The sequence below is a fragment of the Triticum urartu genome, chromosome 5A, assembly GCF_056163025.1.
Source record: "Triticum urartu cultivar PI428250 chromosome 5A, HENAU_Tu73, whole genome shotgun sequence".
Classification (NCBI taxonomy): domain Eukaryota; kingdom Viridiplantae; phylum Streptophyta; class Magnoliopsida; order Poales; family Poaceae; genus Triticum; species Triticum urartu.
The window spans coordinates 678250675-678322763 of NC_141877.1; the positions used below are offsets into that span (position 1 = coordinate 678250675).

Here is a 72089-nt window from a genome sequence, read left to right on the forward strand (position 1 = left end):
GAAATCCGTCATGTATATCGCGTCATAATTTGACCACCATGTACTCCTTGACGGATCTCCAGATCGTCACGGATCCATGACAGATTTTGACCGTCATGGATGGCACTTAACTAACGTGCTCATAACGGCGTTAACTTGTCTGCCACATCATCATCTCACATGGATATTACAAGGCAGCCCATGAACTAAGTGGGCCTTTTCAAATTTTGGCCCACTAAATTTCAGCTCGGTCCAAGACCCACAGCCCATGTAATAATCAACCAAAATGGTATTTCAGCCCATTAAATTTCAATCGGTTGATGGCCCATTGATTTCGGCCGACAAATTAGACCATCTCACATTTCTCTTGTTCTATGCAAATTTTCAACCAACACAATTTTGCAAATGATATATATTATGTCATTAAATAGATGGGAATTACATAAACACACTAGAAAAAACCATTTTACACGGAAGTAAAAACGCAACAGAACTTAAAATTACAGACATTTCTAAATAATACACATATGGAGGAGCAAAACGAAGACATTCAATCTACAACGGGTCCTAGAAATTCTTAGGCGGAGAACACCATTTTGCAGATCCATCCATCACCGCAGACTCATCACCGGAGACATGCCACATCGCCTCGAACATGCTCTTGGGCATCCCATCTCCACCGACGAGAACAAGATGAACCGCCGTTCCCTGCGCATGGACAACCAAAAACTGCCTCGAAAAATCAGAAGTAAAACACAAGGAACTGGTGCTGGGGTGGGGCAAGCGCCTCACAGCTCCAAGGTCAGCGAAAAAATCGGCGGTGAGGATGCCATAGCAGACGGACGCGGGCCCGCGACAATGCGGTGGCAGGTCGGCGCAGCCCCCTCGGCCAGGCACCTTGAGAGTGCTAGCTCAATGCGGCTTAGCGTGCTAGCATCGGACGAAGAGGGTTTGACTCCACCTGCACAAGAAATCGGCTCGGTGGTTAACTGAGTGCTGAACCCAGATGCCTCTGTTGTGGCTCAACGATTAACCATCTCACCAGTGCCATATCCTGCCGGCCACCGCGGGAAGTGGAGGCCGTCGCTTCCCTTGCCGTTCGGTGGCAACACCCACCGGACGCAGCTCTCAGGGACGGGTCGTGCTGCCCCCCGGCGTCCAAACGCGCACCCCCCGGACGGTGTGGGGGCGGCCTGGACGTCGCGGAGACGGTGCGTGTCTGGTGCCATGATGCGGCCTCTGAGACGAGAGGAGCTGGGAGCCTGGGAGGGGAGGGGAGGCGGCGACTGGAGAAGGAGATGAGGAAGGAAGGTGCTGGAACCCGACGGCTGTGGGGGAGGGAGAAAGAAGAGGGATAGGGTATGTGTGCGAACCATTGGATCTCGGAAAATCGAACGGTGGAGAGGCTTGATCCATGTGCGGGTAGGCTCGACCAATCAGAAGGCGTCGTTTGCGTCGCACATGATCTCCCCTCGGCTGAGACTAGACCTGGCCAAACGGGCCGGCCCGGCACGGCATGGCCCAGCCCGTGCTAATCGTGCCTGGCCCGGCACGGCCCGTCGTGGCACGTTTAATAGCCGGGCCGTTCCATGCCGGCCCACGGGCGTGGCTCTCTGGCCCAGGCACGGCCTGATTATTAAACGGGCCGGCCCGTGGCACGTTTAAAACGCTAGCCCATCTGATTTTTAGCCTGTTGGGCTGTATTTTAGGCCTATTGGGATGTAATTTAGGTCATATATATATATATATATATATATATATAAAATCTGAAAAAAATAAACGGGCCGTGCCGTGCCGGCCCACGTGCCCAGCCTCTAGGCCAGGCATGGCCCATGGCGTGCCGCGTGCCGGGCCTAGCCCGTTTAGCTCGGGCCGTGCCGTGCCTGGGCCATGTCGTTCCTGTGTGCTACCGGGCCGGCCCAGTTAGCACGGCCTGTTTGGCCAGCTATAGCTGAGAGCATCTGGGCTTTAGTTGACTTTAGCCCAACATCAGTGAGGCCGCCCAGAATTAAATTTTTTCTCTATTTCCAAATAACTAATTAAGCCCACTTTCTTAAGTAAATTTCAAAACTTATTATACATACCACAATAAAAATTACACGTGATATACTAAATGTATGCTATTTTTAGGTGTTACAACAACTTTCTAAATAATATATATTTTCTATAGTTCAAACGAGTTTTTGCATTTTCTATTGAAAATGATTCCAATTAGAACTACATGTATCTCTAAAAAGTTTTAAAAATTTCAAAAAAAATATATATTTAAGTTTATACGTTTAATTTTAACTTGTATGATAAAAAAGCATGAAAAAATAAAATATTTTTTATGAACAATTCAACCTTCTATTAGCAAGAAATGGGAGGGAAATGATAAGATATACAAATGTGGTCAAGCAAACATGTAAGTTGTCATTAAATCTGTAATATCAAAAATTGATGCTTATTCATTACTCATTGTTAGCCAAATGATTAACTTGTTGCATAATGGTGTAATATCAGATATTTTCCAAATTTCAACTTCAAATGATTCCTAACTTTGGTATTTAAAAAATAGGAATAACTTATTACATATAAAATATGTAAAATGATTTGTAGTGCAAAATAGTGCAATATTCAGATAGTTTCAAAATTTCAAGTTCAAGTGGTGAATAAATGTTTATGTGGACTTCAATCTTTTTTGAAATGTCTAACTTTTATAAAAGCGATATAATATACTCCCTCCGTCCAAAAACAAGTGTCTTAAGTCTTGTACAACTTTATACTAAAGTTAGTACAAAGTCGAGACACTTATTTTGGGACGGGGGAGTAGTATGTTAGATGTAAAGAAAATTTATAGCCTTTTAGATATGTAATTTTGGAAAGGTTTACGCATGGTATGAAACTTTGGTGTTTCAAAAATAGGGGGTACAAATTATTACATAACAAGATGGGAAATGAGTGTGTGTTAGTACATAATAGTGTTGTAAATTTAAATTGTCTTCGTTGCTACCATCTGTTCAGCTAAAATGGTTAAACATTTGCTGCTTGTTGTGGTGTATAGCATATATGTGGTTGTGTATAATTGCGAATACAAAAGGAACTTTTTTGGAATATCGTTGTAATACACCTAAGTGTTTCGAGTAATACATCATTTTTTGAACCTATTTTGCAACGTATGCTTGTTTTCCAATACATCAATAATGTTCATTTTGTAAGCAGCGTATGTCACAACTTTTACAAAACCTTTTCAATTTTTTTACAACCTTTGAGTCTCATATAAGGGCACCATGCCAAGTTTCATGTTTTTCAAACTTCGTTTGCATTTTTCGGAATTAAGCAATATCTGCATGCAAATTTCGAGGTCGTGTCCTGGCACCCTCTTGTTTGGATTTTTTGATAAGGCCTAAACATAGACTTGCTAACACACAAATGATTTTTAAACCATTTTGGTGAACTTTTTCATGCATCTACAATTCAAAATTGAATTATATTCATTACTTTCACCATCTTACTTTCACCCACCTATTCACAAATGCGAATTTACATACCACTTGTTATGAAAAAAGGTTTTGAAGCTGATTATATTTTTTTATAACTCATAACGTTAGAAAAAACTTATTTTACATACCCACCTATTTACAAAGTCTACAATCGTCACTTTGCATTCAAACTCGGCCCATTTCCTATGGAAATCATAATTCTTCCTTGGAGATCTTCCGGTCTCCAAATAGTGTGTGTTGCAAGTTTTGTGAAACGCTCTCAAATGTTACCATGGTGCCTAAGGATGATGTAATGACACCATGTCAGGTTTCATTATTCCATAGTTTGTTTGCATTTTCTAGAATAAAAAAGTCAATTCTGTGTTTGAGGTCGATCCATGGCACCCTAATGTTTATGAATCCTCTTCTTTTCTTGGATAAGACCTGAACATAAACTCGTTTGCATTCTTGATATTATTTTTTCCATTCAAAACAAGAAATGTAAGGAAAAATTACAATTGCCATAAAACTTAATGGAAGTATTAATGCATTTGAAAAAAATGGTCAACTTGCTTTTAGAAAACCGTTTCACGTGTATTAAAAATGTGCAAACATGTTTTTAATTCACCATGCATTTTACCCGCGAAAAATTCAATGTGTACTTAAAAAAATAGACAACGTCCCTTTTAAAAAGTCAATGTATATTTAAAAAAATGTTCAATGTGTTTTCAGAAAATGATGAACTTCTAATAAAAAATATTATGTACTATTAATCTTAAATTTCTATAGACTGCAAGCATGTGTAACATTTTTAATACATTTCGAAAAATTATTATTATTACACAATAATTTTAATACAGGTTGAACAATATAGAAAAATTATGTGTTTTTGGTCCAGAATGAAGATACAGAATTTACAAATAATTTCCAATGCACGTTGAACTGTTTAAGTCCATGTAAATTTTAGAAAAGTTCATTTTTACCTCTTCATGGTACAAAGAATAAAAACAGAATAGACATTTGAAATACATAACAGTTGTATGTTAATAATTACTATAACTTTAACCCACAAAAAATAATAACTGTTGTATTGTTTTATTTTGGAAAAACTAAAAAAGAAAATGTAAATCTAACTTGGACAAAATAAAAAGAAAACGAGTAGAAAACTGCATGGGTGGGCGTACAGCACCGGCCCGATTATATAATTACTATTTCCAGCATGTAGTTGTTGTCGGGTGGTTTGCCTAAAAAAAGTTGTTGTCGGTTGGCTAGCTCGTTCCATCGATTAAAGCTAGAAAACAAGTAAAAAACTGCTAGGTGCTAGAGATTTCTCAAAAAAAAAAAAATCTAGGTTGGTACAGCCAAGCAGCACAACGTTATTCTGTATAAATTCTTGCTCATGTTTAACCAAAAAGCATCTTGTGGCTTGATGGCTAGCTTGTTTGGTGTAGTAGCAGGAGGTCTTAGGTTCGAACCCCATGAGGGCTCTTCATATTTTTGTTGTTATTTCTCTGGTGTCATACCGACATTGGGACCTGCTCTTTTCAGTAAAGCTGACGTGGCATCAGTCTCGGTTCATTTTCTTGCTATGCCTCACTTAAATGTGGGTCCCATACTGCACGAGCTCGCATGACACCACGTGTACCGCTGGATGTAGCAAGGACTAACATGATGATGTATAAAGAAAAAAACTAGGTTCGAACCCCATGAGCGCTCTTCATATTTTTGTTGTTATTTCTCTGGTGTCATACTGACATTGGGACCTGCTCTTTTCAGTAAAGCTGACGTGGCATGAGGGCTCTTCATATTTTTGTTGTTATTTCTCTGGTGTCATACCGACATTGGGACCTGCTCTTTTCAGTAAAGCTGACGTGGCATCAGTCTCGGTTCATTTTCTTGCTATGCCTCACTTAAATGTGGGTCCCATACTGCACGAGCTCGCATGACACCACGTGTACCGCTGGATGTAGCAAGGACTAACATGATGATGTATAAAGAAAAAAACTAGGTTCGAACCCCATGAGCGCTCTTCATATTTTTGTTGTTATTTCTCTGGTGTCATACTGACATTGGGACCTGCTCTTTTCAGTAAAGCTGACGTGGCATGAGGGCTCTTCATATTTTTGTTGTTATTTCTCTGGTGTCATACCGACATTGGGACCTGCTCTTTTCAGTAAAGCTGACGTGGCATCAGTCTCGGTTCATTTTCTTGCTATGCCTCACTTAAATGTGGGTCCCATACTGCACGAGCTCGCATGACACCACGTGTACCGCTGGATGTAGCAAGGACTAACATGATGATGTATAAAGAAAAAAACTAGGTTCGAACCCCATGAGCGCTCTTCATATTTTTGTTGTTATTTCTCTGGTGTCATACTGACATTGGGACCTGCTCTTTTCAGTAAAGCTGACGTGGCATCAGTCTCGGTTCATTTTCTCGCTATGCCTCACTTAAATGTGGGTCCCATACTGCACGAGCTCGCATGACACCACGTGTACCGCTGGATGTAGCAAGGACTAACATGTGGGACAAAAGAAGAAAAAATATGCGGCACATTAGCAAGAGCCATCCGTGACGGACTGGATGATGTATAAAGAAAAAAAACTAGGTTTGAACCCCATGAGCGCTCTTCATATTTTTGTTGTTATTTCTCTGGTGTCATACTGACATTGGGACCTGCTCTTTTCAGTAAAGCTGACGTGGCATCAGTCTCGGTTCATTTTCTCGCTATGCCTCACTTAAATGTGGGTCCCATACTGCACGAGCTCGCATGACACCACGTGTACCGCTGGATGTAGCAAGGACTAACATGTGGGACAAAAAAAGAAAAAAATATGCGGCACATCAGCAAGAGCCATCCGTGACGGACTGGATGATGTATAAAGAAAAAAACTAGGTTCGAACCCCATGAGCGCTCTTCATATTTTTGTTGTTATTTCTCTGGTGTCATACTGACACTGGAACCTGCTCTTTTCAGTAAAGCTGACGTGGCATCAGTCTCGGTTCATTTTCTCGCTATGCCTCACTTAAATGTGGGTCCCATACTGCACGAGCTCGCATGACACCACGTGTACCGCTGGATGTAGCAAGGACTAACATGTGGGACAAAAGAAGAAAAAATATGCGGCACATCAGCAAGAGCCATCTGTGACGGACTGGATGATGTATAAAGAAAAAAACTAGGTCCAACTGCTTGTTTCATGATGATTTCTATGACGGTTTCTTTGTGTCTCTCATAAGGGGGCTACTGTTTTGGGGGCCTATTTTCATCTTGCTGATCGATGACGTTTTTCGTGACGAACTAGAGAAACCATCATCAATGGCACCCTATCGGTGACGGATTTTGAGAACGTCATCCGAAATCTGTTATGGATTAACAGGTTTCTTGTAGTGACCTTAATTAACCATACAAAACCCCCAATCCACCCCCCTTTCAGAAAAAAACCCTAGCCCCTGAACAACTGACGCATGGATGCCTATTGGTCCCGGTTGGTGCCACCAACCGGGACTAAAGGCCCTCCTGCCTGGGCTCGCCACAGCGGCCACGTGGAGGCCCATCTGTCCCGGTTCGTATAAGAACCGGGACTAAAGGCCAAGGGCATTAGTAATGACCCTTTAGTCCCGGTTACGCAACCGGGACAGATGGGTCTTATGAACCGGGACAAATGACCCTTTTTCTACTAGTGCAACATTAACTTTAAGAGTTCAATATCAATTATGTTAATATTACATTTAATATTCTCATATATATCAAGTGACATTGATGACCTTTTTTATCATCAAATTCTCACACACACTCTCTCTCCCTCTCTCTATCTCTCTCTAACACATACACATATCCATCTTATTGGGTACGGGACCATAATCCATCTATTTCACACGCACACGCGCTAGTGCATAACAATATGGATTATGTGTATTATATTTGCCACCACAACTGAGGGAATTAATTTCATGTAATCGGCTAGCCACAGCTCCATGACAAACAATACATCTAAATTCTCAGCGTTACTTTTATGTAACATTGGCGAGAGGTAAACGACGGTGATTATTTCCTTCATTTGGAGATTGATTACCATCCGTGAGTTAAGCTGGGTACTAAAGAAGAATCTGATTGTGATATGTGAATTGATTGTTGCCTTGTACGTTTGGTTTAGGTACTTAAAGATTGATTACCATCTGTTAGTTGGGTTACCAAAGAAGAAATCAATCACCATATGTAGAAAAAGGAACTACATTGCACATGCTTATACCTCATCTACTCGTGAGAATATATAGAATCGGAGCAAACAAAATAAGTGCAGACGAGAGATAAAACATCAATGAGGATCCCTAATGCCTTGACTAATATGTTGTCCTCCAACTTGAGAAGCACCTACAAGGAAGGGCTAACATACAGAATCACGAGCCACTCCAATTTATGACTCACACAACTTCATCTTCAACATGTTAATGATGCGTGAACCTCAACGTACCATGTGGTACTGTTGGAGGACATGATGACCTGGTGCACCTGTGACTCACCAACGTTCCATCATGCGCAACGTCTCCTGGAACGCCTTTGGCATCGCATGACAGAAGGTAGGAACACGTTAAGAGCAACTGAGGCAAAACAACAAACAAGTGGCACCCCTCTTGTAAATATGTAACATTAATATCTTTTGTTAATTAAATGCAGTAGAAGCCTCTCCTGTCGTTTCCTCCTAAAAAACAAAAGAATGGCGCAACTGAATGGTGGTATCACACAATCCAACTCTTCACGTCAGCGAACTCCTTAATCTGCCTGGCCCTATTCTTATTCAAAAGGTTGTGCAACAAGGACCGGTTACTCCTACAATTTTGCTGTCGAGACACGACTTATGTGATGCAGTAAAGCACATGAAAGAGATGACGCCGCTGATGAGATCTTGGCGATTATATGTAACATAATCAAATGGTGCTAGCTCAACTTTAGTGCCAATCAGCATAGCCTATTTAGCTGATATATTACTGTTAAATACCGTAGCATTGCAGAGCTTATTGCATCCTTGTACAAACGATCAATATCTAGTTATCTACGGACAAGAAAACATATGTATCTAGACCAGCGGGAACAAAGACAAAAGCCATGTTAAACTTGTCACCCGACGCACATGCACTTGCATACCAGCTCCTAGGCATGCACAAAGAAAAAACCGAAGCACACTGATGAAGTAACTCAGAAACTATGTTCCTGTCTCAAATACAAATGAAACTGACGGCCAAAGATGAACTAGTTAAGCATTCCCAAAAATCACATGTTCAGAACTCCTCAGAACATAACTCCAACTATCAATCTCATAAATTTGAAGTTAATATCTCTCAATCGTAAAAATAACATGCATCGGGTTGTCAATTGATTTTCGGATGCATCCACTATCAATCTCACGAAATGCAAGTTAATATCTTGCCAAAAGCAGGCGTTTCATAATGTTAGCAAATAAAGTTTTCAGAACACTGTATATACAACCACAAAATCATAAGAGAATGAGCGTATAAAATCTACAAGGTAATGTAGCAATTTAGAGGCTGGGTACTTACTTTAGTAATAAAACAGGTTCAAGGTAGTAACAAGGATTCTTCTAATGCATTAATAAACAAATGTTCTGCACTGAAGACAAGATAAACAATTCCCAAAGTGCATCAGAGCATCCCAGAAGATTACTGGCAAGATAAATGCACGACGATACACTCGACTCATTTAATTAATATAATCAAATTATCAGTAAATTAGTCACCAAACTGCTCGGATGAACCGGAACAGAGCCAACATATATCATCCTAGACAAATGCAGTATCAACCATTTACCTTGGTACTTTAGGGACCGACAGGAGGATGCATGTAGAAGCGCTTCTTTCCTGCGAATCCACAGTCAGATAGAGAAATTGGAACCCATTCCCATCACCAACTGATAAAGAAAGCACGTAAGAAAATTGATATCGGGCCAACTTGGATTTTCGGTGATTGTCCCCAGGTATGGAGAATTTAGGAGGGTAGGTGCAGGGAGTGGCCTTGTGGATGATGGATGGAGGCGCGGAGGGATGTGGTCGCCGGAAGGTCGAAAGAGGAGAAGGTCGGGCACGTTAGGTGGAGCCGGTGGTGCGCGACAATCGGAGGCGGCCCAATCGTGGGCGGTGAACCGACGATAGCCTCGGCCCATCTCTCGACGCGGCGAAGATAGAGAGGGCGGCGCTGCCGGTGCTCGAGGCCGCCGCTCGGCACCATCTACATCGAGGGGAAAGAGAGGCGAGAAAGCGATAGGGTGATGCGGGGCTAGGGATTGCGGAGGAGGGTGGGGGTGTGCGATTTGAATGGATGGTTCTGCCCACGTTTTCTTTTACGTGGCGGTGGAGACGGCGGCATCCAGCCATGCAGGCGAGGCATGGGTCGAGACTGGCACACGGCGAGGCGCAGTAGCAGAGGCGGGGGCGATTTTTTGCTACTGAGATGCATGGTGTGGGATTGATCGTTCATGTTCTCTTTTCCTTTTTAATGGGAGATGGATGCGATTTTTTCACAAGAGGAGAGATGCGACCACGTACAGATTCCATAATAAATTAATTAGGTCCATAACGGGATTTGTTTACAATGCGTTAAGATTTATGTGTTAGTTTTCTTAATAAAGAAATGCACTGATGTAGGGATCGATTGATTCAGGTAAGGAAAGATAGATTCGTGATCTTTTGTATGTTAGGAAATTACTGGTTTGCAAGGAAAGAGTGAAGAGAAAAAGAACCAACGCGACCACGCACAGATTCCATAATAAATTAATTAGGTCCATAACGGAATTTGTTTACAATGCGTTAAGATTTACGTGTTAGTTTTTTTAATAAAGAAATGCATTGATGTAGGGAGTGATTGATTCAGGTAAGGAAAGATAGATTCGTGATCTTTTGTATATTAGGAAATTATTGGTTTACAAGGAAAGAGTGGAGAGAAAAAGAACCAGTACGAGGGGGTGGTGGGCGGTGGGACGAAGAAAAACCGAACGAAATTGGGAGGTGGGAGGGGGGCGAATAAAAAACCGACGAAAAAAAACCAACAAAATTGGAAAGTGGGAGGGAGGATGAAAAAAAACCAAAGAAGATGGGACAAAAATAAACCCGGAATGAAGACTACCAACTGAGACATTAAGAGTAGAGATTTATTATCCAAGAGCCTGCTAGTAGAGCCAGCGTGGGAGGAGCAAGAGCACTAACTTCCTCAGATATTATTTTCCCACACGATAAGCGCCTGCATAAGACCTCAGCATTGAAAATGCCCTTAGGAGTAGGAGTATATCACATGCGATCCCAACAAAAAGTTTAACCTTTTGTAGTATTAAAAAAAAGTTAAACTTGTTTGTTAAAAAAAGGTTAACCTGACATTCCTATACATCACGGGCTTCAATCAAAATCACTAATAGAGGAGTACTCCTTATAAAGATCACTCTTATCTTCTCAGGTTATGGATTATGATAAGTGGCGCGCTGCATGTGCAGCATTTGTCGCAACCTGAGAGTTTATTTTTATATCTGTTTATTTAGAATATTTGATTTCTTAAACCATGCGTCCAAATCTCGAACCGTTTTCACCGTTGGATTTCTCGCGTCGAGGTCTTCAAAACTAGATCCTATATTGATATGTTCTGACGAACTTTTTTCATGAACAGGACCAGGAGCACGGGTTTTTTCCTTTCCGAAGGAGGCACGGCTGTGCCTCTCGTGAAATCACAACCGTATCTCTCGCGGAAGCAAAATCGTGCCTCTCGCGAATAAAAAATGTTTCCGAGAAGGCATAGTCGTGCCTCTCACGAAGCAAAACCATGCCTCTCGTAGAAGCAAAACCGTGCCTCTCGCGGAAGAAAAAATAAAGCAGAAAACATGTTTTTTTGTTTTCGAGAGGCACGGTCGTGCCTCTTGCGAAAGCAAATTAAAACCGTGCCTCTCACGAGAAAAAAAGACAGAAAACATGTTTTTTTCGTTTCCGAGAGGTATGATCGTTCCTCTCACAGAAGTAAAACCGTGCCTCTGGAGAAGGAAAAAAAAATAGAAAATGCGTTTTTTGTTTCCAAGAGGCATGGTTGTGCCTCTCACAAAAGAAAAAATGTGTCTCTCACGGAAAAAAAAACACATTTTTCACGAAAAAGATTCTGAAAGAAATTTTTTGGTCCAAAAGCTAACGAAGACCGGTGAAAAACCGAAACGTCGAAAAACCCGTTTAAAAAGCCAAAAACACGCCTGAAAAATTGAAAAATACGAAATCAGGAGGAATCACCCAAAGCGCGTGACACGTGACGGGTGGTTGAAAGCACGCCAAGTGACGTTGACCGTTATGAGGCTCCCGAAGAAGCGCTCGTCAACTAATTGTTCTTGGCTTCAATGCTACACGAAGTCATGTTAACCAAGACATGTTTGGAGTTGGGCCATCAACAATATTGACCTTAGCGCCCTGCGCAACTGCTGGCCTCGCCTGCGCGTGCTCATCGTCACCTCCGAAAACAGCATCACGTTGCCACCGGACAATGGGTACCCTGCACTTGAAAGTTTGTTCCTCACCGGAGAAATCTTGGGCCTCGACTCCTTGCTACAACGCTGCCCGCTGCTTCGACCATGCAACCTCAATCATAATGAACTTGCAAAGCAACATATGCTTCACACTGCTACACTGTGTGGCCCGGGACGGAGCTCCATGCGGCGGCGGCGAGCGCCTGAGACGACACCCCGATCGCAGTTCCATCCGAACGAGTAAATAATACATTGTCATGCCCATCATTTGCTTTATGGGAGACGCGCGCCAAGCATGTCAAGGAAATTGTCCTTGTGACAAGTCGAACTGGAGCGGCCAAAGTCGCTTCGGTACACTTCTAACACAATGGGTGGATGATCACTTCTTTTCAACCTTAAACACCGACACTGAGTCGCAGTTTCAGGGAAAGCAAGGCATATATCCATCACAACATCATTTTTCTTTGTAATAGCCTGGAGAAAAGTAGCTGAAAACTACCCGCAACAAAAGTAGCTGGAAACAAGCCTTCCTCCTCGTTGTATTCTAAACATAAGCAAGAAGATGACTTGCCGATACTGTTGAACATGTATACATGTACGTAGGTCTGGGTTTTGTATGCCGCATCTATAGTGTTTCTCTCCCTCTATATGTACTTGTATCTTGAGACACAAGACATCGGTCGCACCCCTTGTATCTATGTATATGTGCCTAGTGCACGATCAATTATTATCGATGCACCAAATCATTCTCTACATAGTCCCTATCGCAAATCGATCCTCTCCTGTTTCAGCCCAACCCTAGCCGCCGCTGCCTCGGGCCGCCGCCGCCCCACGCCGCCGCTGCCCTCCCGCCGCGCCGCTCACCCCTACCACGCTGCCCTCCTGCCGCACCACTCCTCCTGCCGCGCCGCCTCACCACAGCCGCGCCGCACCCTCCCCCAACCCTCGCCGCCATGTCTTCCAGCGCTTCCTCCATCTCCATCCCCTTCGACGGGCCGGACCCTGCTGAAATCAGTGACATCAACATCCACGAACGCGTCCCCGTCGTCCTCGATGCCACCGAATCCATGTAGTTCGCGTGGAAGACGTACTTTTCGCTGCTCTTCCGCGAGAACAACCTCGTGGATCACGTTGACGGCACCGTCAACTCCCGCGCCATTGTGGACGACTCCAAGTGGACCACGATCGATGCCACGCTCATCCGGTGGTTCTTAACCACCATCTCCAAGGACCTGTTTCACATGGTCGTGAGCCATGGCGACGACACCCGCGCCATGTGGGCCAAGCCCAACGGACTTTTCACTGACAACAAGCTTCAGCGCCGTGCTTTTTTGCAGCAATTTTTTGACTGTCACCAAGATGAACAGTCCATCGATGACTATTGCCGCTGCCTGAAGACGTTGGCGGATGAGCTCCGTGACATTGGTGCCAAGGTTGATGACGACCTCCTCCTCAGCACGCTCACCGCCGGCCTCAATGAGGACTTCGGCAACGCCGCCTTCAACCTTACCTTGATGCCGAAGCCCTCCTTCCCCAAGTTTGTGGCATACTTGCGGTTGGAGGAGGGCCGGCTAAAGGGGGTCAAGAAGCGCGTGCATCATCGTGCCCTCGCCGCCGGCACCTCCTGTGGCGCCCCACCACCGGCCGCCCCGCCCGCGCCGCGCCACCAGCCGTCGCCCCCCGCGCCCCCGGGTTTTTTTCCCCTACCGCCCGCGCCTCCCGCCCCTCCCGCTGCCCCTAGTAGCAGCAGCCGGGTGGTGGGCGCCGCGGGGGCGGCCAGAAGCAGCAGCAACAGGAACATGGGGGGCCCCTCGTCAGCAGCAGCAGCCACCCCACCGCAGACTTACGGCACCAACCCGTGGACGGGCGTCCACGCGTACTCAATGCCGGTCCCTCGGGCTCCTGCTCCGGGCATCCTTGGGCCTCGTCCGGCGAGCCACCAGGCGCTCTTCGCCGCGCAGAACGCCGCCCCCTACAACGGCTACGGCGCCGTGCCCGCGCCCGCGCACGCCTTCGGCGCTGCTCCCGCGCCGGCCTGCGGAGGGTTTTACCCTCCCCAGGTGCCGCCGCCATGGGACCCGACCCTCCTTGCCGCTCTGCACTCGGCTTCGTCGCCGAGTCAATACAGTGGCGGAGGTGACTGGTACATGGACTCGGGAGCCACCGCTCACATGACTGCTCATCCCGGTAACCTCACATCCTCCACTCCCGTTCACACTCCCACTCGCATCACCGTTGGTAACGGTTCCTCTCTACCCTTTACACATGCCGGTCATATGTTGTTTCCTTCCACTTCTACTCCCATTAACATGTCTAATGTTCTTGTCTCTCCTGATTTAGTTACCAACCTTGTCTCTGTTCGTCGCCTTGCTCGTGAGAATCCTATTACTGTTGAATTTGACGATATTGGATTTTCTGTGAAGGACGCTCGTACACGGATGGTACTCCACCGATGTGACAGCCCGGCCGAGCTTTACCCGGTGCATCCTTCCGACGCCACCACCACCCGTCCAGCCGCCCTCGCCGCTAGTGTCGATTTTGGCACGCCCGCCACGGTCATTCCAACTCCACAGTTTTGCGTCAGATTCTTCAGAGTTTTTCTTTCCCATGTAATAAGGTTGACGACCACTCTTGTGAGGCCTGCCGTCTCGGCAAGCACGTTCGTCTCCCCTTTAGCGAGTCTACCAACATTTCCACTTTTTTGTTTCAGTTATTGCATTGTGATGTTTGGACGTCCCCGATTACGAGAAACACGGGTTACTTATACTATTTGGTGATATTGGATGATTTTTTCCATTATGTGTGGACATTCCCTCTCCGTCACAAGTCCTACGCTGTTGCCACACTAACAGTTTTTCATGCATATGTCACCACACAGTTTGGTCGTCCTATTATTGCCTTGCAAACCGACAACGGAAAAGAGTTCGACAACGTCATGCTACCTCTTGAGCATGCGTTTGTTTTCCCTTGAAGAGGAAAGGGTGATGCAGCAAAGTAGCGTAAGTATTTCCCTCAGTTTTTGAGAACCAAGGTATCAATCCAGTAGGAGGCCACACGCAAGTCCCTCGTACCTACACAAACAAATAAGGACCTTCCAACCAACACGATAAAGGGGTTGTCAATACCTTCACGGCCACTTGCAAAAGTGAGATCTGATAGAGATGATAATATTTTTGGTATTTTTATGATAAAGATTGAAAGTAAAAATAGTTTGGAAACTTATATGATGGAAAATAGACCCGAGGGCATAGGTTTCACTAGTGGCTTCTCTCAAGATAGCATAAGTATTACGGTGGGTGAACAAATTACTGTCAAACAATTGATAAAATTGAGCATAGTTATGAGAATATCTAGGCATGATCATGTATATAGGCATCACGTCCGCAACAAGTAGACCGACTCCTGCCTGCATCTACTACTATTACTCCACACATCGACCGCTATCCAACATGCATCTAGAGTATTAAGTTCATAAGAACAGAGTAACGCATTAGGCAAGATGACATGATGTAGAGGAATAAACTCAAGCAATATGATATAAATCCCATCTTTTTATCCTCGATGGCAACAATACAATACGTGTCGTTTCCCCAACTATCACTGGGATCGAGCAATGCAAGATTGAACCCAAAGCTAAGCACTTCAACCATTGCAAGAAAGATCAATCTAATAGGCCAAACCAAACTGATAATTCGAAGAGACTTGCAAAGATAACCATGTTGGGGAACGTAGTAATTTCAAAAAAAAATTCCTACGCACACGCAAGATCATGGTGATGCATAGCAACGAGAGGGGAGAGTGTTGTCCATGTACCCTCGTAGACCGTTAAGCGAAGCGTTATGAGAACACGGTTGATGTAGTCGAACGTCTTCGTGATCCGACTGATCCAAGTACCGAACGCACGACACTTCTGATTTCAACACACGTTCAACTCGATGACGTCCCACGAACTCCGATCCAGCAGAGCTTCATGGGAGAGTTTCGTCAGCACGACGGCGTGATGACGGTGATGATGTTGCTACCGACTCAGGGCTTCTCCTAAGTACCGCTATGATATGATCGAGGTGGATTATGGTGGAGGGGAGCACCGCACACGGCTAAGGGATTAATGATCAACTTGTGTGTTCTAGGGTGCCCCCTGCCCCCGTATATAAAGGAGCAAGGGGAGGCCGGCCGGCCTCTCTAGGCGCGCCAAAGGGGGGGAGGAATCCTCCTCCTACTAGGAGTAGGATTTCTCCTTTCCTAGTCCTACTAGGAGGGGAGGGAAGGAGAAGGGGTGGAGAAGGAAAGAGGGGGCGCAGCCCCTCCCCTAGTCCAATTCGGACTAGGACCATGGGGGGGGGGCGGCTAGCCCTCGTGGCTTCTCCTCTTTTTCCCTTAAAGCCCACGAAGGCCCATATGTACTCCCGTATTCCCGTAACTCCTCCGGTACTCCGAAAAATACCCGAATCACTCGGAGCCTTTCCGATGTCCGAATATAGTCGTCCAATATATCGATCTTTACGTCTCGACCATTTCGAGACTCCTCGTCATGTCCCCGATCTTATCCGGGACTCCGAACTACCTTTGGTACATCAAATCACATAAACTCATAATACCGATCGTCACTGAACGTTAAGCGTGTGGACCCTACGGGTTCGAGAACTATGTAGACATGACCGAGACACGTCTCCAGTCAATAAACAATAGCGGAACCTGGATGCTCATATTGGTTCCTACATATTCTACGAAGATCTTTATCGGTCAAGCCGCATAACAACATACGTTGTTCCCTTTGTCATCGGTATGTTACTTGCCCGAGATTCGATCGTCGGTATCCCATACCTAGTTCAATCTCGTTACTGGCAAGTCTCTTTACTTGTTCCGTAATGCACTATCCCGCAACTAACTCATTAGCTGCATTGCTTGCAAGGCTTATAGTGATGTGCATCACCGAGAGGGCCCAGAGATACCTCTCCAACAATCGGAGTGACTAATCCTAATCTCGATCTATGCCATCTCAACAAGTACCATCGGAGACACCTGTAGAGCACCTTTATAATCACCTAGTTATGTTGTGACGTTTGGTAGCACATAAAGTGTTCCTCCGGTATTCGGGAGTTGCATAATCTCATAGACACAGGAACATGTATAAGTCATGAAAAAAGCAATAGCAACAAATTAAACGATCATCGTGCTAAGCTAACGGAATGGGTCAAGTCAATCACATCATTCTCTAATGATGCGATCTCGTTAATCAAATGACAACTCATGTCTATGGCTAGGAAACTTAACCATCTTTGATTCAACGAGCTAGTCAAGTAGAGGCATACTAGTGACACTCTGTTTGTCTATGTATTCACACATGTACTAAGTTTCCGGTTAATACAATTCTAGCATGAATAATAAACATTTATCATGATATGAGGAAATAAATAATAACTTTATTATTACCTCTAGGGCATATTTCCTTCAGTCTCCCACTTGCACTAGAGTCAATAATCTAGTTCACATCTTTATGTGATTAGTTCACATCTCCATGTGACCAATACCCAAAGGGTTTACTAGAGTCAATAATCTAGTTCACATCGCTATGTGATTAATACCAAAAGAGTGATCAAGTTTTTCTTGTGAGAGAAGTTTAGTCTACGGGTCTGCAACATTTAGATCCGTATGTATTTCATAAATTTCCATGTCTACAATGCTCTGCTCGGATCTACTCTAGCTAATTGCTCCCACTTTCAATATGTATCCAGATCGAGACTTAGAGTCATCTAGATCGATGTAAAAAGCTTGCATCGACGTAACTCTTTACGATGAACTCTTTTATCACCTCCATAACTGGGAAATATTTCCTTAGTCCTCTAAGGATAATTTTGAACGATGTCCAGTGATCTACTCCTAGATCACTATTGTTCTCCCTTGCCAAAAAAATTCTAATGTATTGTGACACCCCAAAATTTTGGCCTTGTTTTATTACATTAAAATTTTGCTAGGAATTAAAACTTTTATTTTCTGGGCTCCCTTTTGATTTTTGAACCATTTTCTCCCTTGTTATTATGGAGTTTTTCCCCAAAGTGAAAACCTTTCAAATATGTTATTGGACTTGCTTAACCTCTCAAGAAAAACTTTTCTTTTATCAGTATAACTAATTACCTAATTAAATTGCTTGATCTTTATTTTCTTGAAAAATGGTTTTCCAAGGTTATATGGCCATATTTGAACTACAACCATTTGATAAATTCACCTAAAATTCTAACCAAAAATTGGAGATGTCATGTGATGTTTTTAAATCACTTTTATACAAAAATATCTTTTATTCATGTAATATTTTGAGCTCTGCATCAATTTTTCTTCTCTGGTCCAGAGTGCAAATTTGCACTACAACCCATTTAAATATTTCTCTCTGGCCTCCACCAAAATTATGGGATGTTGGTAGTAGCATATGATTCAACTTTATGCAAAAACCCAGTGATGTTATTTGAAAAATTTGAGCGAATCAACCTCATTTTCATTCTGGTCCAGCCTTGTGATTTCTACTGCAACCCTATTTATTTTTGCTCCAATGATCTTGTGCTTTCTCCTACTTGTAGACAGCCCTACCAAACCCCTAAATCCAGGAGCATGCACCCATTGGATTATTTTTGGTTCATGAAGTAATGCCTTTTTCTTTCTGTCCAGAATTGTAGTTTAGCAAAACTTGCACTAACAAGTTTGTGCTTTTCACAAACTAACCTCACCACCCTCTTGTACATCTAAAGAGACCCCAATCTGGAAGTTTTGGCCACCCCAAGAGATGCCTAGGTGCATGTGGCATTCTACCGAGCACCCTGTAGGCATGACCAGTTTTGACATGAATTTTGACATTGCACTGTGAGCTTGCACCTTTGATCAAACCAACTTGTCCACTAGGCTCCCAGTTACTCCTAACCTGGGTCTGTTAAGTGCCAGCCTCACCCAAGCCCTATAGCAGGCCCTGGCATTACAACAAGCACGTCCCGTCCACGCTGGAGTAAGTGGAGGCGTAAAAACCGTAGTACGTTTTCTCTGCCCGAAGGCGTAATCTCTTTTGAAACGTTTTATTTTTCCTGATTTTATTAAAAACAGATTTTGACCACAGCTTTGACTGTCTATAACTTTTTAAATATAACTCCAAATGAATTGATTCCTTTTCCTACATCTCTCAAATTCTGTCTAGTTTATTTTAAGATTTATTTGAAAATTTTCCAAACAACTTTTTTGTACTGTTTTTGAAATATGTGTTATTTGCATATTTTTGAAAATAGGATTTTTGGGAGAGAAGGAAGCTTTCAAAAATTTTGGAGAGCACCCCCCACCTCTCCACACCATGAAGGCAAGCATTCTGAACCCCGGAATAATATTTTTGGTGTGTTAGTTGACACGTTTATACACCACCTTATATCGGAGAACTTGTTATTTCATGTGATATGATCATTTGCATGAATGCATAATAGTGATTTCCTTGCTGTTGGAAATGAATATACTTGTGATGGTAATCATCCTCATGTGCCTTGCATGCATGCCGGGAAGAAATCCGGGAAAGCCTCTACCTTGGGTAGGCGTGAGCTTATCGCCGGTCTCCGTCGGGACAGTTATGTCCGGTATGGCATGGTAAGGTATATTGAGTGGTGATTTTGTTGGTTGAAATATATTTGTTATACATGTCATGCAGGGAATTTATAAACCTCCTGAGTCGACCGTAGATCGAGTCTTGTTCCAGTAACCCCCATACTTGCTATGTACTACCACTTGTCCCTGCCGCAGGTAGGGTATGGTTCAGTAAGTCGTCAACCCCTTTCAAGCACACACCGTACAGAGAGGCCATGGTGGAAGATACCGGTTGTAGCTGGTAGAGAGGCCACCTGGTCCGGGGGCATGGGTGTTTCCGGTTGGGACCGAGAGGGGAAGCCACCCCTTAGAGCGCGCGATATAAATTTGATCCCATGCTACGCGAGGTTGTAGCCTCCCCACTTAGAGTTTTGCTTAACAAGTGTCGTGGGTGATTCCAGACACCGATGAGTTAAGCTGGTGTGTGCAAGTTAGGCGTGTTTTCAACTAAAAGGCCGTAGACGGAATTAGTCCCGATGGACTAAAGTAATCCGTTACTCGTGGGTAAAGAGTACACCCTCTGCAGAGATTAAACCTATTCGAATAGCCGTGTCCATGGTCAAGGATTACAGTCTGGGATGGGTCAAGTGTTGGTCTTAGTGTCGGTCTTCGGAGGTGAAATATTGTTAAACCAAACTTGGATACCGATTGGTTACTTGTGAGGACCATGATTATTATTTTGTGATGGACTAACCTGTTGCATTATTTGTATTATTGAGTATCCCTGGGACGGTTCCACCTCCTAGATATTCATTGTGATTATTTATCTTATAAGCCCTTTATGTGGTGTCGCTCAGACGCCCGACTGTGGCATTTCTTTTAAAGCCCTTTATGTGGTGTCGCTCAGACCCCGACTATGGCATTTCTTTTAAAGCCCTTTATGTGGTGTCGCTCAGACGCCCGACTGTGGCATTTCTTTTAAAGCCCGGTGTCGCTCAGACGCCCGACTGTGGCATTTCTTTTAAAGCCCTTTATGTGGTGTCGCTCAGACGCCCAACTGTGGTATTTCTTTTAAAGCCCTTTATGTGGTGTCGCTCAGACGCCCGACTATGGCATTTCTCTTATAAGCCCTTTATGTGGTGTCGCTCAGACGCCCGACTGTGGCATTTCTTTTAAAGCCCTTTATGTGGTGTCGCTCAGACGCCCGAGTGCGGCATTTTATTCCCACTCTATTACTGCTTATTCATGTTGCATGAAAATAACCTGCTTGCATAAAAGACGTTTTATTTATGACTGACGATGTGATCATGGAATTTTTTCAGTGCATGATTATCAATTATATTATACCTGTGTTCTTAATGTTTGCGAGTACATTCAAAGTACTCACTGGCTTGTCCCTGGCTATTGTATTGGCCAGACTGCTTGCTTGGAGAGGAGCGTGGCGATGACAGCCCCGGAAACTAAGCAACGGTGATAGCAGCCTCGCGAAGATAGGAGTTGACCTGGTCAGCTGTTCCTGTGGGAAATGGAGTCCCATAGACACTGTCGACCCACAAACCGCTTCCGCCATCAACCACTAGAAACCATTTGTTGTACTCACAGGCCAGAATGGTCTTGTACTACATATTTTGTATTTTGCTTGGAATTTCTGTATCAAGTTGGAGCCTCATCAGCTAACAGTAATCCTGGGGCTGATGAGCACGACGGTCTTTTCTGGAAATTTATACCCGGAAAACCCGGTCGTGACAGACTTGGTATCAGAGTCAGGCTGACCATTGGCTAATCCTATCTTAGCCGGGTCTATAAACTTAGGCAAACCAACCTACCAAACCATAACCAAACCCCAGCCAAGCTTCTCGTGCAAGATAGCCACACAGTGACCCAACACCTTTTGGCAGTCGGTGCCCAACCTATCAACCTAACCTGTCGCTCATGCGCCAGTGATCGAATCTTAAATAGTCCTTTCTCGCAAGCGTGCGAAGGAAGACTCCGTCCCCTTTTCCTATAAAAAGGGGCACGCTAGCCCCAACACAGCACAGCACAGTCTCTACCCCAAACCAAGCTACAATGCCTGGCCCTGTCGTGCACAATGAGACCACAGCAACCAACCTTGGAGGCTTTGTGACAATACTCGCAAACCTCACCCGTCGTGCCTATGCGTTAGAAGAGCCCCCAGAATATGTTGTGTACCAAGGACCCATGAACGGTGAAAACCGTCAATTCTGGGCTACTGTACACATCTACGGTAGGGGTCTAGAGCCCGAGCGCCCCTACAGGCTCACCGGAAGGACAACTTCCTTTGAGCCACAAGCCATCCAACTAGCTGCTCGAGAGGCTATAGTTCATCTCCGGCACTTGTCGCCCAGAGTTAACTGTCGCTCGTTCCACTACTACCCCAGACGTGAAGGGTATGGTAGACCACCCCAAGTTGCCAAGGGAGATCACGAGACAGATCCTGCTTTGTTGCACCTAGTGTGCTATGTAAGTGCACTAGAGGTATTGTTCGACCAGATCACCATTGATCTGATCGCAGCTCGAGGAGAGCTGGTTCATCGAGCCCCGGCGAGAGAAGAGAACGAGTCCAACGCCGACAACCCAGTCGTGCTGTTTGGACACTCGATCGAGTCCCTGAGGCCTGCCCCAGCCATCGGCCAAGGTGCTGCGATAACCCCATAGGTGCTTCGTCGCATATTGGGAGCACACTCCAACGGGATTGTGGCCAACAATCCCCGAGATGGTCCTCATCGCTACCCCGAACCTGCAGCCCCTCAACCCACTCCAGCTAATTCCGACGACGAGACCCGTGGAGGAGCCTCAATGCACGCCCGTTTGGATGTAAATGAGGTAGACTAAGTCACCCAAGTCGTATCGAGTCCCAGTGTACCCTCGCTTTGTAATTGTGTGGCCTTGTAACTAAATGCCGCCTGTTGTCGTGCCTCTGTTTTAATAATAGCCTTTCCTGGATACGCCAGTATGCAGTATAAGATTTCTATCCCAGACACAGTTACCAAAAATCACCCCGTCAACCCCACAGTAACACATCACTATAGTGAAATGTGTGAATCTATGGCTTGACCCCGACCCTTGGAACAGAGCTGAAAATTTTCTTTACCATTCACCTCGGTAAAAATGACCCAGCTCCGGTGCTATAAAAAGGCCACCGCGTGACCTTGCCAAGCACCTCTCACCTTGTGCACCACCCTCACAACCATTTCCTAGCCATGCCGAGCCCTAGCATTTATCTGAGAACCCCAGATGCAACCCCGGGTAGTTTTGTCAAGATATTGCGGGATTTTACCTGCAGTACCATGGGCGCTACCCAGCCACCCCAGTACGAGCTGTTCAAATCAAGAATTACCCCTTCCACCTCGAGATATTGGGTAGCAGTACACATCCCTCCCGTAAACTCAAACCAAGATCCAGCGGAGGTCTCCTTCGTGGGGAAATCTATGCCAACCCCACATATGGCCATAGAAGTTGTTGCATACGAAGCGCTTGCTCGCCTTCGATTCGCGGTACCCTATGCTAGCAAACGAGGGTATTATTACTTTCCAAGCCGTGCAGCACCCGGAGGAGTGACATCTTTTCCCGGTGGACGAATTGAGAGAGACCCAGTCCTGGCCAACCTTGTCCAGTACGTCATCGCTCAAGAGCGTTTAACCCAACGTGTGATGGGTTATCTCCAGAGCCTCGCAGATTTAAATCCTCAGATCGCCATCGGCAGAGCACTAAGGCCTGACCAGGAAAGACACGTGCATCGACTGGTCAATCCACTTCCCCCGATAGAAGAGGAGTGTATCCCAGTACCAGAGACGTTTTCTAGGGACCCTGTCCAGTTACCGTTTCCATTTTAGACGTCGCTGCGGTGTTCATTATTGCAACATTTATTTGTGTGTGTGACTTATGCGTGATACCTTGAGTTTGTACGACGAGTCAATTATTTGGTTTCTACTAATGTGTGTAGTTTTTGTTGTGGTTTATGCTCCTTTAAATTAACTGTTTTTCCCTCGCAAAATTCTGGAGTGAGATTTCTTTTCCCTGAGTTGCTACATCTGCACCTTCTCACGGCGTGGATTAATTAATTTCACACAGCACCACGGCAGCAGACTCACAACCATAATCATTCGGACACATACACTATTTGCCAAACTTGGCAACGGTGTTACATCCAGCTAATCACCCCCTAACAACAGTTAGCACCCGGCACACCCCATCTACTCCTCGTGATCACCACCACCGCGGAGAGCCAACACCCGAGCAGCAGCATCGCGACGCTCATCGAGGATCATCGCGCACAGGAGCACGGAGAGCCCCAGCAGTGTCGCCAGCCCTATGCCTATCAGGATCGCAAACCAGTCCGGCATCGCCTCCGCCATTAGAGCCTAACCCGAGCTTTTGTAAGCAGTAATGGAGGGAGAAGGAGGAGGAGAAGTGAGGCCAGGTGTGAGGAAGAAGAGAGGGGCATCCCGGCCGTTTTATAGCTCGAGCTCGGTGTACGGTGGGCGAAGTCCACCAACGCCGCTCGTCGCCGATCGCCGGTGTTTGGAGACGAATCCGCGAGCAGTGCCGACAGCGCGCTTGCCCGCGAGGTGAGTGCACGCTGCACCGGCAGCTAGCACGCCGCGCACTACCACGGTACGGCCTAGATTCCCTACGCGCTAGGCGTCGCCGGTGGAGAAAGCGCGCGGGAGAGAGGAAGAAGAGAGAACCAGAGGGAGAAGAAGAGACTGACAGTGGACCCCGGGTCCACCTGTCGGCCAGAGAGAGCACTGTGCTCTCGGGTGCGACCAGCGTATATTTAAATTTAGAAGTTATTCTAAATTTATATCCAGCATAGTAATCTCACGTTTTGTCCCGAACCGTAGAGTTTTCCACGCAGCACCAGTATTCGCACTGTGGTTTTTCACCACTTATTGCCCTCTCACTGTAGCCACATTTTTACTGCTTATAGTTTTTTCTTAAAACAGCTTTTAACAAATCTCGAGGACGAGATTTTTCTTAAGGGGGGTAGTGTTGTGACACCCCAAAATTTTGGCCTTGTTTTATTACATTAAAATTTTGCCAGTAATTAAAACTTTTATTTTCTGGGCTCCCTTTTGATTTTTGAACCATTTTCTCCCTTGTTATTATGGAGGTTTTCCCCAAAGTGAAAACCTTTCAAATATGTTATTGGACTTGCTTAACCTCTCAAGAAAAACTTTTCTTTTATCAGTATAACTAATTACCTAATTAAATTGCTTGATCTTTATTTTCTTGAAAAATGGTTTTCCAAGGTTATATGGCCATATTTGAACTACAACCATTTGATAAATTCACCTAAAATTCTAACCAAAAATTGGAGATGTCATGTGATGTTTTTAAATCACTTTTATACAAAAATATCTTTTATTCATGTAATATTTTGAGCTCTGCATCAATTTTTCTTCTCTGGTCCAGAGTGCAAATTTGCACTACAACCCATTTAAATATTTCTCTCTGGCCTCCACCAAAATTATGGGATGTTGGTAGTAGCATATGATTCAACTTTATGCAAAAACCCAGTGATTTTATTTGAAAAATTTGAGAGAATCAACCTCATTTTCATTCTGGTCCAGCCTTGTGATTTCTACTGCAACCCTATTTATTTTTGCTCCAATGATCTTGTGCTTTCTCCTACTTGTAGACAGCCCTACCAAACCCCTAAATCCAGGAGCATGCACCCATTGGATTATTTTTGGTTCATGAAGTAATGCCTTTTTCTTTCTGTCCAGAATTGTAGTTTAGCAAAACTTGCACTAACAAGTTTGTGCTTTTCACAAACTAACCTCACCACCCTCTTGTACATCTAAAGAGACCCCAATCTGGAAGTTTTGGCCACCCCAAGAGATGCCTAGGTGCATGTGGCATTCTACCGAGCACCCTGTAGGCATGACCAGTTTTGACATGAATTTTGACATTGCACTGTGAGCTTGCACCTTTGATCAAACCAACTTGTCCACTAGGCTCCCAGTTACTCCTAACCTGGGTCTGTTAAGTGCCAGCCTCACCCAAGCCCTATAGCAGGCCCTGGCATTACAACAAGCACGTCCCGTGCACGCCCAGAGCGCGAGCAGAGCGTGCGTTTGGCACGCACGTGCGCCGAGCCGACACGCTGGCCCATGGTTTTGGCCCGCTCTGCAGCACCACACCACATGCTCCCCTTCTCACCGCAACGCGCCAAGCCGCCCCTCGCCACGCCCCGACAGGCCAAGAGCTAGCCGCCGCGGCCGCCCGACAGCCCCTGCTCATGTCGGCGCCGCCCGAGCCTCTCCCGCTCGCCACCTGGCCCCTGGAACAGCGCGAGCTCATCCACGAGTGTGTCCACTAGCGCTCGTCGCCGCCACGACACCCTAGCTACAGAATGGCGGTCGCCGGCGACCTTATCCACGGCCGCCGCGGAACCGCCTTGGCTCGCCCATTTAAGGAGCCCCGAGATCATCTCCGCATGCAGGCAGTCCCAAGCCATCTCCCAAGGACCCCCATTGGCAGCCAATCGATCCGGGGAGGTCTCCTTCCCCAACTCCGACCGGTTCGGCCGCCGCCACGTCCCAGCTCCATTCACCGCAACCAGGGCCTCCCCCTCTCCGTTCTCTTCACCAGGAACCTTCTCTTCCTCCCGTGAACCCATCCCCCTTCTCGATTTTGATCGGGAACCACCGTAGCCCCAAACTCACTTCGCCCCCGAAGCCATCTCCGCCGCGAAGCTTATCGCCGGCAACTCCGTCCACGTCGGCGACCATAGCGGGTACCCCCGCGTTCGTCTCGACCTCCTGAGCACGCCCATGCACTCAGATCACCGAGGGATGCCGCCATTCGCCGGCGAGCCTCACCGGAGCTCCGCCTCTGTTCGGTCAGGGGGAGACGACGCGCGCGTGGACCAGTCAAACCTGACCGGTGGGCCAGGCGGGCCCACTGTCAGTGACCCACGCGCCGTCCATGCTGGAGTAAGTGGAGGCGTAAAGACCGTACTACGTTTTCTCTGCCCAAAGGCGTAATCTCTTTTGAAACGTTTTCTTTTTCCTGATTTTATTAAAAACAGATTTTGACCACAGCTTTGACCGTCTATAACTTTTTAAATATAACTCCAAATGAATTGATTCCTTTTCCTACATCTCTCAAATTCTGTCTAGTTTATTTTAAGATTTATTTGAAAATTTTCCAAACAACTTTTTTGTACTGTTTTTGAAATATGTGTTATTTGCATATTTTTGAAAATAGGATTTTTGGGAGAGAAGGAAGCTTTCAAAAATTTTGGAGAGCACCCCCCACCTCTCCACACCATGAAGGCAAGCATTCTGAACCCCGGAATAATATTTTTGGTGTGTTAGTTGACACGTTTATAACACCACCTTATATCGGAGAACTTGTTATTTCATGTGATATGATCATTTGCATGAATGCATAATAGTGATTTCCTTGCTGTTGGAAATGAATATACTTGTGATGGTAATCATCCTCATGTGCCTTGCATGCATGCCGGGAAGAAATCCGGGAAAGCCTCTGCCTTGGGTAGGCGTGAGCTTATCGCCGGTCTCCGTCGGGACGGTTATGTCCGGTATGGCATGGTAAGGTATATTGAGTGGTGATTTTGTTGGTTGAAATATATTTGTTATACATGTCATGCAGGGAATTTATAAACCTCCTGAGTCGACCGTAGATCGAGTCTTGTTCCAGTAACCCCCATACTTGCTATGTACTACCACTTGTCCCTGCCGCAGGTAGGGTATGGTTCAGTAAGTCGTCAACCCCTTTCAAGCACATACCGTACAGAGAGGCCATGGTGGAAGATACCGGTTGTAGCTGGTAGTGAGGCCACCTGGTCCGGGGGCATGGGTGTTTCCGGTTGGGACCGAGAGGGGAGGCCACCCCTTAGAGCGCGCGATATAAATTTGATCCCATGCTACGCGAGGTTGTAGCCTCCCCACTTAGAGTTTTGCTTAACAAGTGTCGTGGGTGATTCCAGACACCGATGAGTTAAGCTGGTGTGTGCAAGTTAGGCGTGTTTTCAACTAAAAGGCCGTAGACGGAATTAGTCCCGATGGACTAAAGGAATCCGTTACTCGTGGGTAAAGAGTACACCCTCTGCAGAGATTAAACCTATTCGAATAGCCGTGTCCATGGTCAAGGATTACAGTCTGGGATGGGTCAAGTGTTGGTCTTAGTGTCGGTCTTCGGAGGTGAAATATTGTTAAACCAAACTTGGATACCGATTGGTTACTTGTGAGGACCATGATTATTATTTTGTGATGGACTAACCTGTTGCATTATTTGTATTATTGAGTATCCCTGGGACGGTTCCACCTCCTGGATATTCATTGTGATTATTTATCTTATAAGCCCTTTATGTGGTGTCGCTCAGACGCCCGACTGTGGCATTTCTTTTAAAGCCCTTTATGTGGTGTCGCTCAGACCCCGACTGTGGCATTTCTTTTAAAGCCCTTTATGTGGTGTCGCTCAGACGCCCGACTGTGGCATTTCTTTTAAAGCCCTTTATGTGGTGTCGCTCAGACGCCCGACTGTGGCATTTCTTTTAAAGCCCTTTATGTGGTGTCGCTCAGACGCCCGACTGTGGCATTTCTTTTAAAGCCCTTTATGTGGTGTCGCTCAGACGCCCGACTGTGGCATTTCTCTTATAAGCCCTTTATGTGGTGTCGCTCAGACGCCCGACTGTGGCATTTCTTTTAAAGCCCTTTATGTGGTGTCGCTCAGACGCCCGACTGCGGCATTTTATTCCCACTCTATTACTGCTTAGTCATGTTGCATGAAAATAACCTGCTTGCATTAAAGACGTTTTATTTATGACTGACGGTGTGATCATGGAATTTTTTCAGTGCATGATTATCAATTATATTATACCTGTGTTCTTAATGTTTGCGAGTACATTCAAAGTACTCACTGGCTTGTCCCTGGCTATTGTATTGGCCAGATTGCTTGCTTGGAGAGGAGCGTGGCGTTGACAGCCCCGGAAACTAAGCAACGGTGATAGCAGCCTCGCGAAGATAGGAGTTGACCTGGTCAGCTGTTCCTGTGGGAAATGGAGTCCCATAGACACTGTCGACCCACAAACCGCTTCCGCCATCAACCACTAGAAACCATTTGTTGTACTCACAGGCCAGAATGGTCTTGTACTACATATTTTGTATTTTGCTTGGAATTTCTGTATCAAGTTGGAGCCTCATCAGCTAACAGTAATCCTGGGGCTGATGAGCACGACGGTCTTTTCTGGAAATTTATACCCGGAAAACCCGGTCGTGACATGTATACAATAGGACTGGTAACACTAGTAGAAAAAGGGTCAAACGTGAAGCACATTAGTGCCGGTTTGAATTTGAGCCAGCACTAATGGTACCATTAGTGCCGGTTCGAACGACTATGCATTAATGCCGATTCGTGTTGAACCTTTAGTATCGGTTCGTGCCACGAACCGGTACTAAAGGGGTGATGGCAGGTTGGCGTCAGGCTAGGGCCCCACGATCACCTTTAGTACCGGTTCATGGCACGAACCAGTAATAAAGGGCTAACCTTTAGTACCGGTTTGTGCCACGAACCAGTACTAAAGGGGTCTGACCTATAGTACCGGTTTGTGACACAAACCGGCACTATAGGGCAATTTTCAAACTCTACCCCCCCCCCCCCGTGTGTCACCATTTCAGTTCTAAAAAAATCAAAAGAAAATGATAAAAACTTCAAAAAATAAAATCCTTCGAGAGGTAGTTATATTACTACATCTACTAGTTAGGAAAATTTGAAAACTTAAATTTGGACATGTTTTGCAAAAAGTGTAGGGAAAATGTAAAACGTCTATAACTTTTGCATACGATGTCGGAAAAAATGGTATAATATATCAAAAAATTCAGCACGAAAATCCGCATCCGATGGAGACCGCCTATGGCTGTTTGCAATTTTTTAGAATCCTCAAATTCCAAAAGGAAAAAAGATATGGTAAAATTTAAGTTTTTTTTAATTTTTTTGTTAAATCTGGTCAAACTACTTATTTAAGAAGTATTAATGTTACTACATAATTATTCAAGAATATTAGTGTTACTAAATAATTATTTCAATTTTTTGAATTTTGGTTAAATCTGGTCAAACTATGGTCAAACTATGGTCAAACTTATTCAAGAAATATTAGTGTTACTAAATAATTATTTTTTTAGAATAATAGTTTCAAACTCAAATAGTGAAATGTGTGACTTCATGCTCAAGCTAAACTCCGAGGGTTAATATGATTAGCATCTTACTATTGTCAGGAAAACAACAAGTGCAGACTTGGAAACGAAAGTTAAGCGTGCTCGGGCTGGAGTAGTGAGAGGGATGGGTGACCGGTCGGGAAGTTAGATGATTTGGAATGAGTGATCCACACTTGAGAAGTTAAGAGAGGTGATTAGAGACTAAATCACCAAATAATTCAGAGAAATTAAAAATCGAAAAAAACAATAAATTTTTTTTCCAAAATTTTCAAAAAAAATATTCAAAAAAAACCCTTAGTACCGGTTGGACCGATTGGTAACACCAACCGGTACTAAAGGTCCCCCATACCAGGGCGCGAGCTCACGCCACGTGGTGGCACTTTAGCGCCGGTTCGTGCCGAACCGATACTAAAGGGGGGGGGGCTTTAGTGCCCACCAATTAGTGCCGGTTATGGAACCGGCACTAAAGGCCCTTACGAACCGGTTTTAAAGCTCCGTTTTCTACTAGTGTAAACATCATAGCATGCTTTATAGAACCTACGATTGAGGCATAGGGAATGACTTTTCATTCTCTTTCTATTTTCTGCCGTGGTCGGGTTTTGAGTATTTACTCAACTTCACACCTTGCAACACAGGCAAGAACTCCTTTTTTGACTGTTCCATTTTGAACTACTTCAACATCTTGTCAAGGTATGTACTCATTGAAAAAAATTATCAAGCGTCTTGATCTATTTCTATAGATCTTGATGCTCAATGTGTAAGCAGCTTCATCGAGGTCTTTCTTTGAAAAACTCTTTTCAAACACTCCTTTATGCTTTTCAGAAAATTCTACATTATTTCTGATCAACAATATGTCATTCACATATACTTATCAGAAATGCTGTAGTGCTCCCACTCACTTTCTTGTAAATACAGGCTTCACCGCAAGTCTATATAAAACCATATGCTTTGATCACTTTATCAAAGCATATATATTCCAACTCCGAGATGCTTGCACCAGTCCATAGATGGATCGCTGGAGCTTGCTCACTTTGTTAGCACCTTTAGGATCGACAAAACCTTCTAGTTGCATCATATACAACTCTTCTTTAAGAAATCCATTAAGGAATACAGTTTTGACATCCATTTGCCATATTTCATAAAATTCGGCAACTGCTAACATGATTCGGACAGACTTTTAAGCATCGATACGAGTGAGAAAATCTCATCATAGTCAACACCTTGAACTTATCGAAAACATTTTGCGACAATTCGAGCTTTGTAGATAGTAACACTACTATCAGCGTATGTCTTCCTCTTGAATATCCATTTATTCTTAATGACTCACCGATCATCGGGCAAGTCAATCAAAGTCCATACTTTGTTGTCATACATGGATCCCATCTCAGATTTCATGGCCTCAAGCCATTTCGCGGAATCTGGGCTCATCATCGCTTCCTCATAGTTCGTAGGTTCGTCATGGTATATTAACATGACTTCTAGAAAGGATTACCGTACCGCTCTGGTGCGGACCATACTCTGGTTGTCCTACGAGGTTCGGTAGTAACTTGATCTGAAGTTTCATGATCATCATCATTAGCTTCCTCACTAATTGGTGTGGAGATCACTAGAACTGATTTCTGTGATGAACTATTTTCCAACTCGGGAGAAGGTACAATTACCTTATCAAGTTCTACATTCCTCCTACTCACTTCTTTCGAGAGAAACTCCTTCTCTAGAAAGGATCCACTTTTAGCAACAAAGATATAGTCTTTAGGATCTGTGATAGAAGGTGTACCCAACAGTTTCTTTTGGGTATCCTATGAAGACGCACCTTTCCGATTTAGGTTTGTGCTTATCTGGTTGAAACTTTTTCACATAAGCATTGCAGCCCCAAACTTTAAGAAACGACAGCTTAGGTTTCTAGCCAAACCATAGTTCATACGGTGTTGTCTCAACGGATTTAGATGGTGCCCTATTTAACGTGAATGCAGCTGTCTCTAATGCATTACCCCAAAACGATAGCGGTAAATTGGTAAGAGACGTCATAGATCGCACCATATCTAGTAAAGTGCGATTATGATGTTCGGACACATCATTACGCTGTGGTGTTCTAGGTGGCGTGAGTTGCGAAACTATTCCGCATTGTTTCAAATGAAGACCAAACTGGTAACTCAAATATTCTCCTCCACGGTCAAATCGTAGAAACTTTATTTTCTTGTTACGATGATTTTCCACTTCACTCTAAAATTCTTTGAACTTTTCAAATGTTTCAGACTTATGTTTCATCAAGTAGATATACCCATATCTTACTCAAATCATCTGTGAAGGTTAGAAAATAACGATACCCACCGCGAGTCTAAACACTCATTAGACCGCATACATGGATTTTCTTCATGCGCTTTACGCCATATGACCTAAACGACAGTGCCACAAATAAGTTGCACTATCATTATTAACTTTGCATCTTTTTGGTTTCAATATTATGAATATGTGTATCACTACGATCGAGATTCAATAAACCATTCACCTTGGGTGTATGACCATTGAAGGTTTTATTCATGCAGACAGAACAACAATTATTCTCTGACTTTAAATGAATAACCGTATTGCAATAAACATGATCAAATCATATTCATTCTTAACGCAAACACCAAATAACATTTATTTAGGTTCAACACTAATCCCGAAAGTATAGGGAGTGTGCGATGATGATCATATCAATTTTGGAACCACTTCCAACACACATCGTCACTTCACCCTTAACTAGTCTCTGTTCATTCTGCAACTCCCGTTTCGAGTTACTAATCTTAGCAACTGAACTAGTATCAAATATTGAGGGATTGCTATAAACACTAGTAAAGTACGCATCAATAACATGTATATCAAATATACCTTTGTTCACTTTGCCATCCTTCTTATCCGCCAAATACTTGGGGCAGTTCTGCTTCCAGTGACCAGTCCCTTTGCAGTAGAAGCACTTAGTCTCAGGCTTAGTTCTAGACTCGGGCTTCTTCACTTGAGCAGAAACTTTCTTGCCGTTCTTCTTGAAGTTCCCCTTCTTCCCTTTGCCCTTTTCTTGAAACTAGCGGTCTTGTCAACCATCAACACTTGATGCCTTTTGTTGATTTCTACCTTCGTCGATTTCTGCATCACGAAGAGCTTGGGAATCGTTTCCGTTATCCCTTGCATATTATAGTTCATCATAAAAGTTCTAGTAACTTGGTGATAGTGACTAGAGAACTTTGTCAATTACTATCTTATCTGGAAGATTAACTCCCACTTGATTCAAGCAATTGCAGTACCCAGACAATCTGAGCACATGCTCACTAGTTGAGCTATTCTCCTCCATCTTTGTAGGCAAAGTACTGTCAGAGGTCTCCTACCTCTCGACATGGGCATGAGTATGAAATACTAATTTCAACTCTTGGAACATCTTATATGCTCCGTGGCGTTCAAAACATTTTTGAAGTCCCGGTTCTAAGCCGTAAAGCATGGTGCACTAAACTATCAAGTAGTCATCATACCGAGCTTTTCCAACTGTTCATAACGTCTGCATATGCTCCTGCAATAGGTCCGTCACCTAGCGGTGCATCAAGGACATAATTCTTCTGTGTAGCAATGAGGATAATCCTCAGATCATGGATCCAATCCGCATCATTGCTACTAACATCTTTCAATTTATTTTTCTCTAGGAACATATCAAAAATAAACAGGGAAGCTATGTGCGAGCTATTGATCTACATCATAGATATAAATACTATCAGGACTAAGTTCATGATAAATTTAAGTTCAATTAATCATATTACTTAAGAACCCCCACTTATATAGACATCCCTCTAATCATCTAAGTGATCACGTGATCCATATCAACTAAACCATGTCCGATCATCACGTGAGATGGAGTAGTTTTCAATGGTGAACATCACTATGTTGATCATATCTACTATATGATTCACGCTCAACCTTTTGGTCTCAGTGTTCAGAGGCCATATCTGCATATGCTAGGCTCGTCAAGTTTAACCCGAGTATTCTGCGTGTGCAAAACTGTCTTACACCCATTGTAGATGAACGTTGAGCTTATCACACCCGATCATCACGTGGTGTCTCGGCACGACGAACTTTGGCAACTGTGCATACTCAGGGAGAACACTTTTACCTTGAAATTTAGTGAGAGATCATCTTATAAAGCTACCGTCAAACTAAGCAAAATAAGATGAATAAAAGATAAACATCACATGCAATCAAAATATGTGACATGGTATGGCCATCATCAACTTGTGCTTTTGATCTCCAGCTCCAAAGTACTATCATGATCTTCATTGTTACCGGCATGACACCATGATCTCCATCATCTTGATCTCTATCAACGTGTCGTGACATGGTCGTCTCGCCAACTATTGCTCTTGCAACTATTGCTATCGCATATCGATAAAGTAAAGCAATTATTTGGCGCTTGCATCTTATGCAATAAAGAGACAACCATAAGGCTTCTGCCAGTTGCCGATAACTTCAACAAAACATGATCATCTCATACAACAACTTATATCTCATCACGTCTTGACCATATCACATCACAACATGCCCTGCAAAAACAAGTTAGACGTCCTCTACTTTGTTGTTGCAAGTTTTACGTGGCTGCTACGGGCTGAGCAAGAACCGTTCTTACCTACGCATCATAACCACAACGATAGTTTGTCAAGTTAGTGCTGTTTTAACCTTCTCAAGGACCGGGCGTAGCCACACTCCGTTCAACTGAAGTTGGAGAAACTGACACCCGCCAGCGACCTGTGTGCAAAGCATGTCGGTAGAACCAGTCTCGCGTAGGCGTACGCGTAATGTCGGTCCGGGCCGCTTCATCCAACAATACCGCCGAACCATAGTATGACATGCTGGTAAGCAGTATGACTTGTATCGCCCACAACTCACTTGTGTTCTACTCGTGCATATAACATCTACGCATAAACCAGACTCGGATGCCACTGTTGGGGAACGTAGTAATTTCAAAAAAAATTCCTACGTACACGCAAGATCATGGTGATGCATAGCAACGAGAGGGGAGAGTGTCTTCCACGTACCCTCGTAGACTGTTAAGCGGAAGCTCTATGAGTACGCGGTTGATGTAGTCGAACGTCTTCACGATCCGACCGATCCAAGTACCGAACGCATGGCACCTCCGAGTTCAGCACACGTTCAGCTCGATGACGTCCCACGAACTCCGATCCAGTAGAGCTTCACGGGAGAGTTTCGTCAGCACGACGGCGTGATGACGGTGATGATGTTGCTACCGACACAGGGCTTCTCCTAAGCACCGCTACGATATGATCGAGGTGGATTATGGTGGAGGGGGGCACCGCACATGGCTAAGGGATCAATGATCAACTTGTGTGTTCTAGGGTGCACTACTAGGGAAAACCCTAGTAGTAGTGCGGGTTTTGAGGCTATCAGTACTATTGACTATATCAGCAGCGCTTTTCCGGAACGCGCTACTATTAATTAGCTGTAGCGATTTTCTGGCCTCGCGCTACTGCTATATCTTTCATCATCCCCCCGGCTTCCTACCCCGTTTCAGCTTCAATAAACTGCAATTTCTAGATACTAGGTACTACTAGATATCAATTTCATAAAGCATTATAGGTACTAGGTAGTACTCACTCGGTTCCAAATTATTCATAGTGGTTCTAGTTCAAATTTGAACTAAAACCACGACGAGTAATTTGGAACGGAGGGAGTACTAGATAACAATTTCATATATACTCAACATGCATCCTCAAGAAGTACTAGGTGATATCGACGATGATCATCATATGTAGTTCTAGATGATATCGACGACGATCATCATATATAGTTCTACATGATATGGACGACGATCATCATATGTAGTTCTAGATGATATAGCCACACACACATATGTAGTTCTAGATGATATCGACGACGATCATCATCCTCAAGCCTGGGCGGTGGGTGTTCCTGATAGTAATTAGGATGGCTTGTCCAACATGAAGATTCTTGCCAACGAGGAATCTCTTCCACCCAACCGAGTTTAAGTGTGTGCAACCGTCTGTGTCCATGCGGTAAGTACATGTGGTGACGGAGCCCCTTGCGGTAAGGCGTAGTCCAGCTGAGCCTTCTTCATCAGGCTCGATACCACAGCTCACAGATAGGTTCTTTGGCAATTTCTGAATAAGAAGAACATATCAATTAATAAATAGCCTCGCACAAACTCTTGCAAATATATTTCTATTAAGTCTAGATTTCTACACTATCAAAAGACACAGGACTACGTATTTGTACTAATTAATCATGAATTCTACTAATAAGTATATATGGATTATCTACACTATTAATAGTTCCTTGGATTCTACACTAATAAGCATGTGATCAGACTCTACACTAAAGCATATCATCAACTAGATTCCACAAAGCATATTATTGGACTCTACACTAAGCATATCATCGGATTCACTAAGCATATCATCGGATAATTTGCATTTGTAAGTATAACAATAAAGCATATATATATATATCATCAAATTACTACAGTCAGTATAACATACCATTTCATGCCGATCGACCATGGGACTTGTCAGGCGGGTCAGTAATGGCACCCCGACAAAGTCATCACGTGGCGGAATTATGTCCCATAGGTTGCACACCTCCTCCTCACTCAGCCTCATTCTTTGAGCTACGATGGCTTCATGAAGTGGGTTCTCATCATCTTCATCGAGTGGGTCCTCATTATCTTCATCATCTTCGTCATCTTCATCATCTTCCACTAGGTTGAGATAAATGACAGCCAGCTTGGGTCTTTCTGCTCAGAATGAGAAGCTGATCAACTCACCACCAGTAAGACGCATGTGGGCGAGGAAACGGGCCCATCCATCTCCTCCAATCTGCGACATATTGCATCCTTTCTCAACCTCCATAGTGTACGACCCCCCAGGAGCCTCAAATGTCACAGTGTCTCCTACCAGCTTGTTGAATTTCAACCTCACATTGCATGGGACAATCTGTGTAAAAGAAGTAGAATGACACAATGCAGTAATGCCAACACTAAAAATAAAATAGTTGTTACATTTCATCTAATTTCTTACCGCCGCATGACGAAAACTCGGCTGGAAGTAGATGTCGAATAGCTTGCCAGTTGCAAGGTTGCTAGCGCACCTTGACTTGCACAGTCGACATAGTGGTGGTGGTGGTGGCGCCATTTTCCTAAAGCAATATGAGCAAAGGATTAACGATCCACTTCATAGGAAAGAAAAACAGTAGCATGTGATATTTTTGGTTCTTCTGCGAGAAGCAATTTTATGGACAATTATAATCCTAAGATCTAGTAACATATTAGATGACAAGGTACCACCTAATAAAGCATTTCGGTGGCACCTATTGCCGAAAAAACTTTTCACAAATATCTACCAAATAAGGGTACCACCTACCAAGACATTTCATCTAATTTGGCCCCTATTGCCTAAGATAATTGATTAAAAGAACAAGTGGCAAACTTAACTAAATTGGCACCTACATTTTGCCAAAAAATAACTTATTACAAAAAACAAAAGCATCTACCTATCCATGTACAGAAAAAATAACAATAAAATGGTGCATACTAAATCAACTAGCCTACTAAATCCCCTAGCATACGAAATACTCTAAATCAAAATGTTCTAAATCAACTAAATCAAAATGTTCTAAATCAACTAACTCAACTAGCCTACTAAATCAACTAAATCAAAATGTTCTAAATCAACTAAATTAACTAGCCTACCAAATCAACTAGCCTACTAAATCAAAATGTTGCATATGAACTAGCCTACTAAATCAAAATGTAGCAGGGAAGAGGGAGAAGGAGGGGCGACTTGAGGAGGGAGAAGAGAGTAGGACGGAGGAGGAAGGCTGAGCGAGGAGGGGCTGTCTGGCGGCGAGTCGAGGGAGGAGGGAGGAGGAGGGAGGTACCGAGTCCAGTGAGGAGGAGGAGTTGACGGCGACACAGAGGGAAGAGGGGTAGGCGACGGCGGCTGGCGGGGGCGACGGCGAGCGGGGGGGGGGGGGTAGAGGATGAGTGAGTGTGAGTGTGGATTGGATAGAGGAGAGCATGGGGGGGTGGGAGATAGCTAGTTTTAGCAGTAACGCTCTAAAGGCAAAGGCGCTACTGCTAAACTACCTAGCAGTAGCGCGCTCCGAATTAACGCACTGCTTCTAGAACTAGCTTCGAGGCAGGGTCGTGGGAATTATAGCAGTAGCGCGACTTAGAGGAGGCGCGCTACTGCTGCGTTTATTTCAGCAGCGAGTACTGCCGGAGCGCGGTACTGCTACATTGCAGCAGCGCCTTAATTTAAAACTCGCTGCTGGTAAGATCCTATGTATAAGCTTTTCCGTAGTAGTGGTGCCCCCTGCTCCCGTATATAAAGGAGCAAGGGGAGGCCGGCCGGCCTCTCTAGGCGCGCCAAAGGGGGCACTAGTAGAAAAGAGGGCTTTGGTTCAGGCCGGGTCAGCCCATTAGTCCAGGTTCAGTCTAGAACCGGGACCCATGGGGGCATTGGTCCCGGTTCGTGAGGCCAGGGGCCTGCCGGGCCTCGTGGGGCCATTGGTCCCAGTTCGTCATGCCCCTTTGGTCCCGGTTGGTGGGACGAATCGGGACCAATGGGCCTCGCTCCTGGCCCACCACCATTGGTCCCGGTTGGTGGCTTGAACCGGGACCACAGGCTTCCCTTTAGTCCCGGTTCATGGCACGAACCGGGACCAATGAGGTGCCTATATATACCCCTCGCCCGCGAGCAGAGCACCCCAGTGCTCTGTTTTTCTCTGGCCGGCGAGGGGAGGGATTTGTGGTGCTCTAGCTCACCTCCTATGCACATGAGGTGTTCGATGAAATGCCCGAGCCACACTAGTTAAGATTTCTCCTCTCGAAGCTCGACCTCAAAGCTCCATTTTCCTCGAGATTTGTCTAGGTTTAGCGGCCCGTCACGTCCCATTCCCATCTTCACCACCGTCGATCGCTCGCACCGATCTCGTCGCCGGCACCACCGTGGTGAGCCTCTTGTTCTTATCTTCTTTCTGAAAGAAAAAAATTCTTACTTTAGATAGGTACTTGTCTAATTTTCTTACTTTTATTATTGCTTGTTATTATATAGTGCGATGGTTTTGGTATCCGCCCCCATCGGCCCTCGTCCTGGCTATGATTCGGATGTGGTATATATTATCTTTTTATAACTATTTGGTTCATTTATTGTTTATGACAATTATGCCGACCAACGTGACATAAATTTTATTTATCTAGGAGGTAGTTGAACCGGAAATTCCAACCGACCCTATTGTCGAGAGGTTAAATTTAGTTGAAGAAGAAAACAATTACTTGAAGGAGAAAATAAAAAAATTGAGGAGGAGAAGATGATATTGGAGTTGCATATTGTGGATGTCGTCGATGATCACAAGATCAAGATGGATGCAATGCGGTTGAAGATGAGAAAGATTAGAAAATATGCCATTCATACCGAGGCTTGGTATAATTATGCCGTTGGATCAATTGTTACCTTGGTTGCGATTATGATCGCATTTGTTTTCGCATTGAAATGTTTTACATAGTTTCAATGTATGGTTTAATTAAGTAGATGCTCTGGAGAGCTATATGTTGTTAGATGAGAATTATGTATGTACTTTGGTTTTAATGTGATGATGAACTTCTATTAATTTGGTCACTTAATTATCTATTCATGATGTTCTGTAATGGTTTTTGACAAACTTAATTATATATAATGCACGCAGATGAACCGACAATGGATGTACGGTGAAAGACACACCTCTGAGTACGTTAAGGGTGTGCATGATTTTCTCAAAGTGGCTGAGGCAAAAACGCAGAATGGTTTTATGTGTTGTCCATGCCCTAAATGTGGGAATACGAAGTCTTACTCTAACCGGAAAATCCTTCACACCCACTTGCTTTACAATGGTTTCATGCCACACTATAATGTTTGGACGAGGCACGGAGAAATAGGGGTTATGATGGAAGACGGTGAAGAAGAAGAGGACGATGACAGCTATGTGCCCCCTAAATACGGTGATGCTGCAACGGGGGAAGCTACTGAAGATCAAGAGGAACCAGACGATGTGCCCAATGATGCTGCAATGGGGGAAGCTGCTGAAGATCATGAGGAACCAGACGATGTGCCTGATGATGATGATCTCCGCCGGGTCATTGTCGATGCAAGGACGCAATGCGAAAGTCAAAAGGAGAAGTTGAAGTTCGATCGCATGTTAGAGGATCACAAAAAAGGGTTGTACCCCAATTGCGAAGATGGAAACACAAAGCTCGGTACCATACTGGAATTGTTGCAGTGGAAAGCAGAGAATGCTGTGCCTGACAAAGGATTTGAGAAGCTACTGAAAATATTGAAGAAGAAGCTTCCAAAGCATAACGAATTGCCCGACAGTACATACGCAGCAAAGAAGGTCATATGCCCTCTATGATTGGGGGTGCAGAAGATACATGCATGCCCTAATGACTGCATCCTCTATCGCGGTGCGTACAAGGATCTGAACGCATGCCTGGTATGCGGTGCATTGCGGTATAAGATCAGACGAGATGACCCTGGTGATGTTGACGGCGAGCCCCCCAGGAAGAGGGTTCCTGCGAAGGTGATGTGGTATACTCCTATAATACCACGGTTGAAACGTCTGTTCAGAAACGAAGAGCATGCCAAGTTAATGCGATGGCACGGTGAGGACCGTAAGAAAGAGGCGAAGTTGAGAGCACCCGCTGACGGGTGTCAGTGGAGAAAAATCGAGAGAAAGTACTGGCCTGAGTTTGCAAGTGACCCAAGGAATGTATGGTTTGGTTTAAGCGCAGATGGCATTAATCCTTTCGGGGAGCAGAGCAGCAATCACAGCACCTGGCCCGTGACTCTATGTATGTATAACCTTCCTCCTTGGATGTGCATGAAGCGGAAGTTAATTATGATGCCAATTCTCATCCAAGGCCCTAAGCAACCCAGCAACAACATTGATGTGTTCCTAAGGCCATTAGTTGAAGAACTTTTACAGCTGTGGAATGGAAACGGTGTACGTACGTAGGATGAGCACAAACAGGAGGAATTTAACCTGCACGCATTGCCGTTTGTAACCATCAAAGATTGGCCCTCTCTCAGTAACCTTTCAGGACAGACAAACAAGGGATACCACACATGCACACACTGTTTAGAAGAAACTGAAAGTATATACCTGGACAAATGCAGGAAGAATATGTACCTAGGCCATCGTCGATTTCTTCCGACCAACCATCAGTGTCGAAAGAAAGGCAAGCATTTCAAAGGCGAGGCAGATCACCGGAAGAAGCCCGCCATGCGTACCGGTGATCACGTACTTGCTATGGTCAATGATTTACACGTAATCTTTAGAAAGGGTCCCAGCAGACTAGCTGTTCCGAATGACGCTGAGGGATACGCACCCATGTGGAAGAAGAAATCTATATTTTGGGACCTACCCTATTGGAAAGACCTAGAGGTCCGCTCTTTAATCGACGTGATGCACGTGAAGAAGAACCTTTGCGTGAACCTGCTAGGCTTCTTGGGCGTGTATGAGAAGACAAAAGATACACCTGAGGCACGGGAGGACCTGCAACGTTTGCACAAAAAAGACGGCATGCCTCCGAAGCAGTATAAAGGTCCTGCCAGCTACGCTCTTACGAAAGAAGAGAAAGAAATCTTCTTTGAATGCCTGCTCAGTATGAAGGTCACGACTGGCTTCTCATCGAATATAAAGGGAATAATAAATATGCTAGAGAAAAAGTTCCAGAACGTAAAGTCTCATGACTGCCACGTGATTATGACGCAATTGCTTCCGGCTGCATTGAGGGGGCTTCTACCGGAAAACGCTTATTTGGACATCTTGTTTGGGCTACTGGATTTATGTTCTTAATTTCCTGGCGGGGGTATTGGCAGGAATTAATTGAGACTTTAGCATGGGCTCATGAACGCACACCTTTAGCTAATTTAATTCGCTGGAGAGATAAGCCCGTGGCTCTTTCCATTGTGCAAGCAAGATTGGTTGGATTAGCTCACTTTTCCGTGGGTTATATATTCACTTATGCAGCTTTTCGATTAGCCATTGTGAAGCTATGTGCATTCCTCAATGCAATCTCTCAGAAGGTGATCGATCCAGAAATCGTACCAAGGCTAAGGAGTGATGTGGCACAATCTCTTGTCAGTTTCGACCTGGTGTTCCCACCATCCTTCTTCAATATCATGACGCACGTCCTAGTTCATCTAGTTGACGAGATTGTCATTCTGGGGCCCGTATTTCTACACAATATGTTCCCCTTTGAGAGGTTCATGGGAGTCCTAAAGAAATATGTCCATAACCGCGCTATGCCAGAAGGAAGCATCTCCATGGGCCATCAAACAGAGGATGCCATTGGGTTTTGTGTTGACTTCATTCCTGGCCTTAAGAAGATATGTCTCCCTAAATCGCGGTATGAGGGGAGACTGACTGGAAAAGGCACGCTGGGAGGGGCCTCAATAATATGCAGGGACGGATATTCTTGGTCTCAAGCACACTACACAATTCTACAGAACTCTACCTTGGTGACCCCGTATGTTAATGAAAACAAGAATAGTCTGCGCTCCAAACACCCGGAGCAGTGCGACGACTGGATCACATGTGAACACATTAGGACTTTCAGCAGTTGGTTGGAAACACATCTCAGAGGTGACAACACTGTTTGTGATGAGCTGTACTTGTTGTCCAGGGGACCATCTTTGACTGTATTGACTTATAAAGGATACGAGATAAATGGGAATACATTTTACACGATCACCCAAGATCAAAAGAGCACCAACCAAAACAACGGTGTCCGCTTTGATGCAGAAACCGAGAGGGGAAAGGACACATATTATGGTTACATAGTGGACATATGGGAACTTGACTACGGACATGATTTTAAGGTCCCTTTGTTTAAGTGCAAATGGGTCAATCTGTTAGGAGGCGGGGTACAGGTAGACCCACAGTATGGAATGACAACAGTGGATCTGAAAAATCTTGGGTACACTGATGAACCGTTCGTCCTAGCTAATGATGTGGCACAGGTTATCTATGTGAAGGACATGTCTACCAAACCGAGAAAAAGTAAAGATAAGGAAGCGAATACATCATACGATGAGACAAAGCGCCACATAGTTCTTTCAGGAAAAAGGGACATCGTGGGAGTGGAGGGCAAGACAGACATGTCTGAAGATTATGAAAAGTTTCATGAAATTCCTCCCTTCAAAGTCAAGGCTGACCCAAGCATCCTAATAAACGACGAAGATTATCCATGGTTATGTCGCAATAAGCAAATGATACAAGCGAAGAAAAAGTGAAGACTTTCTCCCGCAACTATTATGATGATACCATGCCAACTTTGTAATAGACGAGTATGATACCATTGTCCGTTTTGTACATGCCCATGCTATGTGGGTGAAATTATGATACCATGCCAACTTTTAACTTTTTCAGAGTTCCTTTGAAATGCTTTAATGTCTTATGGTTCGGCCCTCGTAATACCATTATTCAAATTTGAAAATTAATGGCACTAACAGAAAGTTTATAATTTTTCTAAAACTAATGGCACTAACAGAAAGTTTATAATTTTTCTGACCTAAAAGAAAAAAGAATTAAAAAATAAAGTAAAAAACAAAATAAAATAAATAATGCAAAAAACAAAACAAAAAAACTAGAAAAAACTAATTTTATAGTAAAGTTAATCACAAACTTGTAATTCACACAAATTTCAAAGAATTCAAATTTTAACTACTTAAATTTGAAAACTAATGGCACTAACAGAAAGTTTATAATTTTTCTAAAACTAATGGCACTAACAGAAAGTTTATAATTTTTCTGACCTAAAAGCAAAAAGTATTAAAAAATAAAGCAAAAATGAAAGAAAATAAATAATGCAAAAACAAAACAAAAAAACTGGAAAAAACTATTTTATAATAAAGTTAATCACAAACTTGTGATTCACACAAATATCAAAGAATTCAAATTTTAACTATTCAAATTTGAAAACTAATGGCACTAACAGAAAGTTTATAATTATTGTGACCTAAAATAAAAATAATTAAAAATAAACTTTAATAAAATAAATAAAAATAAAAACAATAAGTATTTTGTTGTAAGTAGAAACAAAATAAAATAAATAAAGCAACAAAAAAAAATGCCACCTACTAGGCCCCCACGGCCTGAATATGACTAGAAACCCTACCATGGGCTAGGATTCAGGCCCGCAGGTGGCCCAGTAGGCCCACATGCACACATCATATGGTTAGGCCCGAAAGCCTAGAATTGAGAGGATCTCGAGAGGGTGGGCGCAACAGCGCTTATAAACCACTCTCGAGCTCTCTCAGCTAGCGAGGTGGTACTAAACTTTTGATGCGGGGCAGCACAAGGCCTTTGGTCCCGGTTGCTACCACCAACCGGGACTAAAGGGGGCATTGGTCCCGGTTCGTGGCACCAACCGGGACCAATGCTCCTCGCCCCTGGCCCATGACCATTAGTCCTAGTTTGTGCCACAAACCGGGACTAAAGGGTTGGTCCTCGTTGCGGGCCAAGTTTAGTCCGACCTCGCCAACCGAAGGGGGCTCACACCGGTTTATAAGCCCTTCCCTGTCTGCCTTGTTGAGCTCCTCTCAAAGTGAAAATAGATGCCCTTATAGAGAAAAGTTTAACCTAAATTCAGAGTGAATTTCTCTGAAATTCATAGAAATTTACGATGAATTTAGGTTGAATTTTCTCTATAAGCGCATCTATGCTCATTTTTAGTAAGTTAATCACAAACTTGTGATTCACACAAATTTCAAACAATTCAAATTTTAACTATTCAAATTTGAAAACTAATGGCACTAACAAAAAGTTTATAATTTTTCTAAAACTAATGGCACTAACAGAAAGTTTATAATTTTGCTAACCTAAAAGCAAAAAGAATTAAAAATTAAAGCAAAAAACAAAAGAAAATAAGTAATGCAAAAAACAAAACAAAAAAACTGGAAAAAAACTATTTTTATAGTAAAGTTAATCACAAACTTGTGATTCACACAAATTTCATACAATTCAAATTTTAACTATTCAAATTTGAAAACTAATGGCACTAATAGAAAGTTTATAATTTTTCTAAAACTAATGGCACTAACAGAAAGTTTATAATTTTGCTGACCTAAAAGCAAAAAGAATTAAAAAAGCAAAAAAAACAACAAAAAATAAATAATGCAAAAAAACAAAAAATGGAAAAAACTATTTTTATAGTAAAGTTAATCACAAACTTGTGATTCACACAAATTTCAAAGAATTCAAATTTTAACTATTCAAATTTGAAAACTAATGGCACTAACAGAAAGTTTATAATTTTTCTGACCTAAAAGCAAAAAGAATTAAAAAATAAAGCAAGAAACAAAAGAAAATAAATAATGCAAAAAACAAAACAAAAAAAACTGGAAAAAATAAAAATAGCAACATTAAGTATTTTGTTGTAAGTAGAAACAAAATAAAATAAATAAAGCAACAAAGAAAACAAAAAAAACAAAAAAGTGCCACCTACTGGGCCCCCACGGCGTGAATATGACTAGAAACCTTACCATGGGCCAGGATTCAGGCCCGCAGGAGGCCCAGTACGCCCACAGGCAGATAAAGTGATTTTAGGACCGTATGCCTGCATGTGAGAGGAGCTCGAAGTGGTTAGCGCAGCAGCGCTTATAAACCACTGTCGAAGCCTCTCGGCTAGCGAGGTGGGACTAAACATCCCACCGCACCGCGCCAGTTCCAGCACAGGGCCTTTGGTCCCGGTTGGTGCCACCAACCAGGACTAAAGGGGTGCATTGGTACCGGTTCGTGGCATCAACCGGGACCAATGCCACCCTTTAGTCCCGGTTGGTGCTAAACCGGGACCAAAGGCCGCCGCTTCCTGCCCTTTGGGCTGCTGAAAAGAGGCCTTTGGTCCCGGTTGGTGGCACCAACTGGGACTAAAGGGGGGCATTGGTCCCGGTTGATGCCACGAACCGGGACCAAAGCCTTTTCTATATAACCAAACGCTTAGGAAATTTCCCCCACCCGCCATTCTTCTCTCCAACGCCGCCAGGCTGCTGCGCTGCTCCTCGACGCCGGCCCCTGCCCCGACGTCGCCGTCGCCTCCCCTAGCCGCCCGAGGTCGCCGTCGCCGCCCACTCGCCGTCGCTCGTGCCCTCGCCCGACGCCGTCGCCGCTCGCCGCCCTGCCCCGACGCACGTCGCGCCCCCGCCCGCGTGCCCCTGTCGTCGCCGTCGCCCTGTCCCGCCCCCTTCCTCGCCGGCCGTTGCCCCTGCCCCGTCGCCATCCTCGCCGCCGAACACGCGCCCCCTGCCCAATCGCCGTCCTCGCCGCCGAACCCGCGCCCCTGCCCCTCCCTTGGTCCGGCCGGCGCCGCCCCTCCCCTGTTCCTTTTTTTTCATATATTATATGCTTGTTTTTTTCAGATTATATATATATGTATATATGTGAGTATATGTATTGTTTATGTTGCTTCTTTTCAGATTTTTTTTCATATATATGATGATTTGTATTTTGCTTTTTTATAAAAATGTATATATGTTTGTATGTTCTCTGTGTATATATGTTCATATATGCAAAAGTTAGATTTATATATTTAGAAAAGGATTATCTGTATATGTTCTCTGATTTAGTACATTTTAGGTTAGTTTCATTTTTAGAAAAGTTTTATATATTTAGGAGAGGAAAAAGGAAAATAAGAAGAGGAAAAAGGAGAAGAAGAGGAGCGGAAGAAAAGGAACAGGAGAAGAAGAGGAGAGGAATAAAAGGAAGATGAGAAGAAGAAAGGAATAGAGGAGAAGAAGAAAAAAAAAGAAATTTTCTATTTTTCTTCTTCTCTTCTATTCCTTTCTTCCTCTCCTCTTTTTTCTTCTTCTTTTTTTCCTTCGATCTTCTCCTCTATTCCTTTCTTCTTCACCTCTTTTCATTTCTTCTTCGTCTTCTTATTTTCTATCGGGTCTATCGTCGTCGATATACCCCGTGTCCCAATAACTTTAACATGAGGGGGGGGGTCGACCTACCCCCTCCCCGATAATATTATTTTCCCATGTATGTATGCAAAAGTTACATTTTTAGAAAAGTTTTATATATCTAGCTAGGAAAGGAAGAAGAAGAAAAAGAATGAGAGGAAAAAGGAAAATAAGAAGAGGAAGAAAGGAGAAGAAGAGGAGAGGAAGAAGAGGAGAAATAAATAAGAAGAAGAAAAAAGAAGAAAAAGAAGAGGAGAAGAAGAAAGGAATAGAGGAGAAGAAGAGAAAATAGTATTCTCCTCTATTTCTTTCTTCTTATCCTCTTTTTTTCTTCTTTTTTTCTTTGATCTTCTCCTCTATTAATATCTTCTTCGTCTTCTTATTTTTTATCAGATATGTCGTTGTCGATATACCCCGTGTCCCGATAACTTCAACACGAAGGGGGGGGGGTTCGACCTACCCCCCTGCCTGATAATATTATTTTCCCATGTATGTATGCAAAAGTTACATTTTTAGAAAAGTTTTATATATCTAGCTAGGAAAGGAAGAAGAAGAAAAAGAATGAGAGGAAAAAGGAAAATAAGAAGAGGAAGAAAGGAGAAGAAGAGGAAAGGAAGAAGAGGAGAAATAAATAAGAAGAAGAAAAAAGAAGAAAAAGAAGAGGAGAATAAGAAAGGAATAGAGGAGAAGAAGAGAAAATAGAATATTCTATTTTCTCTTCTTCTCCTCTATTTCTTTCTTCTTCTCCTCTTCTTCTCCTCTTTTTTTCTTCAATCTTCTCCTCTATTAATATCTTCTTCTCCTCTTTTAATTTCTTCTTCGTCTTCTTATTTTTTATCGGATATGTCGTTGTCAATATACCCCGTGTCCCGATAACTTCAACACGAGGGGGGGGGTTCGACCTACCCCCTCCCCGATAACATTATTTTCCCATGTATGTATGTCGTCGTTGTCGTTATAACCCCCTCCCGGATAACTTCGACCATGATAACTTATACCACGGGAGCACCCCCCAGCCCTCTCGCTCGACCAAAATTCTCGAGGACACCCAAACCCTAGAAAAAAACGATGTCGGTCTCCTACCCCCTCCAGCCGCGCCCCTACCCTTGAAGCATTGCCGAGGCCACCCCAAACCCGGAATAAGCTAGGTCTACGTTTGCCACAAATATATCCACATGCTGTCATGTTTGTGTAATAATTGCCATGTTGTAATATTTGCAGAAACAATGGAGTTTGGACGAGACAAGGAACAAGAATAGGTGTTGGGGGACATAATCTTAGCCGGAGGTGATGTCATGTCGTATCTTAACGACAATGATGGTCTGGAAGCAGAACAGGGTGAAGAAGAAGCAGGCTACGGTGATCGAAGAATGGAGGAGGAAAGACATGATTATGATGGCTCCGGTGACCCAATGCTGGTGCAAGAAGGAGCCCGTTGTGACGGCTCCGGTGACCGAACAGAGTCCGGCCAGGTAAATATATTAGTTAAGCCTGTGATGACTAGCTAATTGATGCATTCCGGATCGAGCATATTAATTAACTCTCGTATAATTCTTCTTTTTTATCCCTCCGGATCGAGCATAACTTCGGTAAAGAGATGAGGCCCGAAGAAAAAGTTGCGCTCGGATGAAAGGTTTGAGATCACAGAAATTGTGCGCGATGGCATGCCGATTGAACCCATTCGGACAAAGGAAGCATTTGCTGCTCAGTGCGGGGTTCTTGTTATGGACAAGATCCCGATCAGCATCCAGCAATGGTGTAAGCCTAAGAACGAAGACCCTGAGGTGTCTTATGTCAATGATATGCAGAAAGATGATCTTTGGACTGAGCAGAAGGCAAATTTCACCCTACCGTCAGAGGAGGATCCGGAGAAGCCAGTTAAAGAGCAATTAATCAAGTCTCATGCTCTTAAGAAGATGGCAGACCTATTCAGGAGGTGGAAGAATGAGCTGAAAACGTTTGTCGACAAAGAAAAGACACCAGAATTCATCGGCATATATGAGAAGATCAGAGATCACTGGCCCACATTTGTGGCCTACAAGACATCGAAAAAGAGTAAGAAGATGTCGATGACAAACAAGAAAAATGCTGCAAAGAAGAAGCTTCACCATCGCACGGGGTCAGGTGGCTACCTCAAAGCCCGGCCTAAGTGGGCCAAGGCTGAGAATGATCTGCTTGATAAAGGGATCGAACCAGAGACAATGAACTGGCCAGACCGTTGCCAGACTTGGTTCTTCGGGGCTGGCAGAACCTTGGACCCTGTATCAGGGAAATGTGTTTGGACGGACGAGCAAATGAACATACCCATCAAGAAGCTAAAGCACTATATCGATGCAGCGCAGCAAGGGACGTTCGTTCAAGACAGAGAGAACGACGAGCTCACAATGGCTCTCGGGAATCCTGAGCACCCTGGACGGACACGAGGCAAGCCAGGCTCCATTCCGTGGAATGCTGGTTTTCCGGACGCAGGCGGTTACAAATGCCAGGAGAGGAGAAAAAAAGTGGAGCATGCCCAAATTCAGATGCTGCACGAAAGGGTTCAAGCGCTAGAGGAACGAGAAGTTGCTCGCAGCGAGCGACTTGCCGAAACTACCCCCGAAGCTACCCCGCCATCTCAGCGGAGAAGAAGCGTGGCTTCCACCGAGCTGCTTCAGCGAGAGCATGTCTTGACGGCTTCTGCTAGCTACCCCGTGGATGCTATCACGGAGTCTCAACATTGCCACCTTATGACGCAATGGCAGAACTTCAAAGTCAAGGCGGTTGTCGGCTCTGTTCGACCTACTGAACCCGGCGCAACTTTTCACTGTAGTCCGATTCCAGAAGGATATGCCAGGGTGACGGTGGACGAAATAACGGAGGGATTTGAGGACCTCCAGCTTGACTACCCTACCGGTGAAGGGGAGACTCGGCTGGGTTCTTGTCTATTGACTCCATGCCTATGGCGGAAGGAGCTCATCGAGCTTCTGAACTGGATGCCTCCTCCTCCTCCTCCTCCGGCGAGTCAGGGCACTCCGCCTCCTCCTCCGGCGAGTGATCAGGGCACTCAGCCTCCTTCTCCGGCGCGTGGCGGCACTCCGCCTCCTTCTCCGCCTGCGCCGGCGCGCCCGAGCAGCCAACCTCCTCCTTCTCCGCCTCGTCGGCAAGGACAGAAGAGACCCGCCACCGCTCCGGCTGCTCCGGCGCGTCGTAGTCCTTCTCCTCCGCCTCGTAAGCAAGGAAAGAAGACAGCTGCAGCCACTCCGTATGCTCTGCCGGCGTGTAGCAGTACAACCAGAGGCGGGAGGCAATACAGATTCGGTCCTTCTCTCAAGACTCTAGAGAAGTTACCATACGAGAGGACCCCGGAGGAGAACGCCAAGATCGTGCGAGCCGAAGTGAGGAACTTCTTTGAAGGGGTGAAAGCAAAGAAAAATCCACCTCCGGAGGAGAAGGTAGATCCGGTGAAAGCGAAGCGCACTCTAGTTGCCCTGAAAAAACCAGCAAAGTCTCCGCCGAAAGGCAACTATTACCGCATTATTGCAAAGTCATTTGTCAAAGCAGAGCGTTCAGGAAGTACTGTTAGTGATCAAAGGTTAAAAGAACGACGACCTGGGAAAAAAATTCCCCAGCTCGGCGAACAAGCGAACCAATCGTGCCCCCCGCTCAAGGTGCCTACTAATGATCCGAGGATGGTGCCCGGTTATAGCAATCTTGGTGATTACCTGCCCGACAATGTACATTATGAGTTCTTGGAGGTGGAGGAACACAAATACGAGTAAGGGAAGCCTCTCGTCAAAGATGAAAGATCTCTAACAATGATGATGCGAAGATTCCATGATTGGTACATGAAAACCTGCAGAGAGTCTGGGGGGAGGAATACTTTGACGCTGAGAGTTAGAGAGGAGCATGACCTCGTTGGAATTGAACTGTTGAATGTTCCATTTGAGGAGTTCTTCCAATTTTTCAATCAAAAGGCCCTCGATAAAGCAACGGTCACTTGATACTGTCTGTAAGTAGTACTACTTCTGTCATTAAGTCTCTCTATATAGGTCAGCTCTTTCATTGCATGTATTTATAATTATCCTCACTATATTATGCAGATTGAAGATCGCCAAATTGAAGAAAAGACAAATAGGTGATATTTGGTTCATTAACAGAAATCTCATAGATGCAACTGAGGTTAAATATCGTGCCGAAGATACCGAGGCCAACTTGCTACGATCGTTGGTAATAAATGAAAACAAAGATATAATACTCTTTCCTTACAACTTCAAGTGTGTGTTACTGTCTTGTGCATATTCGGTTTCCCTTATTTGTCCAGGTTATAGTAATGTAATTGATGAGTTATGCATGTGTGCGCACGTTCCACTATATTCTCCTAGAGATTAAGCTTGAGCAGGGACTAGTAACCATCTTAGACTCGAGACGAAAAGATCCCCAGGACTATGCGGACATGACTCAAATGCTCGAGAAGTAAGTTAAATCGATCATTATCCACCATATCAGCAACTTTGTTCATTTCCTGATATATCAAGTAATTGTTTTCTTTGTCTGGCAGGGTTTGGAGAAAAGTCACCAAAAAAGCTCCGGGACTGCCGAAGAAGCTGCAATTTAGACACCCGAAAGTAAGTACTATAGTAACATGTTCTGCACATCTCCTAGTGATTCAAGCGCTAGTTTCATCAATACCATTTGGCATGCTTGCTTATCAGTTTGATTGACCTCTATTTCTTGTAAAGTGGTTGTGGCAGGAACAAGGGAATGATTTCTGTGGATACTATGTTTGCGAGTCCATCAACCACACGACCTGTGAACGAGGGTACTCTGACGAACAATATGAAGTGTGTAAGAAATAATATTCACAATTTTATTTTATTATCATCATTTGTGTTGAGTTTCATTTATTCATATATATATATATATATATGTATTGACCCCCTTGTTCAAATTAGATGTTTCGGATGCGGGATGAACTCCTAGCACCAGATCGTATGCGAGCAATTCAAGAGGAATTGGCGGCATTCTTCCTTGACCACGTGATCGCTGAAGACGGAGAATACTGTGTGGACCCTGTGTTCATATATAATTAGGAGATTTTATTGTAATAGATAAATATTGTATATATGTAGCCGGTAGTGTCGGATATATATACGAGAACTTGTTGTTCGACCAATCTCTCGGGGAAGGAGAGGTGGTCGATATCACTTCTTTCTGTACGCATATGTTCATGACGATCTTCTGTTTCCTTTATTTGCTTACTAGCTAGCGTGTCTAGTCCTCTCTATATATACGTATATATAGCGTCGTCCAAGTAAGGACATAAGAGAGGACACTTCTCTCTATTAATTAGCTAGCTAACACAATATATGAAACACCTAAATTAAATCCCCAAAACCCCCAACCCCCTCCCCCCCTTTCAAAAAAAAACAAAAACCCCAGCCCCTGAAATGCTGACGCGTGGATGCCTATTGGTCCCGGTTGGTGCCACCAACTAGGACCAAAGACCCTCCTGCCTGGGCTCGACGCACCGGCCACATGGAGGCCCACCTGTCCCGGTTCGTGTAAGAACCGGGACTAAAGGGTTAGGGCATTAGTAACGACCCTTTAGTCCCGGTTCACAAACCGGGACAAAAGGCCCTTATCAACCGGGATGAATGTGGTTTTTTCTACTAGTGGGGGAGGAATCCTCCTCCTAGTAGGATTATGATTCCTCCTTTCCTAGTCATACTAGGAGGGGAAGGAAGGAGAAGGGGAGGAGAAGGAAAGAGGGGGTGCAGCCCCTCCCCTAGTCCAATTCGGACTAGGACCATGGTGGCGCGTGGCTAGCCCTCATGGCTTCTCCTCTTTTTCCCTCAAAGCCCACTAAGGCCCATATGTACTCCCGTATTCCCGTAACTCCTCCGGTACTCCAAAAAATACCCGAATCACTCGGAACCTTTCCGATGTCCGAATATATCCGTCCAATATATCGATCTTTACGTCTCGACCATTTTGAGCCTCCTCGTCATGTCCACGATCTTATCCGGGACTCCTAACTACATTCGGTACATCAAATCACATAAACTAATAATACCGATCGTCACCGAATGTTAAGCGTGCGGACCCTATGGGTTCGAGAACTATGTAGACATGACCGAGACACATCTCCGGTAAATAACCAATAGCAGAACCTGGATGCTCATATTGGTTCCTACATATTCTATTAAGATCTTTATCGATCAAACCACATAACAACATACATTGTTCCCTTTGTCATCGCTATGTTACTTGCCCGAGATTCAATCGTCTGTATCCCAATACCTAGTTCAATCTCGTTAACGGCAAGTCTCTTTACTCGTTCCGTAATGCACTATCCCGCAACTAACTCATTAGCTGCATTGCTTGCAAGGTTTATAGTGATGTGCACTACCGAGAGGGCCCAGAGATGCCTCTCCGACAATCGGAGTGAAAAATCCTAATATCGATCTATGCCAACTCAACAAGTACCATCGGAGACACCTGTAGAGCACCTTTATAATCACCCAGTTACGTTGTGACGTTTGGTAGCACACAAAGTGTTCCTCCGGTATTCGGGAGTTGCATAATCTCATAGTCATAGGAACATGTATAAGTCATGAAGAAAGCAATAGCAACAAACTAAATGATCATCGTGCTAAGCTAACGGAATGGGTCAAGTCAATCACATCATTCTCTAATGATGTGATCCCGTTAATCAAATGACAACTCATGTCTATGGCTAGGAAACTTAACCATCTTTGATTCAACGAGCTAGTCAAGTAGAGGCATACTAGTGACACTCTGTTTGTCTATGTATTCACACATGTACTAAGTTTCCGGTTAATACAATTCTAGCATGAATAATAAACATTTATCATGATATAAGGAAATAAATAATAACTTTATTATTGCCTCTAAGGCATATTTCCTTCAAACCAATCATACATAAAAGAATTCAGAGAAGATTCAAATATTGTTCATAGATAATCTTGATCATAAACCCACAATTCATTGGATCTCGACAAACACACCGCAAAAAGAGTTACATCGAATAGATCTCCAAGAAGATCGAGGAGAACTTTGTATTGAGATCCAAAGAGAGAGAAGAAGCCATCTAGCTAATAACTATGGACCCGAAGGTCTGTGGTAAACTACTCACACATCATTGGAGAGGCTATGGTTTTAATGTAGAAGCCCTCCATGATCGATTCCCCCTCTGGCGGAGCGTCGGAAAAGGCCCCAAAATGGGATCTCACGGGTACAGAAGGTTGCGGCGGTGGAAATAGGGTTTCGTGTTGCTCCTGGATAGTTCCGGGGTACGTAGGTATATATAGGAGGAAGAAGTAGGTCGGTGGAGCCACGAGGGGCCCATGAGGGTGGGGGCATGCCCAGGGGTGCAGGCGCGCCTCCCTGCCTCATGGCCTTCTCGATGATTTCTTGACTTACACTCCAAGTCCTCTTGATCACATTTTTTCCAAAAATAACTTTCCGTTTGGACTCCGTTTGATATTCCTTTTCTATGAAACACTGAAATAGGCAAAAAAGCAGCAATTTGCACTGGCCTTGGGTTAGTAGGTTAGTCGCAAAATAATATAAAAGTGTATAATAAAGCTCATTAAACATCCAGAACAGAATATATAATAGCATGGAACAATAAAAAATTATAGATACGTTGGAGACGTATCACGTCATAATCCCCAATCTTCTTACGTCCCACGGCAGCATCTTTCGGCTCACTTGCCCCTACACGTCACAGCAGAATGGCCGCGCCGAGCACGTCATCAGCACTCTTAATGACTACGTCCGCACGTTGCTCTTCCACTCTAGCGTGCCTCCTCGGTTCTGGCCGGATGCCCTCGCAACCGCCAGTCTTCTCATTAACATTCGCCCATATCGTCCATGCTAGAACTACTCCCCTCACCAGCTCCTCTTTGGCGCGGTTCCGTCTTATGATGGTCTTCGCATTTTCGGGTGTCTCTGTTACCCTAGCACTGCGTCCACCACTCCTCACAAACTCGCTCCCTGGTCGCTTCCTTGTATATTCCTTGGTTATCCCTGAAGGAAATATGCCCTAGAGGCAATAACAAAGTTGTTATTTTATATTTCCTTATATCATGATAAATGTTTATTATTAATGCTAGAATTGTATTAACCGGAAACTTGATACATGTGTGAATACATAGATAAACAGAGTGTCATTAGTATGCCTCTACTTGACTAGCTCGTTGAATCAAAGATCGTTAAGCTAGGCATATAGTGCTCAAGTAGTGAATCCACCCGGATCCCAAGGTATATCAAAGCCAATTTTAATTAAAAATGATTTGTAATTTAGCAGTGAGCAAAAATTAACATATATCATGTAACAACAAAGTCTAACTCTCTTCCTATGCATCGGCATGTCATAAAAGAACAATTCTTGCACACATAGTAAAGGCCAATGCATAGTATAAATAGTTTCTTGCAATTTTATCATGTGGGAAACATAGAGAGGTGGATATATAGTTCCTCTCTCATAATAATTTCAAGTAGGAGCAGCAAGCACATGCATATTGTATTCATGAAAATCATCATGTGCAACGGTATAAGGCAACCCATCAATATAATCCTTAATAATGGTAAATTTCTCCGATATAGTGTAGTTGGGAGAATTCAAAAAGATAATAGGACTATCATGCGTGGGTGCAATAGCAACAATTTCATGTTTAACATAAGGAACTATAGCAGGTTCATCTCCATAAGCATAATTCATATTGGCATCTTGGCCACAAGCATAGCAAGCATCATCAAAAAGGGATATTTCAAAAGAATCAACGGGATCATAGGAATTATCATAGCATTCATCCTTCGGTAAGCATGAAGGGGAATTAAACAATGTATGAGTTGAAGAGTTACTCTCATTAGAAGGTGGGCACGGGTGATCAATCTGCTCTTCCTCCTTTTGTTCTTCGCTCTCCTCCTCATCTTTTTCATCTAATGATCTCACAGTTTCATCGACTTCTTCTTCCATAGATTCCTGCAAAATATTAGTCTCTTCTTGGACAGCGGAGACTTTCTTAATAAGCGCATTAATATAGGAATTATATTCATAATTATCATAGCAATATTTTAGGATAGCTAAATTTTCAGGCCTATAAACATCATCATCAAAAGCTTCATACTTTTCAAACAAAGATTCAATTTCATAAGCACCCTTAAAAGCAACAAATTCTTCTATTTGTTCCACATCATAGTAATCATATATACCATTAGCATAAGAGGCTAAGGTTTCATTATCATTAAATTTACATGAAAAGGGAAGGTGTGGAGCCTTCATCCTAGAGCAACAAGTATAATCATATTTCAAGCATAGTTGCCTAGCATACCAATACAATATATAAATTTGATCCCATAATAGTTTCCCTTTTTGAATCAAGCGATAGTCCCTAAAGTATTCACGTTGATCCAACGTTACTCCCATTACCAGATTGAATGAGGTTTTCTCAGGATTATCAAAGTGGTACATAATATTTTTCACATATTGAGCATTGAGGGTTTTAGGAGGTTCCTCGTCTCCATGAGCAGCAAGTACACCTAATTTTTTTGGTATTTCATGTTCCATATCCATAATTAAAGATAGAGAACAACTAAGAACAGCAAATAAAAATTACTTAGTGATAAAGCAAACAAGCACACACGAGAATATTCACCCCACGCTATTGCTCCCCGGCAACGACGCCAGAAGAAGGTCTTGATAACCCACAAGTATAGGGGATCGCAACAGTTTTCGATAAGTAAGAGTGTCGAACCCAACGTGGAGCTAAAGGCAGAACAAATATTCCGTCAAGTTCTATCGACCACCGATACAACTCTACGCACGCTTGACGTTTGCTTTACCTAGAACAAGTATGAAACTAGAAGTACTTTGTAGGTGTTGTTGGATAGGTTTCAAGATAATAAAGATTACGTAAATAAAAACTAGGGGCTGTTTAGATAAAGAAACAATAAAGTAAATATAGCGAGTGTGGAAAAGCGGTGGTAGGAGTTGCGAAATTGTCCCTAAGCAATTGACTACTTTACTAGACCGATAGCAAGTATTATGAGGGAGAGACCACTGCTAGCATGTCATCCCTGACTTGGAATTCTATGCACTTATGATTGGAACTATTAGCAAGCGTCCGCAACTACTAACGTTCATTAAGGTAAAACCCAACCATAGAATTAAGATATATTGGTCCCCCTTCAATCATGTATGCATCAATTTCTATGCTAGGTTGAAGCTTCTGTCACTCTTGCCCTCCAATACATAGTCCTATCAACATACAACTAACCCTATGGTGTGATCCACGCGCGCGCTCATATGATGGGCACCAAAGGCAGCAACATAACCACAAGCAAATTAAATCAATCATAGCAATTCATCAACCACCGATAGGACAACGAAAATCTACTCATACATCATAGGATGGCAACACATCATTGGATAATAATATGAAGCATAACGCACCATGTTCAAGTAGAGGGTACAACGGGTTGCGGGAGAGTGGACCGCTGTAGATAGAGGGGGGAAGTTGATGGAGATGTTGGTGAAGATGGCGGAGGTGTTGGTGTAGCTCGCGGTGATGATGATGATGGCCACGGCAGCGTTCCGGCGCCACCGGAAGAGAAGGGGAGAGGGGGCCCCTTCGTCTTCTTCTTCCTTGACCTCCTCCCTAGATGGGAGAAGGGTTTCCCTCTGGTCCTTGGCCTCCATGGCGTGGGAGGGGTGAGAGCCCCTCCGAGATTGGATCTGTCTCTCTGTCTCTCTCTGTTTCTGCGTTCTCACATTCTACCGTTTCTTATATTCCCAGAGATCCATAACTCCGATTGGGCTGAAATTTTAACACGATCTCTACCCGGATATTAAATTTCCTGCGGAGAAAGAAGGGCACCAACCGCCTTACGGGGTGGCCACACGGGTCAGGGGCGCGCCTGCCCCCTGCCTCGTGGCCCCCTCGGGCACCGTGTCGCGTGGATTTTTCTTCCCAAAAATCATATATATTCCAAAAAAATCTCCGTCAGTTTTTATCCCGTTTGGACTCCGTTTGATATGGATATTCTGCAAAACAAAAAACATGCAACAAACAGGAACCGACGCTGAGCACTGGATCAATATGTTAGTCCCAAAAATAGTATAAAAAGTTGCCAAAAGTATATAAAAGTTGTAGAATATTGGCATGGAACAATCAAAAATTATAGATACGACGGAGACGTATCAGCGCTCACCAAGGGCCGGCCGGCCTCCCCCTTGATCCTTTATACACGGGGGTAGGGGCACCCTAGAACACACAGCAGACATTGATCTTAGCCGTGTGCGGTGCCCCCTCCACCATAATCCACCTCGGTCATATCGTTGCAATGCTTAGGCGAAGCCCTACGCCGGTAGCTTCATCATCACCGTCATCACGTCGTCGTGCTGATGAAGCTCTCCCTCAACACTCCGCTGGATCGCGAGTTTGTGGGCCGTCACCGAGTCGAACGTGTGCATATCACGGAGGTGCCGTACTTTCGGTACTAGGATCGGGCGATCGTGAAGACGTATGACTACATCAACCGCATTGTCATAATGCTTCCGCTTACGGTCTACGAGGGTACGTAGACTACACTCTCCCCTCTCGTTGCTATGCATCACCATGATCTTGCGTGTGCGTAGGCAATTTTTTTGAAATATTGCATTCCCCAACAGTGGCATCTGAGCCAAGTCTACGCGTAGATGTTATATGCACAAGTAGAACACAAGTGAGTTGTGGGCGATAATAGTTATACTGCTTACCAGCATGTCATACTTTGATTCGGCGGTATTGTTGGATGAAGCGGCCCGAACGGACATTACACGCACGCTTACACGAGACTAGTTCTACCGACGTGCTTTGCACAAAGGTGGCTGGCGGGTGTCAGTTTCTCCAACTTTAGTTGAATCGAGTGTGGCTACGCCCGATCCTTCTTGAAGGTTAAAACAACACATACTTGACCAAAAATCGTTGTGGTCTTAATGCATAGGTAAGAACGGTTCTTGCTCAGCCTATAGCAGCCACGTAAAACTTGCATCAACAAAGTAGAGGACGTCTAACTTGTTTTTGCAGGGCATGTTTTGATATGGTCAAGACGTGATGAGATATAAATTGTTGCATGAGATGATCATGTTTTTGGAATTATCGGCAACTGATAGGAGCCTTATAGTTGTCTCTTTATTGCATAAGATGTGAGTGCCATGTAATTGCTTTACTTTATCGCTATGCGATAGCAATAGTTGCAAAAGCAATAGTTGGCGAGACGACCATATGATGACACGTTGATAGAGATCAAGATGATAGAGATCATGGTGTCATGCCGGTGACGATAGAAATCATGACGGTACTTTGGAGATGGAGATGAAAGGTACAAGATGATGATGGCCATATCATGTCACATATTTTGATTGCATGTGTTGTTTATCTTTTATACATCTTATTTTGCTTGGTTCAGCGGTAGCTTTACAAGATGATCCCTTACTAAAATTTCAAGGTATAAGTGTTCTCCCTGAGTATGCACCATTGCGACAGTTCTTCGTGCTGAGACACCACGTGATGATCGGGTGTGATAAGCTCTACGTTCACATAGAACGGGTGCAAGCCAGTTTTGCACATGCAGAATGCTCGTGTTAAACTTGACGAGCCTAGAATATGCAGATATTGCCTCGGAACACTGGAGACCGAAAGGTCGAACATGAATCATATAGTAGATATGATCAACATAGTGATGTTCACTATTGAAAACTACTCCATCTCACGTGATGATCGGACATGGTTTAGTTGATATGGATCACGTGATCATTTTGATGACTCGAGGGATGTCTATATAAGTGGGAGTTCTTAAATAATATGATTAACTGAACTTAAATTTATCATGAACTTAGTCCTGATAGAATTTGCATATCTATGTTGTAGATAAATAGCTCGCAAATAGCTTCCCCGTCTTATTTATGATATGTTCCTAGAGAAAACTAAGTTGAACGATACTAGTAGCAATGATGTGGACTTGGTCCATGATCTGAGGATTATCCTCATTGCTGCACAGAAGAATTATGTCCTTGATGCACCGCTAGGTGACAAACCTATTGCAGGAGCAGATGGAGACGTTATGAATGTTTGACAAAGCTCGGTATGATGACTACTTGATAGTTTAGTGCACTATGCTTTAAGGCTTAGAACATTGACTTCAAAAATGTTTTGAACGCCACGGAGCATATAAGATGTTCCAAGAGTGGAAATTGGTATTTCATACTCATTCCCGTGTCAAGAGGTATGAGACCTCTGACAGTACTTTGCCTACAAGATGGAGGAGAATAGCTCAACCAGTGGGCATGTGCTCAGATTGTCTAGGTACGACAATTGCTTGAATCAAGTGGGAGTTAATCTTCCAGATAAGATAGTAATTGACAAAGTTTTCTAATCACTATCACCAAGTTACTAGAACTTTGTGATGAACTATAATATGCAAGGGCTGATGAAAGTAATTCCCGAGCTCTTCGCGATGTTGAAATCAGCGAAGGTAGAAATCAAAAAGAGCATCAAGTGTTGATGTTAACAAGACCACTAGTTTCAAGAAAAGGGCAAAGGGATAGAAAGGGAACTTCAAGAAGAATGACAAGCACGTTGTCACTCCCGTGAAGAAACCCAAAGCTAGACTTAAGCCTGAAACTGAGTGCCTCTACTGCAAGGGATTAATCACTGGAAGCGGAACAACCCCAAATAATTGGCGGATAAGAAGGATGGCAAAGTGAACAAAAGTATATTTGATATACATGTTATTAATGTGTACTTTACTAGGGTTTATAGAAACCCCTCAGTATTTGATACTGGTTTTGTTGCTAAGAGTAGTAACTTGAAACAGGAGTTGCAAAATGAATAGAGACTAGTTAAGGGCGAGGAGACGATGTGTGTTGGAAGTAATTCCAAGGTTGATAAGATCACCATCGCACACTCCCTTTACCTTCTGGATTAGTGTTGAACCTAAAATAAATGTTATTTGGTGTTTGCGTTGAGCATATATATGATTGGATCATGTTTATTGCAATACGGTTATTCATTGAAGTCAAAGAATAATTGTTGTTCTATTTACATGAATAAAACCTTATATGGTCTGCTACCTCTTGAGCACTGCGTTGGTTTTCCCTTGAAGAGGAAAGGGTGATGCAGTAAAGTAGCATAAGTATTTCCCTCAGTTTTTGAGAACCAATGTATCAATCCAGTAGGAGATCACGCTCGAGTCCCACGCACCTACACAAACAAATAAGAACCTCACAACCAATGCGATAAAGGGGTTGTCAATCCCTTCACGGTCACTTACGAGAGTGAGATCTGATAGATATGATAAGATAATATTTTTGGTATTTTTATGATAAAGAGAAATAAAGATGCAAAATAAAATAAACGGCAATAGAAATAGCTAAGTTTTGGAAGATTAATATGATGGAAGATAGACTCGGGGGCCATAGGTTTCACTAGTGGCTTCTCTCAAGAGCATAAGTATTATGGTGGGTAAACGAATTACTGCCGAGCACTTGATAGAATTGAGCATAGTTATGAGAATATCTAGGTATGATCATGTATATAGGCATCACGTGCGTGACAAGTAGACCGAAACGATTCTGCATCTACTACTATTACTCCACACATCGACCACTATTCAGCATGCATCTAGAGTATTAAGTTCATAAGAACAGAGTAGTGCTTTAAGTAAGATGACATGATGTAGAGGGATAAACTCATGCAATATGGTATAAACCCCATCTTTTTATCCTCGATGGCAAGAATACAATACGTGCCTTGCTGCCCCTGCTGTCACTGGGAAAGGACACCGCAAGATTGAACCCAAAGCTAAGCACTTCTCCCATTGCAAGAAAGATCAATCTAGTAGGCCAAACCAAACTGATAATTCGAAGAGACTTGCAAAGATAACCAATCATACACAAAAGAATTTATAGGAGATTCAAATATTGTTCATAGATAAACTTGATCATAAACCCACAATTCATCGGATCTCGACAAACACACAGCAAAAGAAGATTACATCGAATAGATCTCCAAGAAGATCGAGGAGAACTTTGTATTGAGATTCAAAGAGAGAGACGCTACTAGGAAAACGGCTATAGCTAATATGGACATTAATGGCGCACCATGTATGTGGTGCGCCACTGCTATATAGCAGTGGCACACCAGATATAGGTACGCCACTATTGGCCACATTACTAATGGCGCACCTGGTGTGTGGTGCGCCATTACTAGTTTTGAAAAAAAGATAAAAACATTGTTAGCAGTGGCGCACCAGGGGATAGTGCACCATTACTAGTTTTAATGGCACACTATCCACTGGTGCGCCACTACTAACATTTTTTCATATTTTTTTTCAAAACTAGTTATGGCCCACCACACACCAAGTGCGCCATTAGTAACCCTGGTTACTAATGGCGCATTCTTAGGTGGTGCGCCATTGGTAACCTGGGAGCAGGTAGATATTTTTGACAGCCACCTACCACACTCACTTTCCCCACTTCATTCTCTCCACCTCTACCAAGCTTGGTCTCAGCTGCCTCCTCCTCCTCACCTCATTTGCACCATAGATTCACCCAAATTAAGTGGTTAAATTTCCTTTTTTGATAGGTAAGTAAGGGGAAAGCTTTCTTTATGTCTAGATCTACTTTTTTCTCCCTCCAACAACGTACACACTTTTTATGGCCTAGATCTTCATATGTTTGTGGTGTTGCATATGTTTCTTTTGTTGCATATGTTTGTGTTTGCAAGTACCGATATTTGAAATGGGATAGTTGCCAATATTTTGCCGGAATGTTGATTCATTTCCGCTTCGGCAAGAATTTGGCACTATGCATTCTTTTTGGTCTTATTTTTAGGCAAAGTCATGCCAAATTTTGTTTTGGTTCTAAAATATCGTTTTGCTCTACCCCATAGGCGACCATGGTCCGCACGATGACCGAATGCATCGTGAATAGGTTTTTAAGCTCCGCGAAGGCCGAGCTACTTCAAAAGAACGAGACAAAGATAAGATGTCTGTGTCGAAGATGCAAGCTGAAGAGACTTATGGACCCGGATTCCGGATAGGTGCGGGACCACCTGCTCTTGCGTGGTTTCATGGATGGCTATCGGTGGCAAGGTGATGAAGATGATTATGAAGTCGTCCATGGGGGCCGGGCAAGAAATAAGGAAGGGCAGCAAGACAACCGCGGCGAGGGCGGGCGAGAAGACGAAGAATCTCCAGGACATGATCACGAAGTAGATGCAGGACACATCCATCATGTAGAAGATGCCGGACATGATGAGGAGGAAGATCAAGACGAAGGGCATGATCATGAAGATGAAGATGCCGGAGTAGACGACGATGGACCATCGATGGGCTGGGTGCAGCACCCTCATATTCAAGAGCTGCTTCTCAAGCATACGAGTAACGCAAGAGCTGCCGCCCGAGAGAAAGCCAAGCTGGATCAACTAGAGATAGACGCGGTTACTCCATTGTATGAAGGATGAAGGCCCGAGGATACCTGTCTCAAAGTAACGCTCATGGCTCTGGTGATGAAGGTAAAACACAAAATGACTGACACATGCTTCGACGAGAACATGTCATTCTGGCACGAACGTCTTCCCAAGGGGAACATGTGCCCGACCAGTTTCGAGGAGGCGAAGAAAATCATGTGTCCTCTCGATTTACCGCACGTGAAATACCATGCGTGCATGAACAATTGCATCATTTATCGGGACGAGCACGCGGAGTCTACCATATGTCTGATGTGCGGCCTCACTCGATACAAGAAGAGGAACAAAGCTCCTCGAAAAGTGGTGTGGTACTTTCTGATGACTCCTCGTTTGCAGTGGTATTTCATGGACCCTAAGCTTGCAAAGCTCCTGCGTTGGCACGTGGATAGGGAGGAGAAAAAGCAAGAAGATGACGGAAATGATCCGGAGATAAATAAAAAAGACAAGATGCTAAGTCACCCTAAGGATGAGAGCCAGTGGCAAGCGTTGAATTTCGAACACCTAGAATTTGGGGACGGTCCAAGGAACATCATGCTGGGCGTGAGCACTGATGGAGTAAATCCGTTTGGCAGCCAGAGAAGCACACATAGCACCTGGCATGTGTTTGTGTGGATGTACAACCTTCCCCCTGGTTGTGCATGAAGAGGAAGTACATTCACATGAGTATGCTAATTGAAGGGCCGAAACAACCAGGGAACAACATCAATCTGTATCTGGGGCTGCTTAAAGAGGAGCTAGACATGCTGTGGAAAATGCCAGCCAATATGTGGGACGCCACAGAAAAAGAATATTTCCCTATGAGAGCCGCATTGCTCACAACGGTGCACGACTATCTCGGTTACGGATATGTCACGGGGCAGGTGGTCCACGGATTTTCTGCATGCGTCAGGTGCATGCATGACACAACGTACCGCTAGCTAGACAGAGATCCTGGGTCTTTGAAAACTGTGTTCATGGGACATCGAAGGTGGCTTCGCGATGATGACTCATGGAGAAAACGCAAGGATCTGTTCGATGGTGAAACCAAATCCCGAAGATGCCTGCATACGAGGAGCGGCGAGGAAATAGACGAGTTGTTGAAAAATTGGAAAGAGTGCCCACCGCCGAGAAAGAAGCGAAAGGCGCCAGAGGAGGGAAAGAAGCGAAAGGCGCCAGAGCCGCTGCCGAAGGTATGGAAAACGAGGTCTGCTTCCTGGGACTTTCCATACTGGAAGATCCTTCGTGTGCCTCATAGCATTGATTTCATGCATATCACGAAGAATGTGTGCGAGAGTCTGCTTGGTACCCTGCTCAACATGCCAGAGAGGACCAAAGATGGGCCGAAAGCAAGGGCAGACTTGAAATCAATGGGCATCAGGGAGGAGCTTCACGCTAATGATGATGATGATGATGATGAGGCGAAGGACATAGAAAGTCGTCGCAAAGGCAAAAAGGCCAAGAAGATCGAAATGACCGCCCTCCTGCGTGCTTCACTCTAAGTCAAGAGGAGATCGAGCAGTTTTTCACCTTCCTCGTAGGAGTAAAACTTCCTTACGGTTACACGGGGAAGATAAGCAGATACCTAGACTCAGCGAAGCAGAAGTTCAGCGGGATGAAATCTCACGACTGTCATGTGCTGAAGACATAGATACTTCCAGTTGCAATCCATGGGATCATGGACGCGCACGTCCGTGAAATGCTATTTGGCCTATGCAACTTTTTCGATGTCATCTCTTGGAAGTCGGTTGGCCTGAGGCAACTCAGAAGGCTACAGGAAGAGATCATGGTGATACTATGCGAGCTTGAGATGTACTTCCCGCCCGCATTCTTCGACGTTATGGTGCATCTGCTGGTCCATATCATGGAGGATATCATCCAACTTGGGCCGACGTTCCTGCACAGCATGATGCCGTTCGAAAGGATGAATGGTGTCATCACAGGATACATTCGCAACATGTCACGTCCAGAGGGAAGCATAGCCGAGGGCTTTCTGACCGAAGAGTCCATCTCCTACTTCACGAATTATCTAGGCATCGAGAACCCCGTTGGTCTGCCAGTCAACAAGCACCTTGGCAGGCTCCCTGGATGGGGTCACCGCGAGGGTTGCCGCGAAATGCATGTCGACTTCAAGGGTCAACTCGCTGACTTTGAAAGAGCAAACCTAGTCGCGCTACAACACATATACGTGGTCGATCCTGGGGTGGTAGAGCACAAAACCTTTATTGAGAAGACGTACAATGACCGAGGCCAACAGAGGACAGACGGAGATATAATCAAAGAGCACAACTCATGTTTCACGCGTTGGTTCAAGGAGAAGTTTCTGTCGTACCCTTTACATGATGATTCTTCCGCGGAAGAAAAACTCACATTCGCCTTGTCACAGGGCGCCGAGCACAACCTGATGACCTATGAGGCGTACGATATCAACGGCTACACATTCTACACCGAGGAAAAGGACATGAAGAGCGATGATTATCAGAACTCCGGGGTAACGATGGAATCCTACACCGGTAACGACAAGGACATATACTACGCAAGGATCGAGGAGATCTGGGAGCTGAGCTACGATTGAGAGAAGGTCCCGATGTTCCGTGTCAGATGGGCCAAGAGCGTCCTAAAAGAAGACCGGTATTTCACCACCATGGTTATACCCGAAGCCAAATCCAAGACCGTGGGCGCAAACGTCACCACGAAAAATGAGCCATTGGTATTGGCTTCCCAAGTGGACCAATGCTTCTTCATTACCGACCCATCAAATCCCAGTCATGTTGTCGTGAGGAGAGGCAAAAGGAAGATCATCGGAATGGATGGAGTCGTCAATGAGCAAGACTTCGACAAGTACGGCGACCCAAAGATGGAACATGGCGACGATGATGAAGTACCATACACCACCAGAAGAAGCAGGACCACCCTACCTAAAGGATGTCCGTTCAAGAGAAGAACTCCATTTGCGAAAAAGAAGGGCAAGAAGATTGTGAAAAGATAGCTAAGATCAATTGTAGTCTTCATTTCTTGATTGTATTTCGACATATGGAAATGGCATTTCTTCTGTTCTACTCCTCTATCCAGTAACCTGTTTTGCTCAAAACAGTGGGGATTAATGTTGTCTGTACTTACCTTCCTTTAATATTTTGTAACTTCTCCATCACCAAGTTGAAGTATCGACCACTTTCTTCTTGGATTTGGAATTTTTGTTTTTCTCCCTCTTGTTTTGTTGCAAATCATCATTTACAGGCACCTTAGGCTTCTTTGTGTTTTCTTCTGGTATTTTAATTGTTTTTATTTATGTTTATTCTCATAAAAAAAGTTATTAATGGCACATCAGGAAAAGGTGCGCCATTGCTATCAAGGTATTTATGGCGCACCCCTAGGAGGTGCGCCATTGATATACCAATTTTTATTTATGTTTATTCTGCTATTTTATTTTTCAGTGTTCCTTTTCCTGCTTAAATTTGCAAACATTTTTTTGAAAATGCGAACATTTTTCTAACTCACAAAAAGTATTAAATTTGTTAATATTTTTTGAACTCATGAATATTTTTAAATTTCATGGGCACTTTTTGAATTCATGAATACTTTTTCAAATTTGATGATATTTTTTCATATACATAAATGTTTTACCAATTCACAAATGTTTTGCAATGCAAGTATTTGAAAATTAGTAATAACTACTTATATCGTAACATTTTAAAATTTATGGTCATTTTCTAAAATATTATTACACGCAACTAAAAATCCAAAAAAGAGATAGTAATGGCGCACCCGTAGAAGGTGCGCCATTGGTATACGTATTTTTATGGCGCACCCCTAAAAGGTGCGCCATTGCTAACCCTCCCCACTCCCACTTGCTCCCCTCTCCCTCTGGCCCCTCTCCCTCCCTCGCCAGATCCACGCACCCACCTAACCCAACGACCCCCGCGGGATCGAGCACGCCGTCGTTCGCCCGCGCCCGCTCCACCGCCGTCGGCATTGCGAGGTGCGCGCGCCCCACCTAACCCGACGACCCCCGCGGAGCACGCCGCCGTCCGCCCGTGCCCGCTCCACCGCCGCCGGCATTGTGAGGTGCGCGCGTGAGCCGATCGTCCTCCCCTCTCCTCCTCTCCCCGGCCGTGCTCTCCGTCCCTCTCTCCCGCTGCTCACGCCCCTCCCTCGTCTTCTTCCTCGGGTCGCCGCCGTCTTCCTCAACTCCGGCGACCTCTGCTGCTACTAAGCTCTCACAGGGCCTCCTTGCACCTCCCCGGTGAGCTCCGCCTCCTCTCCCCTCTTCCTTCTCGGGTTCCCGGAGTCCATGTATTTTCTTCCTTTTCTGTACTATATGTTAAGTTGCTTGCGACGATGGTTGTAACTCTATCATGTCAGTGATCATGTTAGAATACTGAATTCTTGCCTTCTTTGTTCCCTTGTACTAGTAAGTACAATTTTGGCTCGACTGTCAATATGAGTGGGGTATGCAGTCGTTTAGAGTCCATGCCTTTTCTCTTTTCTGCAAATCTATACAAGGTATTGATAGTAACTTGCTGACTGCATCTTGTCTGTATACCAACAACCATGTTGGTGCTCATATTAGAATGAGAATCAGAGAACTGTTTCATTCATAACTTGCTCCTCTCTATGCTGACAAAGAGGTTTGATTTTAGAGAATTATATATGGTCTTTTTACAGTCGATGGTTCATGATTCCGGGTCGAATGAGTCATGTCGCCGCGGTAGCAGGTGCAACTTTGTCCACTGTCTCATTTTCTAAGGTCATGTTCGAGTCTTGAAATTGTGTAAACATATGGGGATCGTGTCGATGTTGTGAGTCCATCACCTGTTTTGCATTGCCTGGGAGGCCTGAAGATAGATAATTGCCCTGCTCGGTGCCACTTGTATGATGTGAAGATAGATGTTGTATACTGCAAGCAATGATGCTTTGGGATTGGAAGGATAGGGGTCATCTGGTTCACTGCTGCTATTTTTTCTCGAGAGAACCGAACCCAAAGTACATGCTATAAAAACTGTATTCACTGCTACTGCTGTACTACTTGTGATGATGCTGCTACTTGTGATTTTGTTAACTTGTGATGATGCTGCTACTGTAGATCTTCTGAACTTGGGATCTTCTGAAATGACCCCTTTCTCCTGAAATGTTGATTAATTTCTGTTTCGGTTGAGAATGGGGCACTCCTAGGTCAAGAAAACTAGCAATGGTAATGCCCAATTTTCTTGACCTAGAAGGTGCCCGATTCTCAATCGAAACAAAAATTAATCAACATTTATAGTTTGACCTAGAAGATGCCCAATTTGTTAACTCTAGTAGTGTACTCCTGTTAGTATTGCAAACATAACTGGAAGTTTTGAGACTAATAATGCATTACAGTAGAATCGGCCGATATTTTTGTATTTATTTTAGATCACATACACAAAATAACCTACCAGCAATACAAATCTAGTTTCAGAAACATGTGATACATACATCCACTTTGATAAGCTAAAATAGTAAGAGCAGCAGGGCAAAAAATAAATCTATGTACGATATAGGGGTGCTACTGCTACTGCTTTGAGTTGCTACCGCTATATCCTCCATCCCGTCCCACCGGAGCAAGCAAACCTACATGTTGCTCCTCATGTTTTCCCCTCTACTAGTAGACTGGAACTTCTCAATGCTGGCTGGTTTGCAAGTTGATCAAACTGAATACATACAGTATAGAGCTGAATGCGCTTCAGTCCATGTGGTGGTTCAGTTTGAGAATTGGGTCCAATCCAAAACTTTGAGATGGTTGGTGCTACCTCTTGAGCACTGCATTGGATTTCCCCGAAGAGGAGAGGATGATGCGGCAAAGTAGCGTAAGTATTTCCCTCAGTTTTTGAGAACCAAGGTATCAATCCAGTAGGAGGCTACACACGAGTCCCTCGTACCTACACAAAAACAATAGCTCAACGCAACCAATGCGCTTAAGGGTTGTCAATCCCTTCACGGTCACTTACGAAAGTGAGATCTGATAGAGATGATAAATAATATTTTTGGTATTTTTGGTATAGAGATGCAAAGTGAAAAGTAAAAGGCAAAGTAAAAAAGCAAAACAATAGTAAAGTGATGGAGATTGATATGATGAGAAAGAGACCCGGGGGCCATAGGTTTCACTAGTGGCTTCTCTCAAGAGCATAAGTATTCTACGATGGGTGAAGAAATTACTGTTGAGCAATTGACAGAATTGAGCATAGTTATGAGAATATGTAGGTATGATCATGTATATAGGCATCACGTCCGAGACAAGTAGTCCGACTCCTGCCTGCATCTACTACTATTACTCCACTCATCGACCGCTATCCAGCATGCATATGGAGTATTAAGTTAAAAACAGAGTAACGCCTAAAGCAAGATGACATGATGTAGAGGGATAATTTCATGCAATATGATAAAAACCCCATCTTGTTATCCTCGATGGCAAGGATACAATACGTGCCTTACTGCCCCTTCTGTCACTAGGAAAGGACACCGCAAGATCGAACCCAAAGCTAAGCACTTCTCCCATGGCAAGAAAAACCAATCTAGTAGGATAAACCTAACTGATAATTCGAAGAGACTTGCAAAGATAACCAATCATACATAAAAGAATTCAGAGAAGATTCAAATATTATTCATAGATAGACTTGATCATAAACCCACAATTCATCAGTGTCAACAAACACACCGCAAAAAGAAGATTACATCGAATAGATCACCACAAGAGAGGGGGAGAACATTGTACTGAGATCCAAAAAGAGAGAAGAAGCCATCTAGCTACTAACTATGGACCCATAGGTCTGAAGTAAACTACTCACACTTCATTGGAAGGGCATGGATGATGATGTAGAATCCCTCTGTGATCGATGCCCCCTCTGGCGGAGCTCCGGAACAGGACCCAAGATGGGATCTCGTGGATATAGAAAGTTGAGGTGGTGGAATTAGGTTTTTAGCTCCGTATCTGATCGTTTGGGGGTACGTGGATATATATAGGAGGAAGAAGTACGTCGGTGGATCCTCGAGGGGCCCATGAGGCAGGGGGGCGTGCCCTAGGGGGGCGCCCTCCACCCTCGTGAGCGCCTCGTGGCTTTCTTGATGGAGGGTCCAAGTCTCCTAGGTCTTATCTGACGTGAAAATCGCGTTCCCGAAGGTTTCGTTCCGTTTGGACTCCGTTTGATATTCCTTTTCTTCGAAACCCTAAAACAGGCAAAAAAACATCAATTCTGGGTTGGGCCTCCGGTTAATAGGTTAGTCCCAAAATAATATAAACGTGGATAATAAAGCCCAATAATGTCCAAAACAGTAGATAATATAGCATGGAGCAATCAAAAATTATAGATACGTTGGAGACGTATCAAGCATCCCCAAGCTTAATTCCTGCTCGTCCTCGAGTAGGTAAATGATAAAAATAGAATTTTTGATGCGGAGTGCTACTTGGCATAATTTTAATGTAATTCTTCTTAATTGTGGTATGAGTATTCAGATCCGAAAGATTCAAGAAAAAGTTCAAATTGACCTAAAAATAATAATACTTCGAGCATACCAACAAAGCAATTATGTCTTCTCAAAATAACATGGCCAACGAAAGCTATCCCTACAAAATTATATAGTCTGGATATGCTCTATCTTCACCACACAAAGTATTTAAATCATGCACAACCCCGATGACAAGCCAAGCAATTGTTTCATACTTTTGACATTTTCAAAACTTTTTCGATCTTCACGCAATACATGAGCATGAGCCATGGATATAGCACTATATGTGGAATAGAATGGTGGTTGTGGAGAAGACAAAAAGGGAGAAGATAGTCTCACATCAACTAGGCGTATCAACGGGCTATGGAGATGCCCATCGATAGATATGAAAGCTCAACAAAAGAAACTAAGTCGGTGTGCATCCAACTCGCTTGCTCACGAAGACCTAGGGCATTTTGAGGAAGCCCATCATTGGAATATACAAGCCAAGTTCTATAATGAAAAATTCCCACTAGTATATGAAAGTGAGAGAATGAGAGACTCTCTATCATGAAGATCATGGTGCTACTTTGAAGCACAAGTGTGGTAAAAGGATAGTAACATTGTCCCTTCTCTCTTTTTCTCTCATTTTTTTGGGCCTTCTCTTTTTTATGGCCGCTTTTTCTTTTTCTTTTCTTTTTCGTCCAGAGTCTCATCCTGACTTGTGGGGGAATCATAGTCTCCATCATCCTTTCCTCACTTGGGACAATACTCTAAAAATGATGATCATCACACTTTTTATTTTTCTTACAACTCAACAATTACAACTCAATACTTAGAACAAAATATGACTCTATATGAATGCCTCCGGCGGTGTACCGGGATATGCAATGACTCATGAGTGACATGTATGAAAGAATTATGAATGGTGGCTTTGCCACAAATACGATGTCAACTACATGATCATGCTAAGCAATATGACAATGATGGAGTGTGTCATGATAAATGGAATGGTGGAAAGTTGCATGGCAGTATATCTCGGAATGGCTATGGAAATTCCATAATAGGTAGGTATGGTGGCTGTTTTGAGGAAGGTATATGATGGGTGTATGATACCGGCGAAAGGTGCGCGGTATTAGAGAGGCTAGCAAAGGTGGAAGGGTGAGAGTGCGTATAATCCATGGACTCAACATTAGTCATAAAGAACTCATATACGTATTGCAAAAATCTTCAAGTTATCAAAGCAAAGTATTACGCGCATGCTCCTAGGGGGATAGATTGGTAGGAAAAGACCATTGCTCGTCCCCGACCGCCACTCATAAGGAAGACAATCAATAAATAAATCATGCTCCGACTTCATCACATAACGGTTCACCATACGTGCATGCTACAGGAATCAAAAACTTTAACACAAGCATTTATCAAATTCACAACTACTCAACTAGCATGATTCTAATA

General features: G+C 43.9%; 2 pseudogenes; both read left to right on the forward strand.

Annotated features, from left to right (window-relative positions):
* Positions 1-39442: 39442 nt before the first annotated feature.
* Positions 39443-47954, forward strand: LOC147974060 (uncharacterized; annotated as a pseudogene).
* A 543-nt stretch (positions 47955-48497) lies between these two features.
* LOC147974061 (uncharacterized) lies at positions 48498-50687 on the forward strand (annotated as a pseudogene).
* The last annotated feature ends 21402 nt before the right edge of the window (positions 50688-72089 follow it).